The sequence below is a fragment of the Scaptodrosophila lebanonensis genome, unplaced genomic scaffold (genome assembly GCF_003285725.1).
Source record: "Scaptodrosophila lebanonensis strain 11010-0011.00,11010-0021.00 unplaced genomic scaffold, SlebRS2 tig00001412-arrow-pilon, whole genome shotgun sequence".
Taxonomy (NCBI): domain Eukaryota; kingdom Metazoa; phylum Arthropoda; class Insecta; order Diptera; family Drosophilidae; genus Scaptodrosophila; species Scaptodrosophila lebanonensis.
The window spans coordinates 10,507,579-10,578,489 of NW_022060739.1; the positions used below are offsets into that span (position 1 = coordinate 10,507,579).

Sequence of the window (70,911 nt, forward strand, 5' to 3'; positions counted from 1 at the left end):
TACAACTATTTTTTGTTTGCCACACATACAAATTGTATTTAATTAACGCGCATTCGCCGACCAGCATAAAAACAAAGCAATAAATAAATGCAAAACCGCAGCCGAAAAAAACCAAATAAATAAAATAAAATTCCTTGCACCAGTTGATTAAAATGTACAAACTCTTAAATTAGCATTAGCATAGGGAATAAAAAGTAATAATAATATTCATTGTCATAATTATAAGTAGTAATAGAAAGCAGGCCTACATACAAGTATGTATAGTATATCTACAAGTATATATATACAGAGTGTTTGGTTTGCAAAACTTTATTTAGAAAAATTAGAAAGTTGCGTATATTACAAGTTTACAGTTTTTCATTTCGCATATAGGGTTTGTTTATAGGTAAATATATAGTACAAGTACATTATATATAGGGTCGGTTAGTGCTGCGCATAAACAAAGTTATAGTTATTCGCCATATCTGTAAGTTTTTAGGCATTTGCATGTGAGTTAATAGTTTCTTTTCTAAATCAAAAAGTTAACTTTGCGCCTGGTTAGAATTTTAGTTGTACAAGTATAATGTTTATCAAATTGTCATTTTCACAATTTAGTGATGTCTTTATACCTGAGCGCTGTCGATGTCGCGCACCTCGTTATCGGCCGGCTGTTTCTCCAGCGGCTCACGGCGATCATCCTCCTCGGACTCGTCGAACTCGCCGCGCTTTCTGGGGGCCGAAGTGCTGGGTCCATAGTTGGGCAACTGAGGGGCCTGCTGGCCACCAACACCTCCCTGGCTGCTGCTCACACCCTCTGCCACCTCCTCACCACTGGCCAGAGGACGCACGTTCACCACGCGCACCTTGAAAACGTTGTTTTCGTCGCCATAGACCGTTTCGTTCACCTCGACCTTGTGGCCATCAACCACCTGGGCGACAAAGCTCGAAGCGTTTAATAATATGGCTTAGCACTGGAAAGACTGAGGCGCTCACCTTAACCGTGGACGTGGTGTTGGCGTTCTTGGGGTCCAGCGGCTTCAGCGGAATCAGAGGACGCAGGCCAAACCCGAAGGCAGAGCCCAGCCCGGACTCGGAGCTGTCGTTCGAGTCATCGCTGCCGCCTTCAGAGGGGACCACGGGCCAGAGACGAGCGCGGAAGCGACGCAGAATATCTTCAAAAAATATGCGAATATTCTTGTTATATAGTACGTATATATAAGTATTATTTCGTACATTTAGGTGAGTATAGGATAAGTGTGGTGATGTGGGAAATATAATTTCACGCCAAAACAAACTAAAATGATAAGCGGAGAAAATTGAAAAAACCTACAAAGGCATCCACGACCTTAACGCTGGGAATTGTGGCAGGTGCGTCGAAGTGCCATGTTGTCTGCCAAGCCGGAGAAACTGCGCCAAGCCAGAGCAGGCGCCAGACAACTAACAAGCCAGCCCAGCCAGACACCGTTTTGCTATGCTAATGTATTTTGCAGTTTAAAATCCTTAATCCGTAAGCGCACTAAAAAGCGTTTTCTATGTCGCGCCATCGCCATCGCCATCGTCGCCATCGCCGCCATCCCAACCCATCGCCTTTGTCGTCTGCTTGCGAACTAATCTTACTTGCAACATATGCTGCACTTTTCACATGCCACGCTTTAGTTGCACTTTCTGTCGTCTTGTGTCTGGAACCTTGTCATAAATACTTGACCGCATTGTTCGCTTTGGTATTTTAAGTTCACCGTAATGCGTTTAAGAGTTCAAAGTGTTTAGTGTATGCCTCATTTGTTAAATTTGCCTAAGAGCTTGACACAATTAGTTGCGGATCAGTGTCCCACTGCTCCGAGTTGTCTACTCGGCATAGTCACTGAACTCTCCTCAAGGTCACCTAAAGCTTAAAGTTTCCAATCTGTCAGCCACGCACAAATATTTTCCACTTAACTTTTATGGCTTATGCCAATTTAGTTGCTGAAAACAGTTGGCGAGCATTCAAGTTACCCACAAAGAATATTCAATGCCCTTCCCTTAAAATGTGGACTCTCCAATTAAAACGTTAATAACTATTTTTAATCGATAACTGTTACAAAAAGCACATTTGTTAGAATATAAGTTGTTAACTTTTCCTACATTAACTTTAAAGTAAATATTCTAGGCTTGAAGAAGTTGCATTGAAAAGCTTTTGTATAGATATTTGAGGATCCAATTTCCCAAAACTGTTGGCTTGGCAAGTCAAGCATTTGAAAACCCAGTCCCTAAACAGAACTCAGTCGGTTAATTTATTTTTTCTGCTTTTATTTTTGCAAACATAAGTCCAAAATCTGTCTGTTTGTGCACTTAAATAGTTTAAAACATTATACAATTGTCTAAAAACGCAAGAAGCGTATAAATAGCTTCAATTGAAACCATCTGAACACTCTGTAGGATTCTAAAGTCTTTCAAAAACTAAATTTTCTACATATATCTAACTTTTTTTTAAATTTGTTCCCTTTCTAATGAGCTTTGAGTAGAAAACTTTCTTCAGAATTGACCTATCATGATGAAATGGAGCACGAGGCCGAAAATACTGAATCCTTTTCAATCATATTGAATATTTTTAAGGACGAGCTTGAGACAATTTTGAAGATATAAGACATCCAGCTCCATCCCATGTCTGCTTTTAAACTAGAAACTATAAGAATAGCTCCACAAAATGCGAATATATTTCATGATGAATCCAAGTTAGCTGACTTACAAAGATGTACGTATTTTAGATTAATTCGATAAAGGATGGAATTTATCAAAAGGAACTCTAGCCTCGAAGCATAACAAAGTTCAGCTCTTAAAGCTTAAATAAATCCGTTGTTGTTTTCTTGTTTTTCCCCACTTACACTCTTACGTAACTAACGTCATTCATAAACGTAACTGCCTCACTCTGTAAGAGTGTATCGAAAAAATAACTCAAGTTTGGCATTGCTTATGTTTTTTTTCTTCTGCTGCTTGTTATCTTGCTAAATAAAAGTTCCATGCATATAAAATGCCGTTGGCTTTAAAACTTTTGCTGCGCACTTTTTTGTTTCTGTATTTTCTTCATTTTTTGCGTTGCGATGGAAGATTTATGAAGCCAACGCTCCCAAGTTGCACATCTTAGCTAAGCGCCATTTTATGAATGTATTTTCAAAGCGCAAACTTTTCATTCTTAATGGTCATAACGCGTCAGACTTGACCGCCGTCGGCCGCTGGGCGTTCCCACAACCGTATAGTACATGAATATATCAATATACAAATAAGGCTGTTTTTCTGAAACTTTGTCGGCGCATTTGCTAAAAATGTTCATTTTCATATAATATTATGATAAATCGTTGTGTTCGGTTCGAGGGTGAAAGTAAGGAGGCAGGGACAGTGCCAAGAGCTCTGTAATTTAACTCTCTTTCTTTCAGTTTGATGACAGACCATAAATAACATGTCTGCTGACTAATTGGCTCTTTAATCGTGGAGATTGCAAATTATTCAGCTGGCCAAAGAATTCGCCAGCACAGCACGTGACATTAATCAGCGCTATAGGCCTATCGTCATCATATAAACTGTAATACGTAATATGTAATCTGTATAATAATATCCATAACGAATCGTCATGCAATTCAATAACATGTGAAAACTGCATTCAATGCAATAATTACGGTGGCAACCAGCGTGGCTGAGGCGTTCACAATTTTCTGCCCCATTAAAATATTTTTAATTAATATGGCACGCGCACTCATTACGCATACGCCACGTGTTCGGGCTCCAACTCACCTTCAAATGAATCGAAGAAGCCCAGATTATGCGCGAAAGGCGGGGGATTTGGCTGCAGGAAGGGATATCCAACTCCGGTATCAATGACGCCCTGAAAGTCACGGAAAACCGGATCAGCCGACTCGCTGCGCCGCGGCACCGAAATCACCTCGGCGTCATCCTGCGGATTACGCGCTGAAAGAAAGCAACAACCATTGTTCATAATTAGTCATAATTGAAAGGGCATTGCATAATTTCTACCCAGAATATTGCACAAAAGCCAAATCAGACGGGCAAACCGCTGACTCCTCGGTTTCTTCATTACGCGTTTGCCCTTTTCGGCTAATCATTTACCGTTCCCATTCGCATGCTCATTAGAATTTTCAGCGCAAGAAGACCATTTTGCATAATTTTCTCCTATGTAAGCAAATGTGTGTTTTGCCCGCTGACTGCCCTTCCTGCTTAACAGTCCAATTAAAAGCATAAGCGTTTTGGTTTGCAGACAAAAATTAAATGCGCTCGGAAGGGCCATGCCCTTGTAATAGCATTTTCTATAAAGAAAACGATGAGGTAATTTGATATACGAGTAGCCATGCCGATATGGACAACATTTTCTACCCTAACCTTTACCTTCATAAAGGCTAAAACGTCTAATGTAACAGTTATTCCTATTATTATTAAAATGTAATTTTTGTTGATTGATCGGTCAGAATTTAAGACAAGAAAGCAGCCCTTACAAGTTTAAACAGCTGCTGCAAAAATCTTGATGTAGGCCACGCAAAATATCAAAGAAAAAACATATATATGCCCAGCATGTTGCAGTTCAAAAATGGCAACAGCTGCCCCCGATTGAGGCCGCCAGCGCAACACACATACACTGATTCCTATTTCTATGATTCATGGCAGGGAGTGCACAACAAGTGGCAGGAATCAGAAACTGTAGCCAGAACTTCACTCCCATAGCGCTGTTGAAAGAAAGTCAAGTGCCCCGCAACTGGCAGTGGAAAAGCTTTTTGCGCGTCTTGCGTTAAATGCGTACGCAAATGTAAACGTGGCCATCCCGAGGGGCCCACAAAACAAATGCACTTTTGTTGGTCTCCGGCAGACGCGCAATCAGTGCGAACCCAATAGCAGGAGCTAACGCTAGGGGCCGACGTTCACTTTTTTAAGCCGATTTATGAGTAATATACATGGCACACACAATATGTTTGGGTTAAGAGCATGTCTCCCTGTGCCACATGCGATCAAACACTGAAGTGGGGCAGCAAAAAAAGGCAAGAAAACTGTGGCAAAAAAGTCGAGCAAACGCCCCTCTTCGCGCACGTGAATGTCATTTACAAGTGCAAATATTTACCTTTCTCCACATGTGAAAATGGGCTAAAAACTGGCAAATATTCAGCGCACACTCGCCATCACACATCTGTGCATATACGAGTATAGTATGTACAAACATATACTATATGTACATGAAAAGATCAAAAAGCCAGCAAGTGGCATATAATATTTCATGGCTTTTTGTTGCATACCTCGAGGGGTGCGCCAACGAATTGAAATACTTATATTGAAGACAAAATGTGCAAAGAAAAAGAGAGGGAAATTTATTAAAAATTCCCTCACCTACACCCTTAAGCCAACATATACTTTATTAAACAAAAATTGAATAAACGACTGGCGCTTAATTGGATTTAATGCAAACTTTTAGCAATGAATGATATTTAGTTCAACGATTTCAATGCAATTTTGGTGAGAAGTACGCATGGGGAGTCCTTATTCCATCATCTACGAACTAAATTAAATTCTTTCACCTCACCTCAGAGCTCGAACTTGGTCTATCGACCTACCTCATCATACCAATATGTATATCTATGGTGTCTTGCATTCATCAGAAACTTGTTGGCATAATTATTCAACATTTCCGTATACCCTGCTCAAATTTAAAATCAACGCTGGCCGCTTTTAAAGCTGAATGCCCATCACGATGCTGCTGTTATTAATCATACGCCACCCAGGCAGGCAGTACGTTCCATTTGGCAGTTAATGGAAACATCTACTGGCTGGCATATTCATTAATTTTCCAATAATTAAGCTAACACACAACATGGCCAGAATGTTGCGCGCTGCTGCCTCGACAGGTTTTCATTGTTCAACTGCTGAATTATGAAATTAATAAAACCAGTTGGCAGCTCAACTCGGCTCCGCTCGGCTTGGGCCCATTTTTGCAGCACTGCGCTTTTGTTCCAAACACACACACACACACATTTCGAAAATCACACAATTTCATGCTAATTATGTAGGCAGGATTCATAATTTGTTGGTGCCGGGCGTGGCATTACAATTCCCAACGCCCTCAAGGGGCTACTTTCCCTTTTCTTTTTAGCTTATTTTTTGGTGAGGTGGTGCTCTTGGCCGTGGGCTTTTACAAGTATAGTATATTCCTTTGGGCGGTCATCACTTCAGTTCCGTTTTAAGGCGCTAATTGCCGGCCAGAACGACGTCTTTGGCCGCGTCAATTAATTAACATAATTGTACAATTTTGCATAATTTAATGCGCTGCTGCTGCTGCTGCTGTTGCTGCCGCTGGCAGAGCCACTGAAAGTTTTGGTTTGTGGTTAATGTAGACCATGAATCGGGTCTACTGGACTGAGCATTTTAAAAGTTTATTTTGGTAACAATAGCCAGTTAAATGATTATACTTGATAACAAAATAGCGAATTATTTCAAGTGTGATTTTAAATTTATCTTCCACTTTAATGCACGAATGCAAGCCCACAATTTGCTGTAGACAATTCTGATTTTCTCAACAAAGCTTTACAAAACTAAATCTTCTTAAAGTAATTATCACCCACAAAATATATATTAATGCTGCATAATTCCAAAACTAAATTCTATTTTATTGCAAGCAAATTTAGGAAAGAAATCAATTTGTTTTCGCTTGCCATCAATCAGAAAGCATTTCAATAACAATAAAATATTTACATTTCAACAACTTTTGTAAATGCTTCTCCATATAATATCTATGATTCGCATTATGCTTGAAAGAGCAAAATGAAATTCATCTAAGATGCTTTGCGCAATTATATTCGGTAGTTTTTGAAAACAAAAACTGTACAATTACTTTGCTGGCTCATATCAGACAACACATACTATACTATAAATAAATTAATTATGACTTTTCGTCGATTTTCCCAGCCTGCTGCCATAAAACGATTGCAAAATCTGTAAAGTGCTCAAATATCGCAAAAGCTTAAAATATTCCCAGCAAAATATGTATTGGGCAACTTCTCAAATTCTCGAATAAGTAAATGCAAATAAACGACTGCAATTCGTCAAATCGCCAGCCACAAATCATACAGAAAGCAGCAGCAGCCCAGCCAACAAATTTTAATGAAACGTTATATCGGGCTTTGGCAGAACACACACACACACGCAGACAGAGAGATAACGCAAATAACCAAATAAATGTGCGTACGATAATTACAAACCATGACATGCTCCTCTTTTGTATGTGCGCACAATTTCATATCGTTATGTTTCGATTTTGATGAAATACTCGAATGAAAAGCAACAAAAACAATACAAACAGCAACACAAACCATGGCAACAACTTCTCATGCATTTTGGCTACCGTTGTATAAATTTATGTATATGTATATACATATTTTTGTGCCAGTGTGTGTCCAAAATGGTAATTAAAATGGCACGCACACAGTCAGATGCCAACGACGACGCCAGCTCCGACGCCGACGCCATAGTTGAAAAGTATAGTCTGCTTTTTGGGGACGCACTGTGGCTGAGCAAGAAATAATTGTATTTGCTAAGCAACTGGAAACAAATATAACAGAGAATATCGAAAAGCAGCATATCGATGATAAGTAAGAAAGACAACGAATTGTGAAATAATTACGTCGAATAAGATGCTTTGAAGACACATAACATCTACAAGTATTCAGGGAATGAAAAGTATTCTGATCTCAAAACCATGAACTGAAACAAACTCTTCGAATTTGAAACGCTACTGTAAATGAATTGGTTCTATTGAAAGGAAGAAAACTCTTTGCCAACTGAAAAATCATTTTAGATATTTAGTTGCATTCCTTAATTTTTAATAAACTAATATGTCGCTTTAAGAATTTTGATCTCTGGTTGGTTTTAGTCAAGTATTCATATTTGTATTTTCCCACTAATCGGAATTTGAATTGCACTCGAACCACTGTACAACGGATCAAACAAAATTTATATTGTGCATGCCTAACGTTTTGAAGAGTGAATGGAACCCACTGCCCATCAAAGGTGCGGGCAGAGGCCTTTAGGCACACAACCACATCCAGCGCCAGACTCTCCCAAAAGTTCAATATGGCTTTTCAATGCTGTGTGCGCGATTTCGATTCGTTTTGCATTGATGCATGCGTTTTCAATTACTTTGTGGCCAATAGATAGCTGAATCGTAGGTATTATTGGTCAAAATTTTATGAAACACATTTATACATATATATCTATATATATATACTTGTATATATATATAAACCAATGCATGTGTGTGTGTGAATAAATCTAGCAGCAACAAAGTTTCATTTTACAAAAGTATTTGTGTGCATGTTGGGGCGCAATTGAATTGAAATTTTCATCAAAATTGCAATTTTGCCGCAGCGACCGACACATTTATTACACTTATTTTGGCGCCGCAAAACTTTTCTAATTAATATAACTAAAATTCTACAATTACATTTATATGCAAAAAAAAAGTAGGTGGTGGTAATTGAAATGTAAATAGTTTAACGACTTTCTAGCCAATATGCTCATTAAATTTGAAGCGTGCCACGCAACCCATCGTCTATCTATCAATTATTTTCCCATTTTAAATGGCCAAATCAATTAAACTTTTCACTGAGGGTCTGCGAGTCTGCGTGCTGGGTGTTGCGTTCGACTAACTTTCTGCTGGCACAGACTTGCTTCGCTTTTTAGTTTTTGTTCGATTAATGCATTTTTAATAAACGGCACTTTGGTTAATGTGAAAAGTTTGCATAATGACTGTGGTTGCAGGGAAAACGAGCAGCTCGGCCTCAGCTGGAGCATTTGTACAAGAGAAATATGAAAATGTTGCTGAGATTCATTTTGAAAATAACCATTACAATAAAGCCACTTTCATTTAAATGAGACAATCATCATGAAATATACGCACATACAAGTATATGTAAGAGTTATAACAAGATTCAGGTAATAGTTCAAACGAGAGTAAAGGTCTTCAGCCTTAAGACTTCAATGGTGGTTGGCAGTTAAAGAACGATTAATTAACGAGGACATGAGCATAGCTTCCTCAAATAACAGTAGAAGCTATTGGAAATAATGTCTTTGGTTTGTTTTCTCATTTTCTTTTTCTACTTGTTTTGAGCCTCTTGTCATACCTAAAATTTATATTGAAAAAATGGCAAAATTTGGCAATCCCTTTAAGAGCGCCTTCCGTATTGTATACATTATTATTTTGATTGTCATTATCATCTGTATATTATGTTGTCTGTGCGTCGTTATGGTTTTGTGCTGTCCTTGCTTGACGCTCTCCGCCTGCTGCGGCCTTGGTCAAGAGGAGGAAGAGGATTCAAATAATAATAATAATAATAATCGAAACAATAACAGGAACAATAACAGAAATAATAACCGAGGCAACAGAATATGAGCGAGTGCCAAGGTCAGTGGAAGTGCTTGTAATCCATTGCTATTTGAAGGGAGACATAACTTGAGTGAGTACCTTAAGGAAGCATTAACATTCCAAAACTAAGACATCTACTGATTATCTCCGAACTGATGCACAATCCACATGTGGCATTTACGAATCTGCCCCTTCATGTCATATGCGTTTCAGATGCTGAGCTGCAACAATGCCAATTAACTGCTAGTTAAGTCACTACTTCATTGGCATATCTACTCGGCGACGGCGGCAATATCCGTAGCTGACTAGACCTCTAATAGGCACCGCAACGGCGCATCCACAAACTCAAACGCAAACACACATATACTTGTATATATATATATACTGAGATAAAGCTCCACGACTGCAACGCGTGACATTAATCAAGCCCTCATGCCTCTGCCATCGTCGTTGCCATTGCCGTTGTCGTTGTCGTCTGTAGTTGCCCCAACAACCAAGTAACGCCTGGGGGATGGCCGAAAAATCATTGTTGACATTTGTAATTAGAATTGATAGCAAGCTGGCAGACGAAAGGCTACCAACGGCCGATCAGCCGATGAGGAGGGAGCGGACAAGGCGACGGCAATGCAAAGGCAGCACAGCCCCTAAACGTTTCGAGGGGTAGCCGTTAAACTAATTTCGTTTTCGTTTCTGTACACAACGTCCATCGCACACAACCCACATGGACCGATACGTGCACTCGAACGCAGCAGACGGATAGGCTGACAGGTGAGCTGCAGCCCACCATCAAGGACCTGTATGGAGCCCTTAGAAGGAGAAGCCTCAGAACTCTTTTTGTGATACTTGGCAACGCACAAAAATGCAATAAACTCCAAATTTGGCGTGAATGTGAAGAAAAATTATTGAAAAACATGTCAAAGTAAATAGAGGTTGGTTATCAATTATTTAATTATTATTTAACTCACAAATCTGAGCACAAATCTGTAAAGAAGCATCTGATCAGCTATTCCTCAATTCACTGCCACATGTGTTTTAGAACAAATAGCAGTAAAGGGAAAGTAAGTAAACAAACAAATAGACATAGTAACAATCTTAATTTAATATTCTTCAGTGTGGCGCGGAAAGATTTACTAGCAAGTCTGGCTATTTTCTATTGTAATTTCCAATAGTGCTCGGTCACATCATTGCTTTGCTCCAAATTTCAATAATCAGTATCAATCAGCAAGATAGTTACGACTCTAAAATGGAGAACTTGTTGCCACCATAAAATATTACAAATCGATAATGTTCCAAGCTTCACAGTCATCTTCGTTCAATATGTTCATTAATTTATTCATAGTTTAAATTTATTTCAAATAGTTACACTGAGTAAAGTTTATTTTAAGACTAATTGCCGATGAAGAAACCTAATTGTTGGGTAAGCTATAACACATCCAAATGCCTGATTAAACTAGACTCTAATACGTCAAACTTGGCACCCACAGCTTTGATCAGCTCGAGCTGGCTAGCAGCACAAAACTGGATTCAAATCCACAGAATTGGCAAAGTGTATTATGTTTTCGGTGAAGAGCAGAAGTTAACCTTTTTGCCTATTTTTTGTGTGAAATGCGAGCGCACCCCGCCCTCAAAAGCCCCACAGACCTGTAGCCAGCTCCTGGTTGCTTACAAAATATCAGCAAATGTCAATGGAATGGCATTTCACTTTGAAAATGGCTGCAAAACTAAGCTCAGCCCCAGCACTTTCACTCGATTGCATGTGTGAATGGGAATGTGAATTCGAAGGGGGGTTGGGCGATTTCTAGTGGCTGTTTGGCATCGGCTTTGATTTCACTTTCGGCATTCCCAATTGCTGTTGACATTTGCCACGGAACCACCGCTCCCGCCACTGTCCACCACAGCCAGCCCCTGCCACTTGACAGGCAGCCGCTGCCCAGAGCCAGATGCGTTTCCTGTTGATGTGTCTGAGCAGCGCCCACTTTTTGGCATGTCCAACAGTGCGTATGAGTGTGTAGTGTGTGTGTGTGTGTGTGTGTGTGTGCTAGTCTGTTTGTGTCTGTGCGGCATCAAACTAATTTTCCCCCTGTTTAGAGTTCTTGAACGTGACACAAGTCTGCACTTGCTGGTCATCTAACTAACTAAACTCTACTCCGCTTTGGCCTGCCCTGTCCAGTGACGTCTGTCCGGTTGGCTGGCAGGCATTCTAACAGCACCTCGACAGGCTCTCATTGCTTTTCAACTGATTTGAAATCATTTTAACCCAAATTTCATACAATTGAGTTTGTCAGCTTGGCAACTGTGCAAATGTTGGCATGTAATTGAAATGCGTGAGTTGTGTTAGTTGAACATTTTGGGGCAGACATGCTCCTCAATGTTCTATGTTGTACGTTGTCTGTTGTCTGTTGCCTGTTGTGGTGTGCGTGTGCGTGTGCGTCTGTCAGCCCTCGGGCGTTGGCTTCAATTTTAGTTTGATATTGTCAAGGGGTTGATGCCAGTTTGTTGGGGGAGAGCAACGGCAATTGAGCGAAATCGAAAAGGTGGGCTTGCTTAAGTTATATCAAGAGTGTATGTGAAAAATGCCTCAAAACGGTATAAGCCGCTTTAATATACGGGTAGTAGCCTTACTTTGCAACTCATGCAATGCAACATACAAGTAAAGCAGCAGAGCCAACAAAATTAAATTGTTCATGAAATAAAAATAAGGAAAACTATACAGCTTTGCTTAAATATTAGAAACCAAAGCCCTTTCCATTCACCGATGATTTTTGCATCATTTTTATTGTAATTCTGGTTGTAGCCAATCAATGCCTTCGCAGTCAACTCAATTTGCATATTTTGTTGCCAATAGAACTTCATTGAGTCGAGTCAACAGCAAAGGAATTCAATCATAACGCAAAATAATAAATTGTGCAAACATCATCGAGTTACGTGATCGTAAGTGCACAAGGCAGGCCTCAAATGATTTATACACAAATAACAAATAACAAATTTAATTCAATTAATTTTGGGTCGCTGGGTCAGGCACTTGAAAGTACTTGGAAGTTCCATTGCAAGAGTCAATACTCTCTCTTTTTTGTCAGGTAAGTCAGGTGCCGCCTTCATTTGTCTCTTCCCTTCCCCCTTCCCCCTGCCATTCCCTGCCCTACCCCTCCTGGTGTGCTCCCCATCCTCTGGCCAGAGCTCATTTGCATTGGCAAAAGCAGAAATCAAAACAAAACGCGCCCATTGTCGGGGCCCAAACAAAAAGAGCAACAACCATGCCACAATCGCTGTAACCGTTCCCCCAATTGCATTTCTGTTGCCAAATGTGACAATCGTGTCACGTACGCAATGTTCTGGAAGATTGAACGTTACGTTTGTCGCGTTAAAATGAGTTTTTTGGTGAATTTGATTTTGATTGTTTGAATTTTTGTCCCCGTAGCCCGCTGCCCGTATCCCGTATCCCGTAGCCCGTATCCCGTGTCCCATGTCCCTTTCGTCTGTCCCAACTTCTATAGTGATGGCGTGACTCCACGATTCGGCGATTCCCCAACTGTGATTTGTCACTCACACACATACACACACACACACACACGTGCACAGCAAATTATTCTCACCAGCATGAAAATGCTAAAAAAGAAAAAATCAAGCAAAATTGTTTAATTTTAAGCTTTCGCATTGTTTGCTGGGCCAGAAATCGGGCACAGCCCGAGCCAGCCCCCCGGCCTTCATTATACTTGTAGTATGCTATAGCAACAATTTTCTGTGGCACGTGCAAAAATTTTTAAAATTTTCATGCGTTCTTCATGCGCTTGACGCAAACTTTGATTCTGCTTCATTTTGAAATTTTGTGGCAACAATTGCTAGCAAATTCCCAGGAGGGTTCAATGGGCATAGTAAAGTCCATTTAGGACAACTTTAACAAGAAAAAACCCGAACTGAATCAAAAGTTGTCGTCTGCTGGAATACTCGTATGTGATAAGCGTTTTCTTATAATCGATTTCTTATAAAGTGTATATTAAAAGCAATGTGCTAGCTGGCAGAGAACCAACATCTTTCGAAAGAGCTGCAAGTTATTAAGTCCTTAAGCATTATAATTATAGTTCTGCTGCACTTTGATGACATCGGCAATTAAGTTATCAATTTTGCAGCAGCGGCATTAAGTTTGAAGAGCTGCAGTTTTGAATTTGGAAAGGTAAGTACGAGTATCCAACTAATTAAAAGCCGAGAACTTACAGCCACAGCCTTGCTTGCCATGCTGTCAATTCTATGAATTGGGAATGTGTTCACAGTTGAGGGCATCGGCTTATGATTTATGAGCAACAAACAACGAAATGTTAATCAGTGTGGGCCTTGAAAGCGACAATGTCAATGATAACGTCGAGGAGGAAGGAGCTCGGCCAGCAATTTGTTGTGTAGTGGCCGTGTAGTGATAATTGCGTAGACACTTTGTAAAATGCAAATGTAAAATGACAGTGCAACATGCGAATGGGTGTGTGTGTGTGTGTTTGCCACACACATACGCATACAGTGACTTGCACACATTCGGCACGTTTGGTTGCATTGCCTGCAAAAACCGCAAATTGCTATTAACGAAAATCTAATCATAACCGGAAATTAATTTGACAGAAATCTCATTAAATTTACAGCCACGAATGCTGGCAGCAGCTGCAAATATGTGTGGCATGCAACCAGGCAGATGGATGGATGGCTGGATGCGTTTAAAGCTGGCGGAATGAATGAAGAACTGACTGCCTGACTGGCGGACTGACTGACTGACTGACTGACTGGCGGACTGACTGTACAACAGAGGAGCTGACTGGATCTCGATCTGGCTGATGTTGGATGAAGAGGAGGGAACACACACACACACATTGACATTGCAACTGCTGACTATTTGAATAATGCTTTGGATTTTCATTATAACATACTATACACATAAACACACACACACACACATCCATTAAGTGTGTATACAATACATACACGTGAGTGTATGTCTGAGTCTGCGCCTGCCTGACGTTATAATTTATTTCTGATTTTGGGCTTTCGCCATGCGTGGCTGAGCATTAGCACTTGCACATTTTGGCCAGCACATAAATTAACATAAAGAGGCATCGTTCGCATTGGCGTTGACGTTGAAAGATGACGTGGGTGGGGGAGAAGGGAGAAGGAGGGGGAAGGATGCTGCGCATTATAGACAGACAGGCAGACAGCCCACTGGGAGCCATTGCAGTGCTTACGTGACATTGAACTAAGTAGCCGGCCAGTTTTCAATCACAGCCGGACAGTTTAAAATTTATTATTGTTAAAAGTTCGTCCACCGAGGCATACACTACTGCAAATAGTATAGGCATTAGTCACCGATCACCACCAGAGCGGTGTCAAGGGGGGATCTGCGTGTCATTTGACAATTACTTTGTGCCAGCCACGTGAGTCTGTAATGTTAATGACTGTTTCTATTTGCCGCTTTTGTTGTTTAGTGAGAACTGAGTGCGAATGTAATGGCAGGAAATTGCGACTAAGGAATTAAACGAAGACGTAATTGAAGCACAAATTGTTTATCAGCCTACAATTGCCGAAACATGACGAGCGCTATTTGTATTTGCAAATTCAATTCGCAATGAAACTATTTGCATGCCAACAACAATTATTTATGCGTTTTACTTTGTAGTTGATATAATCAACAACGCCAAGCAGCTCTCTATAGAACCTAAAAGTACCTAAGTAATAGACTATTACGAAAAGTATTTTATAACTAAATAGATAATACCTTATTATGGCTAATTATTCGTACGAGAGGAACTACCTATCAAGTCTCAAGACTTATAAGAAATAAGTCCTGATCTATGACGCTGCATCTGTATAAACATTTAAGTTATATTTTCCCTTTCACTTTTTCCAATCCTCATCAAACATTTAAACAATGAAATGTTAGCAAATAATTGTTAAATATAATCAATTTGTTGTTAAGTGGCGCCTGCTTCCCCCTCATGTTTTCCATAATTCATGATAATTGTGCCTTGAAAACCGAAACTTATAGTACATATATTTAATATACGTACATATGTAAATATATGCATCCGACCCATGACAACGTTTGTGTATATGTCAGGAGAAAATGATTAATCGTTTGACAAACGGCAAATCAGCTGAAATAACAGAAACAATAATAATGCGATTGTCCACCATTTTGGTTTTTTTTCCGCGCGATGTTGCTGTTTTACAATTGAATTATTCATTTTATTTATTTGTGTCGAAAAACAAACACAAATACCTACGTACTAGTCGTATATTTGAATTGCAAACTAAAAGTTCAAGCCAAGTGCTTAAATGTTAAGCGGCTTATTTAATTTGCCATTTACTTTAAAGTATTATAAAGTAATAATATTTTATTTTCATTTCAAAATTCAATCAATATGCAACGTTTCGCCTTTCAAAACAATTTGCCGGCGCTTAGACAAATGAACTGAAAACATTGTTCAAAATTATGGAAAATTTGTTGACATTTTGAAACCGAGAAAATGTATTTAAATGCCGATAGGTGATGAATCAGCCCCTGTTGCTAATATAATTCGATGCAGTCAAGTATTTTGAGGTCCATAGAACATTGAAGATAAGCAAACGAGAGGGAAATGCTTCCACAAATTCACTTTAAAAATCATTTTTAATCTAATTTATTTCGCAGTCTGTAGTTTGAGTTTGCAGCTTAGACATGCAATGCATAAATAATTATATAAATATAGTAAATGCTAAGAAAAACCTGTTTAATGAGGGCCTGAATGAAAATAAGGCCGATTATAATACCTACTGTGTAATTTGTGGTTTGAAATAATCAGACTGAATATAGTAATGACTATAATTGTAACTAGGCGTGATATAGAAATATGCAACTTGTTAAATTTTAAACTATACTTACAAGTAATAACATAAAAGCTAGAGAGCAATGGAAACACACTGAAGGGATGAGGGCGAACAGAGATTCAGGAGAAGGAGGACCTGATCAGTGAAGATAACAGGTCGGAGGCATAATCTATCTTCTCCATTCTACAATTAACCTTGTGCGCATGGTATAAGGCTTCTTCTTATATAAACCGTTCAACACACTCTATCTTCTTTATACTGTAACTATAGTTGTATATTAATGAATATTGTACAAACACATGTTTTTAGTGATCACAAAGCGTTGTTAATCGCCTATTCATTGCATATGTGGCCCAATTATCTGACCGCAATTAGCCACATTCATCTAAAAACATAATACAATGGCAACGAATTTGCATAAATAAATGTGACAAAACTAAACAAATTGCGCCATAACAAGCAATACACATGCATAAATAATAAAATCCATAAATATAGTATTATATAGTTATAATTGTTTCACGCTCAACTACTCTACAAAACACGAACTGCTCTCTGCGACTCGTTTGAAAGAGAATACAAGTACAATGATTAATGTCGCGTCGAGTGCACTTAAGCAATAAAATAAAGCACACACGAACATGCAATTTGGAATAATCCACACATTATACGGGTATATTCTGCGAAAAAGGCCTTAAATGCAAATAATGGCCACGATTAACCCAATTCAGTTTTTGTGTTATTTATTTATTTTTTTTTTTGTTTTGGCTACCCATCTCAGTGCAACCATAAAATGAAATGCCTTGAGAGTCACAAAAGGAAAGTAGAAAGAAAATGCTTAAGAATTTCTTGGCGGACTTCTTGCAAAGCTCCGAAAAACGGCAGCCAATTTATGTTAAAAATACTAAAAAATTAATGAGAGTTCATTAAACTGCCATCTTCCTCACAATTCTGAGCGGACATATTTCAACTATGAAGCAGAATTTAGCAGAAAGCTATGCAGCATATTTTCATATTCGCAGTAAATAATTTCAACTGCCAACAAATTTGAAAATTTCAAGTGGCAACTTCTGCTGCTGTAGCTGTTGCTGTTGTTGATGCTGCTGTTACTGCTGCTGCTGCTGTTACTGCTGGCAGCTGACAATCCAATGCAATTTATGCATTCAAGTGCGCTGCTCGCCGACTTTGCCTCAATGATGGGCTGCCATTACAGCTATCCGAGTATCTGTAGGATGCGTTCTCCGCTGCTGCTGCTGCTGATTGTCAAGTGTCTGAAGCAGTTGCTGTTGTTGCCGTTCTTGTTGTTGTTGTCACTTGTCGTTCAAGCGCCATCATTATGCGCCGCATCTCAGCGCAAATTTGAAACAAAGAATGTATAAAAATAATAACAAACGGCAGCTGCAACCTCTAACAATGCGAATTTTGAAATGCAAAAAATCAACATAACTATAGATTAAGAGTGGTTGGCAATATGGACTTCGGAATACCCTCTCATCATTTACTGTTTTTCCTACTTATGGTAAGGAAAATACTTGAAGAAACAAAAACTCTTTTATAACTAGAGTAATTTAATCTCAATGAATGCAATACAAGTATGTAATAATCACTAATGTATTTCATAAGTAGAAAGAATATTTTTAAAAACGATCTTTTTTAAACAGTATTCGTTAAACCTATAGTTTTACAGACAGATCGGTACTTATATTAATAATAAGGACTAAAACCTTTTAGCCTTTTTATCACTCATATTAAAGCGTTTATGCCGATAGATGATTATCCAATCCATCTATCCCATTACTCTTTAATGAGCTGAGCTCAACAGCAGCAGAAGTACTCTTGTACACCTCGGTTAAAGGGTATCAAACCGTAATATTTATAACTGAGTGTTATCAATTTAGCTGCTTTGATGAGCAATACTTGACACGGGTTCAAAACATTGCGTCGTGCTGTTCCATTTCAATGATTATAAATAATTGATAGACTGCGAGTCAGCTGCATTCTTTGCATTGCAGTTTAACTGCGAAAAAGTGGGTTTATTTCCACACATTGTAAACAAATATTATGTTATTTTATTAGCTTCCTAGTACTAAGCTGTATATTTATTTGTTTATTTAAGCACCTTCCGGGCAAATTTTGTTTAATTAACTGCGTGGTAAGGTCGAAGTGTAAAGGGAGTGTACTACTATATATTTATTGCCAAGCAAATATTTTTATTTTAAATGGAATAACAAATCGTTGCGACAACTTTACAACAATACAGCAAAATAAAAATTGAGTTGGCAACTGGTTTTACACTATAGCTATACATGGGAGGAACCGTTCAATTAGTTATATCACTAACACAATACTGATGTAGCTAACTATGTAGCTAATTAAATAAAAACCCTATGATTTCATTTATAAAATATTTATGACTAAACTGCAGATATTGTATATTATAATAATTCAATGGCAAAGCAAATAAACTGAAGTGGCAATTGCCTTAAATCAGTTTTTCTTTCAGGACATAACTTTCTGTTTATTAATGAAGAGTAAAAGAGCGCCTAAAGAATATTTTATTTATTCATATTAGTTTATTTAATTAATAATCTTTTATTAAGGCGAAACGACTTCCCTACTGTCAAAATCGTAGGCTCTTTAAATACTAACTTCAAAAAATAATATAATAGAAAATAGGTTTACGGAATTATATTCCATTTAAGTTAGTATTTCAAATTTCGTAATAATACGCAATTTAATCAACGATTTCATAATATTGTCTCTCCCATTGTGGAAAAATTTAATGCAATTTAATTAATTACATATTTATTATAGTTTTCCACTCTTTTGCACATCATTTTGCTAATCAGCAGTAATTTTCTGATATAAATAAATTATATATAATATAGTATAAGCAAATAGGTACACAAAGTATTTTTTGATTTTTTGATTCTTTGATTTAATAATGTAAATAATTACTGTTTCTCTATGTTTTTATTGTTATCTCTTACCTGGCAGGGCAAGAGCTCCGCTCGCCACTAGCGCGATCAGCATCAGATTTGCTAGAAGCTTCATTGTTTGTGACTTTTCTGGACCCTTTGAATGTTTTGTGGTTTTAAATATTGTTGAACAAATATTGTCTTGGGTTCACAGATACAATATTTGCTTTCTTTGCTTATTATTATTATTAATATTTATGCACTGATCTCACAATAGAACTGTTACCGGCTCGCTGCTACGCTTCGTTCTGTTCTGTTCCGATTGACAAACTAGAGGTAAATGCGATTTAATGCGTTGAGGAAGCGACAAATAAAGCTCGCGCTGTGCGAGAACATTGAACACAACAACAACAACAACAACCACAACAAAAAGTGAAATAAGTTTGGAACTAGCTGAGCAAATGCTAACAAATGACTGAGCAAGTGAGTGAGTGAGTGAGTGGGGGAGCGGGCTCAGTTTTTTTCTTGCTCTCTCAACCATAACAAGAGCATTACAGTCTCTGCTGTCTGTTTTGCCGGTCGAGTCTGCTGGAAATCTCCGCTCGCCGCACTCAATTAGTTGTCTGAGTGTGAGTGCGTGTGTGTGAGCGACGAGTGTTTTATAAATAAATGACCACTAAAATCTATACTAGGTATGGACACGGGTTTAACATGCTGCTAAAATGATATGCAAACAAAATAAGATTGCGCAAAAATAATCAATTTATTTAAATAGGCACTAAGTGTTGTGGGAAATGTTTGAGCAATTGTAGGGTTAAGGCGCTCTCCACTCCATGGCATTAGTGCAACTGCAACGGTCACTATATTTTAGCCGCCACTGTGGCCGCAGCACATTCAGTTCAGTCCAGCTAAGTAGTCTGTCGTGCCATATGCGGCGTATGCGCAATTTTAATTTATTTTTGCACGACACCTCTTGTCGCCGCTTATTTGCGGGCTAATCAATATGCACCGCCGACGTCTCTATCGGCGTCGTCGTCTATGGCCACGCTTCGTTGAATGCACCTTTAGTGCAATGTTTTTCAGTTTCGGTTTCGACTTGACTGAGTTTCTGGGCAACCCTCCATTGGGGTTTGCGCGAAATTATGTCAATTCGTTGACAGCCCAACACTTGTTGCTGATTCATTGCTGAGTTCAAGGTCATGCTCGATTGGCCTTATTGTTGCTGTTGTTGTTGTTGTTGATGATGTTGTTGTTATTGCCAACGTAAGCAAATCCATTTGTTTCATTAAGTAATCGCGGCAATATAATAAACGCTAAGCGTTAGCACAGTTCACGAGTTCAACAAATAGGCATGCTCTGAGTGGCTATTCAGAGTTCTAGAATTTGCGCCCGTCTGATATTTTTCATTGCGTGTGTTGAGAAATTTTCAATAAATGAATACCCTTTGCCAACTAAAAGAAGAATATACTTCAGAAGTGAAATCATCCTTGACTATAACTCTGGAAAAACTAATGCTTGCTTATTCTTTTAAAGAATGCTTGTGTTTCAATGATAATCTGGCATTGAAGATTGCTCGCTTAGAACTATCGAATATAACTAAAATGCAATGGCAAATAAATATCTTCAATTATATCGGTTAATTGACATTGCATGTCATATCCTATCAATGCTGTTTTTTGAAAAGAATGTTTATCTTCACCAGCAACTGCCTTGAAATACTTTAATGGAAAATAAATGTAATAGAACATCATCAGAGCTCGTGATTGAGATATACCAAGAACTGGTTGACCGTTTAACTCTCTCTCTCTCTTTCTCTCTCTCTCTCTGTGCCTCTCTCTCTTTATCTCTCAAAGGAAAAGTATTTAGTTAAAAAGAAAAATTGAAATTATCGGTAAATATTTATAATAACTGATAATCATTTTAAATTTTCAAACATAAGTTAAGTGCCATAAAATAATGCATATTAACAAAATCATTTCACTTGGAAGTACTTAGGTTTCTAGCTCCTGAAATCAATTCATGATGAATGCACTTCATTTTAATAAAATGTCTGCCATGTACTCGTAGTTCCTCAGCAGTTCATCTTATTAAATTACCTAGTTCCTGGATCAAAACTGACTTCAATTATTAAATAACTGAACGTGATTTTTATTGAATAATTACTAGTTGTTTTATAGCCTTTTCTTCGTAATTTGCAAAACAAAGTAGTCACGTTTTGATGGGCTGACGCTCAAAGGTGGATGCGAACTTATGCAACAAAAACGAGCAATTAATAATAGTAAGTAGTAGCTAGATGATGAGTCTGCAAAGTTTATAGGCAATAGATAAATGAATAAAATTTGAGCAGAACAAATTAATAACAAAACACTCAGACCAAATTTTCATTGCCAAATGAACACGCGCCGGTCTGGAAAAACTTTTGTTTATTTTTAGACATATAGTAAATGCGAAAAGCTTAGCATAAATATTTGCAGAAGTATTTTCACTGAAATGCCAATGTTTGCTAAATATTTTCGCCATTGCCGCAAACAAACCGAACTGAATTTACTGTTGTTTCGGATTAAACAAATTTCTTCTCATGTTATAAACGTCAACGCAAATGTTTATAAACATCAAACGGCGAACGGAAACAGCGCATAAATGTACTGTGTAAACATTTATGTATGTAGTATATAGACAAACATTAATTTTGCAAACAATTTATGTGACGGTTGTTGTTTAACACATCCACACCCACCCGCACACAAAACACACACCACTCGGCGATCGCGCGACTCTTTCAATTGACGTCTGGCAGCGTGTACGAAAATTTTCGAACTAAACCGTTGCGTACGATTTTGGCGTAATTTATATAATTTATGCCAACGCACAGAGACAAAGCGCAAGCAAATTGGAGAATAATGAACAGAGTCAGATGGACACAGAGAGAGAGAGAGAGAGAGAGAGAGAATAAGAATGCGAGAAAGAACTTACAAGAGCCAGCTGCAAGAAGCGGGCAAATGAAAGGAATAGGCATTGTATGCGAAGACATGCGACATTAAAAAAATGCGTCAGCCAAAAGTGAAGGTGGAAGACAGCGGAATTGCGAGTCTGTTGAAGTCCCATGACCACTGGAATTATTAAAATTCAAAACCTCCCCAACACGATCAGCACGGGCGTGCGCCAAACCTGACTGTCTGAGTCCCAATAAATGGTCACTACAATGGTCACAACAAAGACGACAACTTCGAGTGATGCAGCTGTTCCCCTTATGCCCTACACTTAAAATTAAAGGGCATATCAGACATGCCAGTCTGTCTATTTAATGCACTTCTGTTATTTGCATCCGCTGTGCACTAAACACCACTCTGCAATTGCCTCCCTTCTACACTTCACTTAGTCCACTGTCAATAAAAAATGAATCAATCATCAATTTAAAAGTCTTAGCTTTTTATGAAGATTTTAAATTTAAATTGGAGTTATCTCCAATTCATCCACTTACAGATGTTGAAGATTTTGATTTAGAAAAGAGTAAGGCAGCATCATTTTGGCTATCTGCTCTGCATCGCTTGTCATCTATAAAGGCCTGTCGGCTTATCTAATCTCCCACAACCCATAAATTGTACGCCATAGACTTAAATCACTCTTATCTCTAATTTAAAGGTCAGCTCTTTGTTTATTTATTAATTTGTGATTTATATTAATAAATATATGCATGTTTATATTTTGTCTCATGTCTCACCAAAATATATATGACATGTTTTTAAAGAGTTTTAGGATCTGACAACATTGTTGTTTGTTCAATTCTAAACAGTTATTTGCTACTTTTTCCAAACAGCGGAGGGTATTTATGTTCGGAGCTGTTGACAAAGATCTTTTTGTTATTGTTATTGTTTTTGTCTTCTTTATTATGTGTCGTCGTCGTCGTCAAGATTGGGATCACCACGTTCTGCTTGTGTGTGCGTATGTGTGTGTGTTGTTATTGTTGTTGTAAGCAACCGGATTCTCATTTAACTGCACTTTCTGCGCTGTTGCCTTTGCTGTCGTCAACTTCGAAGTCAAAGTCGAAGTAGACGTCGACATCGATATTCACGACCACGACACCGGTTTGACTCCGTTGGCCAAAAGCGGGAGACAGCAACTAAATAACGTTTAAAATTTAATGACCGTATTGGGTAATTTTTTCGCGCATTTAAACAAATTGTTGGCGATTCCCATAAACAACATTCTTGTGGTCGATATTCCAAAGCATTTTGTTCGAAATTATTGCCAAGGTCTTCTTGTATCTTTTATCTCACAACTCACTTAATGAACTCAAAGTATTACCAACTCAGATGCAGTTCTATTATTGAGTTCTTCGGAAATAATTTTGTTTACTCAGCCAGAAGCTCGTTATTGTTTTAATTGTGTTAAATGATTAAAGCGTAATTTGTCGAGAGCACATATATTCCTGTGTTTTCGCCACCGACCATGCATTGTGAGTAATTCTAAAAATATCACAATTTTTTACTCGCATCTTATGCCCACGCCTAAACAAAATATTATATACAAGTATCTGTGCTCTTGACCTTGACACGCTTGTGATGGGTCTAAATATTCACATTATATATGAAAAAGTCTTTGAAAAGAAAGAAGGCATTGGCCTTAGCGTAGACTTAGTCTGAAGAGGAGTCTTAGAGTAGGTAGATTGTGGAAAGTGAATCTGGTTCTATACACAGTACACAATCGCTTTTGACACTATATCTACCAATTTCAGACAAAGACAATAATCTAGACTGTCCTAGAACGTACCTTTAATTGTTTGTTCCTAATACGGCATGAACTTATCCACTGAATAGATTATAGATGTTCTTAAGTAAAAACACAAAGTAAAGAAAAGAGAAAAACGATTTCTGATTACGGACCGAAAATCAGAGCTAAATCTTAATCACTAAGTAGTTCTTACGCTTTCGCTTTTAGGTAATTTAAATAATTATATTTAGACTTTTTTTGACTGGGTTTCAGAAAAAAGGGGGAACTTCTGGCTAGACTGTTTCGTTTTCTGTGGTCTTGTTCTTCTCCTTTTCCTTCTCCATCTGCTTCTCCATCTGCTTCTCCTTCTTAAGTCTTTTCTTTTGCTGTTTTTCTGCTCGCTTTATTAACTCATCCATGTTCGTGACCAATTTCTCCAAAATATCCTCGAGCATTGATATACGATCACCCAGTCTGGCAAAAGGTTTGAATAACATGTACAATAATATCAATAATCATACTAATAATGATAGTAATAATTGTATTAACAAAAATATAATTTTCTCTTACCGCCTAAACGTGATTTCCCTTGCTTCGTTTTGCATCTCTGCCATGTGTTCAGCCCTGAAATTCAAGTATGAGTCATTATTTTACTTTATTATACAAAGGCTTTAAAACATGTAATGCTAATTAAATGTATCTTAAATATTTTGAATATGCAAAGACCTTTTGCTCTAATTGAAAATTATTCTTTTATTATTCTATTGAGTTGTTTTTATCACGTATTATCAACGTCTCATGTGTTAGATATCGAAATAGCAGTTCAATAATAATAAAAAAAAATGTATTCACTGGTTGGTGGCTTATTCAAAAAAAATCCAATGCAAATGTTGCAGAAGACGTTAATATTAAGTAACTAGGTGATTCACTTACTGAAGCTGTGCGTGAGTTTTGGTTGCTACTCTGGGTTGTTCCCTAAATTCGCCCTCTTCCAAATTTGGGTTGGCAGGAGGAGCGCGGCTTTTCCGGCCGCAATGCGTTATATAGTACAATATACGGCCAATCATTTTGTAGAAGTATAAGCCCAAGTTAAGTTCCCCTGGACTAATCTCTCCTTTCACCGTGTTGTAGGTCTCCATAATTATGGCCAGAAACATATTCTAGTGTGGGAAAAAATCAGAAACAGAATTCGGAAAGCTTTGGGAGTTGCAAGCCGACTTACCAAAAGTATGAAGAACACTATTAATATGTAGGTGAGGAAGTAAATGGGTCCCAGTATATAATTGGCCTTTTCAATGAGCTGATACTGAAAGTCTCCCAAGATCATGCGTATCATGGTCAATATGGAGGTAATAAAGTTTCGAAAATCGGGATGCTTCGTGCCGAAGAGTAGAAGGCCCAGCTGCGCATACGCCAGAAAGACTATGGCGAACATGAGACTAAATCCGGCCAGATCTTTGGAGCACTGCGAAAAGGCGTTATCAATGAGAGACACAATTTATAGCTCGACAAATCTCAAGTGGACTTACGCGCTTTAGGGTTGTGGTGAACTGAACTAGGGTCTTATTGAAACTGATGAACTTAAAGATCTTGACCCATACTAGAAAGGCCAGGAGGCCTACCAAATCAACGTAGAGCTCGTTCCAAAACAATAAGGAATCCAAGCTTTGAAAGTCGCTTTTCCCTTTTCTTCCCTCGCGAAAAATAGAGTGTATTTTAAACGTGTGCCAGACGTTGTAGATTAACGCCAGATAGGCGAACTGCGGAAGTTGGAGAGAGATAAAATGCAGCGAGAATTATACAAGTTGGAGCCCAATATCTACCACTATTATAAACGTGTCCAGCCAATTAAGCAGTGACTTGTAGTAATATTTCCAGCCCACTTTTCGCAGATCTATAATTGCATATATGGTATAGTATACGACCATAATATACCAGAAAATATAGACGACCAAATTCATGAGGCTTTCATCGGTGAAAAACGAGAATTGCTTGACTGCTTGTATCTGTTCCTGTGGCAGTACGCCTCCTGAAGGTGGCATCTCTGCTATGAATCTGCAAAATATATCAGCATTTTAGTCTACAAGAATCGAAAAATCCACTCCCCACCACTCACTTAAGACTTTGAAAAAGGTTAAGGTTTTCATTAAATAAATTAAACTCGATGAGACACAGGCGCGAGCCTCGATCGATCCAATGGTTGCTCTTCAGCTCTTCCATCATTTCCAAATTCTTATCCCTATCGTAGGTCAGATCGACTGTATAACCACCGGAGCGATAGAAATTAAGCTCCGCCCATACAGCAGTGGCATCCAGCTGGCTCATCGTCTTATATGGAACACCGCCATGCTCACTAGTTCGCTGCTCTATGCCGTCGGAGTAGGCTCCATAGCATGTATTGAAATACCGTATAAATGCGTCATTGACGTCACAAGTATCCTTTCTGACCCGTATCTGGCGCAGTCGCGGTGGACCTAGCAGCAGACTCTCTTTTAGAAACATGCGCCCTACTAAGTTTGGCGTCCTAGCTGGGAACAAGGTGAAATTTCCATGAATGGCAGAACCACCGGCACCACCGCCACCGCCACCTCCACCTCCACCACCGACAGCTTTAAGTGGTCTAGCATTTTGAAGATCGCGACCAAGCCTGGTGCGATTTGTACTAGCTGGAGCTTCTGTCGAATTTGTTTCCGTTCCGTTTGCCGTACTTGTCTCATTTCCTCCGCCATCGTCATGGTCATATATTATGGGGGTATCGCCATGCAGAGTAATGAAAAAATTGTAAATCAAATAGTCCCACCAGTCCTGGACGGTAATAATATTCACAAGCGATACTGTCACTGAAGGTACAATAACAATATCCCGTTGGTAAAACAGTTTGCTCATCATATCATTATAATGGTACATCCGCAAATTGCGCACCGAAAAAGTCACTGAAAATGCATGGATTAGATCCTTTAATTAAGTACTTAGTATGAACGATGTATATACGAATTATCTTGAGCAGTAACACCCCTCCGACAAAACGATTTATTCTAGCTATGTTCGTGCGTCCGACTGTCTGTCTGTATGAACGCCTTTATTTCGAAAATGGTTTGACTTACACTGACTAACCCTAGTATTTTATTTGTTTAATACTTATATACCTTTTTGTCAAATCATTTTCTCTTGTTGTTGAAGATGCAATTTGAGCGTTTTATACAAGTTCTTGATTAGTCAATGTTTACGGCTTACCCAAAACGGTTAGTAAGAGGAAAATAATGAAGACTGCCATCTCAATGAGCGCCTCTTTCACCTCCTCTTCTGTGGTGTACATGCCTCGTCGGCGCCTTATTTTCTTCTTTGGCGGAGGGGCAACAGGTACAGGGCCACCGGTAGCGACAGCTGCTACTGGTTGGTCCTTTGGTTTTTTCTCCTTTCGTCCCAGAAATCGACGCTTTGGCTTTGGTGTGGTCTCTGGGTTTGCTTTACCTTGGTCAGTAGGAGGTTCACCCGACCCCCTTGGGGTAGACGTAAGCGGCTGGGCTTTCGATGTTGAGGGTCGCTGGAAAGTTGGATCAGGTGGCGTGGGACGTGGTGTGGGCAGAGGTGTGGGACGAGTTGAAGGACGTGGGGTTCCGGGTGGCTTGTCGAATATTGTACCTTTGGGCTTTTCAGCTTCAGAAGCCGGCGCCTCTTCCGTCCGTAGTGGATCTAATGTTCTTGCCATAGATGGACGCTGCGAGCCTGCCTGCGCTGTTGCGGGTCTTACAAGCGATGGAGTTCCAGCACCAGTAGCCGAAGGTGAACGTTGCCACTGCGCCTGTGCAGGTGGCGGGTCCCCACGGGATCCTTCAATCCGTTGAGTTGAAGCCCTTGCACTCGCTGCAGATGTACGTTCCCCACGTGCCTGTGTAGGCGCAGACTCTGCAACCGGTGTATGTCCAGGAGTTGCAGAAGAACGTGGCTTGCGCGCCTTTGTGGGCGGCGGGTGGTTTGGTTTTGGATCGCTCATCGCAATTACTTTTGTACTTTATTGCTTTTAACTTAATTTTTTTAAGGCAAATCAGATGACTAATCGTGTCAATGCCTATGACAGATTTGATATAAAAACAGATTTAAAATATTGATAGAAGGCATGACAGTATTCTTCAAAACAACAGAGACATAACAATTTGCTTTCTCCACAATATTCGTCGAAAAGGAGAAACCTATTCAAGCGACTTGTTGGGGTTCGCATAACTGCTGGTAGTGGTTGGTGTTTTAACTAAGTCGAGCTTTTGGTTTATCAGAGACACGCACCAAGTTTTGTAACAGTCTGGTGAATGTGTAATCACAGCTTTATTGATTTCTTTGCATATTTCGTATATTAAATTAAATTAAAGAAGAATAACAATTTGCATTTAAGCATTATAATTTGTTTTTGAATTACATAAAATTCGAATTGATCAATAACCGCCCTTTAACAGCTGATTTCATTTTCGAGATGAAACCGTTATTGTGGAGAATTTCGTATTTTTCCACACTTTTTTGTCGGTTACCATGACAACAATTTGTTTTGCTTTTGACAATTGTTTTGGGTTTTGTTTGCATTTGTCAGTATAAGTAGATATTGGTGCGGCAATATGTTCCGTCGGGGAAAACTATCATTTCTCAGCACCAAAGATGATCGCATCAAGATCATTAATGAGCGCATTAATCTCACAGAACGTCATCTAATGGAAATGTGTTCAGCCTTTGCGCTGATCACTCGCAAAATGGCGAAGTAAGCGGCTAGTCAGCGGAATGGAAACAAAGAGAATCGATGAGTAAAATATATGATTTATTTAATCATCACAGATATCGGGACTCGCATGATGAGCTGGCCAAAGGCATCAAGAGCTATGCGGATGACGAAGAAATCAACGAGAGCCTATGTACAGGTCTCAAGAGCTTCACCAATGCAGTCACCCTAATGGGTGATTATATGGACCTAAATGTGCATCGTCTGGAATTGAAGGTTGGCCCTATATTGATACAAATATATTCCATAACTTAGACGGGTATTTTTTATATGTCGCAGATAGTCAACGAGTTGGCACAGTTCGAGCAGCTCTGCAAATCGACTCGGGATAACCTCAGACTTGCCGTCATAGCTCGGGACAAAGAGGTGTTGCGTCAGCGTCAAATGCTGGAGCTCAAGTCCAAGTTTACTGCCAACAATGTAAGCAATTCAATCGAAAATACCGAAAATATATGATAAGCTATTTTTCAATTTCGAATCCACAGCAGAGTGCGGCAGACTCAGAACTTTACAAGGCCAAAATGGAAGTACAGCGCACTAACAAGGACATCGATGAGATTATCAGCAATTTTGAGCAACGCAAGCTGCACGATGTCAAGCAAGTTCTGAGCGACTACATACTCATCTCTATGAAGCATCACACTAAAGCCCTGGAGGTCCTTAGTGCCAGTTATTATGATGTCTGCAGCATTGATGAGCACGACGATTTCCTTGAGTTCCAAAAGCTAATGAAAACCAAAGAGGAGCCCACCAGCCGCAAGTCGGCCCTAAAGAAGAGCCTGCGCTCCCAGTCTATGGATAGTCTGGAGCGCGAGCATTTGATGAGTCCCTTAAAGCGGCACAACAAGCTATCGAGGAGCAGCAAGAACCTGGCCAGTGCCAGTGGGGGCATTAATCATGGGAATAAGTTGGGACAGAGTGAAGAGGTGAGTGATGGAAAATGCAAACAATTAAATTTCGAGTCAAGTCGATAAGCTATTTGATAATTCTAATTTCAACGTGAATATTCAAAAAAGAGAATTATTTATACTCGCAGTTCGTTAATATTATTATTTTCTTACTTTGTTTGATATTTGAATTACCTTAAAAAAAGTTATCTATCTAAAAATTCCTCTATTTGCACATTTATTTGACTCAAGTAAATCTTGCTTTTATTTAACCAGGACGAAACCGAGGAAGATGACGACGAAGACGATGAGGAGGAAGTAAGTAGCCATCTCCAGGTTATATTATAGACCCTAACAATTATCCTTCAATCAATAGGAAACTGAACAGAGTGGCGATGAGGAGCAAGATAGTGGCAGTGCGTCGGACGATGAGCATGAGACGCCACGAGATAACGCTGGCTCTGGCACAGGCGGAACGGGCAACCGAGACAATGTCTTTGGGGCCAAGACACGTGCCCCAAAGGCCACCAGCGCAGCCGCTGAGCCAAGCAATGCAGCTGCATCAGCCATCACAGTGCCTTCGAAACCTACACGACAGAGCGTGAAGCATCCCTTCAAGGCGGTGGCAGCCACACATGTAAGATTGCAAAAGCAATTCCATGTGCCACAAAACTAGATCATTACAGACAGTTAGACAGTAGCAATTCATTACATTTAGCATTATTTACCACAAGTAAACAAATAAATATGCAAATTTCATGCAACTAATCTAATACTCTGATTCCCCACAGAAGGTGCGTCGGGTTGCTAAGGCGACGCCGTCGCAGAGGCAACGTCAGGGTCTGGCACCCGTTGTTGAATCGAAGCCGGCGCGCAGGCCGAGCATGGAACTGCCTCCGCCCGGCACCAAAATGTGAGCGGCAAGGCAACGGCAGCTACGATACATACATAGTATGTACATACATGTGTATAAAATAACAGTTTGAGATGCATTGATTGTGTACGTACAATTTGCTTTTAATAAAACAAAAGGCAAAATCTTTCAAAGTTTCCCTCCACTAGACAATGGAATCCAAATGCTCTTTAGTTTACAAATATTTCAAAAAGGACACTTAACTTAGGATAGAACTTAAAACTATGCAAACCATGAGCAAAATGGGTGTACAGTTTCAGAGCAATTGGGTGACGGTGATGGGCGAATAATATGAATAATGAATGGAACGTCGAACTGAGTATGTGTACAATTTGAGTGTGTGTGTATATGTGAGTGCCATGACTACTAGCTACTGTTATTTGAATGCATGCCGTGGGCGCATTGCATGTTTTTTATGAGGGCGTGGCTCCCGCGTTGATATACATATGTATGTACATATGTATAGTCAGATTTTTTGGTTTGGCTGCCCAGATTATTGCGGTTCTACTTTTCCGGTCCTTCGACGCCCGCCTGATTCATCAGATCGGCAATGCTCTTCTCCAGATCATCAATACGATTGCCCATATCATCGATGCGGGTGATTATCTGGTCCGACATAGTCTGGAATTTGTCCTGCACGTTCTGTAAGAGATTTTGCACCTGCAGCAAAGCCAAAAACAAATGCGTGCGTTGTATTTTGTGTCTTTCTCTCCAACTCGCCAAACAAACAAAGCGACCGCGGCTTGGCCAGGCTGTCCCCAACACCGCGGACGCTTTGCCAGGCTTGCAATCTACTACCTTGAGCGTTCTACACTTACATAGATCGTCAATTCCTGCATGTTCTTTGGATCCGCATTACTGTTCAGGGAGTAGTTTTGGTCCAGATCGCTGTCCATGTCGTTGCGCAAGTCTGTCATCGTGCTGGCCGTTTTCTTTACTTGATTTTTTTGATATATTTTTATAAAAGTACAAAAAATCCGCCCGTTTTTCACACTCCGTGCGCTTGACTAGAGATGAGCGATAGAGATGGGCATTTGTGGACATATGCGTCGCTGTTACGAGTCTTAGAGATTGGCGATGTCACAGTCAAATTAACAGTGAAAAAGTAGCACGCGCACCCCTGGTGTCGTATATATTTAATAGCATCGCGGGTGCATCGCTGTTGAGGTTCTTAATTTTCGTAAAATTTATATATTTATTTACTATATAAGGCATAATGATCTAACTATAAAACGAATTCGGAATTTTTCAAATTCTAATACTTGCGTAGTCTAAGTCACAGTCACTTTATTTCCAGCAGCTTGTTGTGACTTTGTTATTAGTAACTAGTTGAATCATGAACCGAAAGAGATGGTATTGGTTGGTGATTCAGCTAAAAAGGCGTTGCCACATCAGCAGCAAAGAGTTGATGCCTGCTAGTGCCGCCAGCTTCGGAAATTTAAACAGTCTTTTAATTTGTATTATTAATGAAATATACGGCATCTTCGGAGATTTAAACTAAACAGTTCTATTTTTTGCATGTCTTCGAATTTGTATTATTTATGAAACTTACACACACCATTTTTAATAACATGTATGTATATGTAGATATTTCAATATTTTAACAGGACGTGTGCATACAAGTACAGCGTATTTATCGTGTTCACCAATTAGATCTGAGCTCCAATGTATTTTCCCCATTTTCCTAAACGTTCAACGAAGCAGGGTTATGCTTCTTGTGCATACGTTTCGGAATGTTTACTGATGGGACGAAGGGGGCCTTTGGCTCCCGATATTGCAAGAATATTGGCAGTGGTGTGTCTTCTGGAAGCTTGTCCCGCTCCAGTTTCTGTTCGAGGAACTTCTTCATGCGCTCCTCCTCGAGATCCTTCTCGAAAAGCTCTCGCGCCTCATGCAACGGATCCGCGTTCACCTCGTCCATGCCGTCTCCCCATCGGGTGCGACGTCGCTGTCTGTCCAACATCCCAGGACGCACCACCACCATGGACTGATCCCTATGCGGGATTACACTGTGGTGAGGGCAGCTGGACAAAACTTGAACAATTAACCGGTCGTCTTCGTCAATCGACTCTTGCGATTGTCCGCCTTGGTTGGCCGCTGGTCGAGGTGTGTCTAACTCTTCCACTTCGTCGTCCTCTTCGTTGTCCACTTCGTCGTCCTCGTCGTTGTCCACTTCGTTGTCCCCTCCGTTGTCCACTTCGTTGTCCTCTTCGTTGGTCGCAGCATTGTCTGCAGCGTTACTCTCAGTATTGTTTTCCTGATTAGCTGTGCTTTGTCTCTGACCCATTTTTAGAGCAATTGCTCCGATATGCCGTGTGTGAAGAAAAGAATTGAGTCGACGGCAGGAAATAACAAGTCCGATATGAAAAGTGGCATCAGTTAGTGCTGTAAAGTGTTCGACTGTTAGTGTTGTATGAAAAGCTAAAGCCCGACTAGAAGATTTTTTAGAGGATTCTATTTTTCATGAACATATGTAGAGATGAAATATTATTGAAAAAAGCGCTAAAAATGAGAACTGAAGCATATATTTGTACTTTGAGTGTAAAGTGAAATTTAACTAACGGGATAGCCGAATTTCTGTTTAAAACGGCCCGAATTCGGATTCAAATCTTTTTAACATTAAGTGTTAACGTTATCTGCGACATATTTTTTGGTCACACTAGAGAATTTTGAGTATCTGCTTTTTATAAAAATCAGTTGCACATCCCATGTCATAGGAAAATAAATGAACGGCTCTACGAACTGGGTCCTCTTTTATGCAATGCGGTGCTTCTGTTCTTGAGCTTTAAAATTCCTATAGCTTTTACTTTAAGGATTATTTAGAGTATCATGAGTTTTTGAAATTGTATTCATTGCAATCGGGTAGGCCTTGCTCTTGCTTTCCCCAGATATTTGGCCCAGATAGAAAAAACAAAATATAAATTAATGCCAAGAGCTTGCAACAACCATCCACCATGAGTTTAACGACGAATGCTCTGCTCAAGTGGGTAGCCACTGTCACCGCCAGCCTCCTGGTGACCATGCATGGCGCCGACATGATCAAGACAGTGAACGAGGAGTCTGCCGAGAGACACGCCTCCCAGCAAGCGGAATCGGCCGTCGAGCCGACCCAGCCCTATCTGATGGGCTCGGCTAAGGTTAGCGCAGCCCTCCAGAACATTCTGAGCAGCGACGTTAATGCTGCAGAGCGTTCTGTCTATATCCGGGCAATGCACAATAAGAGCAAGCAGAACTATGAGCTCGGATCGGAAGCACTGAATCGCACCCTGGAGGAGATTATGATGCCCAAGGAGGAGGAAAAGGAGTCGCGCACATTCGAGCCTGCAGTGAAGATTTGAGGCTGCACCAATGGCTTTACCGGAAGAGTTTTCGTTGAATCTGAACTGTTGAAAAGAAAAACTATAATAATATAATGCAAGCTTAACTTCTGGTCATTGATTATTGCAGGCAACACACGATCCTCTATAAGAGATGATCAAACTTAAGTTTTCAATATATATTCTGTTGTTAGCAACGATTCATTGGGCTCTGAGTTAGCTCATCGATTCCTAAATTCGCTGTGCTTTATAAACATGGCCTTCAATTTGCGATTAAAGCTAAGCACTATTTTATATTTTCCCTAACAAATTAACTTAAATAAACTTAAATCTGTTTAGAATCTAAAACACATGCAAAGATATATCGAAATTTGCCTTTCAGTCAATTTTTATTTCAAAAACATATCGTTGAGTGCGAGACGCTGTTAGTTATATTTATTCTAGACAAGAGTACGATTTTATTGGTTATCGCATTATTTGTTCATCGTTGAAAAATATTGGAAAATATTTTGATAAAGGATTGAACAATGATAGGAATCAAAATAGGGTTAAAAATAATTTCCAATACGCGTTAGCTAGCTATATTACCAGTGTTAAAAAATGGGCCTACCATATATGGAAACAATATAATGATATTGGAAATATTATACATCTAATTCTGTTTTTACACGGTCCTTTTTTGCACGGTTTTTATTTAACACGGTTTGAAAATTAAAAGTTGTATTTATGGTTACAAGACATTATTGCATTTAGCACGATTTAAAATAACATCTTTTTCTGGAACCAATGTACCGTGTAAAAACAGAATTAGCTGTATTATGTAATAAGTTTTTAATCTTCTCTTGACCTTCGCTCAACTTCCTTTCTTCTGTTAAATATATTTTCTGAAGCACTTATTGCCAATAAGTCTCATCATGTTCGTTACATCTCCTAAAACTTATTTGTGGCATTAATGTGCTTTAAATTAGCTAAATCTATTAGTTATTATGCTTTAGTAATTAACTTGTAACTCCCTCCCAAGTATGAGGCTAGGATTTGGAAAATAAAGTGTGTGTCTAGTAAAAAGCTTAATGCTTTGTCGGCCTTAGCCGAGTTGATGCACTCAATTAAGCCTTTGAGCGGCAGTTGCAGTTCCCTGCTCCGTCACATGGAAGCTCAGCAGCATAAGTGTGTGTGTGTGTGTGTGTGTGTGTGGGGATGTTATTTCAGCTGTCAAAGCAGCTGGCATGCGGAAAATCATTTCAAGCTTATTACAAACAGCAGGCCGGCTGTCGACTGTCGACTGTTGGCTGCCAAGTGACGGCTGGAAGCTACTGCCGCCTCTTCTGCAGCCACGCCTCGTCGCACAACAAACGGCAAAACACTGCAGGACCCCTCCCTGTGTGTAGGGGCGTTTGGGTGGGTGTTGGCCATTGGCAGGCAAACAAACGTCGCACAGTTGACGGCACATGGACGCTGCTGGCGTGTCATATGTAACCCAATTAGTGTAATTTGGTTGGAGGCAGCTGCCTGTGCCTCTGCCTCTGCCACTCCTTCCTTCCTTCCTCGCTCAGCAGCAGCTTCTGCTGCAGAGCTTTAATTAAACCGCATAATGAAACTGGCAGCGTTTGAACAATAAACTTTAAAGCGCTCGAAGCAGCGTTTTCAGAGCATAACTGATTAACTGCGCAGGAAAGGCAAAACAGTGTACTCGTAGTATTGTTTGCTTTTAATGAGCTAACAGAAAGCGGTCAGCACGGTCGCTCGGCATTTCGGTGGACAGCACTTTCCATGTACTCCACCGGGAGAGAGTTAAGTTCGCAGCACACGAGCTGCTCGCCACTGAAAAACAATAACAGCCTTTTCCAATGCCTGCAGGACATGGGAGAGGCGTATGTTTCTGTCCAATATAATGCACATTAATATAATTTCCTTTTTTCTATAATTATGTATGAAGCCGCCATTGAAAATTCGAAATTGAAATATTCAGTAAAACCTAAAAACTCCATTATTGAAAAGTTGAAAACACAACAAACAACAAAAACTTGGCTATATACTGGCACTTATGTAATTATGCAGCTGTCAGAGCAGCCCAAACAATGTATTGTATTGTATTTTTTTAAAAAACATTTTTAATTTAGCACTAAACGTTTATTTAGCTTGACTTCTATAGTGCTGTAGGCATAACATATAAGCAAGGAAACTACTCACTACTGCTATTATTTTCCATAATTTTGAGGATTTTTATATAAAAAATATTTTTATATATTTGACTACCATTTTTAATTGTGCATATATTTATCAAATATTTTGTCCCTTTTAATTACTAATTTTTTTTGTTATTCATGATAGATAGTAACATTTATGAAATCGTAGTTTTAGGTTGTTAGCTATAGGATGATTATTATTTAATTCATTTAATTAACTTGTATTAGATATTGCGTTAGTTCTTGTAACTATATATGCATCTGTATACTTGTAAGCGCTTTCCTAAAATAGGCCTAGAAGCTACACATCCGTTGCAGCCGCCAACATCTGCATAAGCACTTACGAGTAGATTCGTCGCATCCTCTATAATCCCTGCAGAGATTCAGCCACTCAATCACCAGAATCCAGATTTCAATTTTATTATGCTAATAACTTGTTGCAGCGACCTCGTCGACTGCTGATATTTGCCATAAAGCGCTTAATCAAGTTAATAAAAATTGATGGTTGGCACGCAAACAATTTGTTGTTGTTCTGCCACGACCCGATTACGATTACCAACGCCTGTCTGGCACTTCAAGCTGTTGCTGGTGAAATTGTTGTTGCTGCCCCCGATGTAATATGCTGTCAATTTGAAATGTATGTGGCACTGGTTGCGCCTATCAGCCCAATTAGTCAGGCAACGGCAGCTGTGATAAATGGTCGAGGCGAGATTTGGAACAAACGCAAATGATGCCAGCCATGCTAAATGAATTTAAATGCATTTGGGAGAAACATAGACACCTACATACAAGTATGTATATAACATTAGAACGTTCACATACTACAAGTACTATGCAGCGATGGGAAAATTGAAAAAATTTAATAAATTTCAGAAAACTGCATGCAACTTGAACACGAGCACTATAACAAAATTTCCTGTCTGCTCGCTGGCAGCGAAATTTTCACAACTGTCATTGAAATGTCAACATAAATCTACTAGAAGTGCTTGAGCAACCACCAGAGCCCCAGACCCCCAAGCCACATTGGTGCGAAAGCGCTAGAAAATGCTCACCTAATGTGGATTTTCACTTAGGTTAAATCGCTTTTGTTCTCTTTCAAAGTTTTTTTTCCATATTACAATTTTTATATACGGCCATGACAGATCAGCCTCTTCGAATAATACACAAGTTTTAAGAATTATTTATTTAATTAAATGCATTTACAATTTATAAAATTATATAAAAGTGTTAAAACATTTGAATAATTAGTAGTACACTAGTCTGTGTCTGCTTTTAAAAGCTGGTCCCAGAGTAGTTTATTGCAGTAAACAACTATTGAGCCATTATTGGCTTAATAATCATGTCATTATTTTGAATTTCAACATAAACATAGTTGTCTATCTGACCGAAGATTGGCCGCTCTAACAATTCCAATGCAATTTCATTTCCAGTTCCTGCTAAGCAAAGTAAATGCCAGAACTGCCATTAAGTTAGCAGAAATATGCAAATTATTTGCCTATCTGTCCAGGACCTTTTTGCATTAGTGGACAGAGTACACTCTTCTTTCAAATGAAATCACTTGAATATTGGTAAGTCTGGTTTTATGAGGTCTATTGAACAAGGTCTATTAATTGTTGTGCTATTGTTTCTTTAATTAGTTGAAATTATTTAATCAAAATGGGCCAACAGCACGACATTTATAAATGGGTTTGTCGCTTAGTTAGAAATAGAATTACTTTTTCTGGTATGTTGCTAAACACCCTTTCAATTTCGTCCCAGTGTGCAGCCCAGCCACGCAGCCTCCAAATGCTCAAACCCCAACAGGAGTCTTTTGCGCGCTGCGTGACGTAAATGCTGATGAATATTTCTCATCTGTTGTGTTTGTGTGGCGTTCTGTGCTGTGTTGTGTTGTGTTATGGTGTGGTGCAGTGTGGTGCGGAGTGGTGCGGTGCGATGGGATGCGGCGGCGCTGCTGTGGTGCGACGTCCTTGCAGTTTTGTTATATCGTGGATTTTTGTTCTACATGGAGTCTCTGTGGCGTTATCCTCTCTACTTTAGCAAAATGGGCTTGTCAGTTTTGATGAACTATCTTTGGTGGCCGCCGACGATGCTGCTAATGGTAATGCCTCTGACAGAGATCTATGTGCGGTCTGATTCATGCAAGTCTCTGCAGCGACCTTACAGGATGAGGTCACGTACAACTGCGTCAACATTGGCTTCTTCGGCTTATTAAATGTTGGTTGTAGCTCAGTTCAGCTTCAGCTTCAGCTCCAGCTCGAGCTCCAGTTCCATCGCCAGATGGCAGCAGCATGGCCTGCTTGTGTATTTAGTATTAATCTGGCTTAAATGTGATTAATGTTTACCCAAAAAGTGACACACACAAAGATGCTTAATGGATGAGACAAACCACAATGCGGCTCGAAGTGGAGGGAATTTGGCTAAAGACAGGCATGTGGGGTCAGAGTTCAAACGAAACCAAATGCAATAAATATTAAATTTTATGTTCTCTGCCAAAACAACAACTACAATTGTTAACTACACATTTGAGAGCGTGAGGACATCTGTAAACAAGCATACGAGCATGTATTCGGAATGATGCCTCATTTTGGAGCTAATTCAAACAAATGTTGATTTGTGTGTGGAACGTGTGCTTGTGCCTATCAGGCAGACGAGCAGATAATATTTAATTTGCAAATGAAAGCCTATGTTTGTCTTCGTGCCCGTGTCGAGTCTCCGACTACGAGTCCTTATCGTCTCACTTGCCAGGCAATGTGATGGAGAAAGGAGTGCAGATAGACGGAGACGCATAAATCACAGATACATTGTCTATTTTCGAGGGCTCATCAGCAAGTTTTCAACATCGAAGGCTGTGCGAAATGAAGACAGCTTTGGGAAGATATCTGAAAGTTTCGGACAGCTGCGAAGCCCTTAATTTAATCTATTTGTAGATATTATTTAGTTATAAAAGAATAAAAACGTATCTTATTACAATCTGAACCTATTGATCAGCTCTCGTCAACATGTTACAAGTGTTTCCCAGGCACCTTTTGCATTTAAAGTGCTTCATTGCTGCACGATGCTGCATCTTAAGTTACATAACTACAAGTATATATTGTGTTGTTTATAGTTGTTGCTTAGCTAAACCTGCTCATGCATAATAATTTTGCAGCAAATGTGACAAAGTTGCATAATTTTATGAGCCATTATAATTGAAAGGCAATTGCTGTATGGCTCTTTACAACAAGTCGCAAAACAGCTCTGCTTCGATTGTGTTGTAATGCCAATAGCTTTGCTACTTTAGAATTTATTTTAATTACGTTAATCGCACTTTCCCTCCTTCGTTAGTTATTAAACAAAGCTTGTTATTTGTCTACAGTAAGCTAGTAAGGATTACACGGGGAGAAGTGCAGGCCAATATTTTTATTGCACAGCTTTACATTTCAGGATCCTCTTTAGTTTGTTTTTCGATTTCCTGCTGCCTAGCGCGAAAGATTTTGGAGAGACGACGTGTGCGCTGGCGATCCAAGGCAGCGAATTTCTCGCGCATTTCAATGGTTAGGCGACGCACCTCGCTGAAGGATACGCAGGGCAAGGGCTTGTCTAAGCGAGGATACGCCGGCTCCTCATCCGAGTCTAGTTCGATGGTTTGCGCCATGTTCGGAGCTGTTTGCTCTATCCACTGCGGCAGTGGGGCATCACCTTGGCCAAAATCGTTGTTAAGCTGTTCCATAATCTGGTCCGGATCGATAATAATGTTGATCTGCTCATTGGGCTCAGCATTGTTCTGAAAAGTTTTGCTTATTGCATATTTTTTGTTGATTGTGCGAATCGTGACTTACTTCTGGATCTGCCATGTTTATCGTTCTGTTTCAATTTTTGCTAAAAATTTACTGAAACAATGTAAAACCAACAAAAGAACTTGTTACTAAACTGTTGTGTGCACTTATTCTACTGTTTCGTTTGTTATTTTTTCCTTAAATGTTGATAACTGATCTGAATAGTAAGTATAGTATTCTATAATGTTGAAAATTTGTCGAGAATGAAGAGGCCTGCTTCAAGCATACAAGTATAGAGATAGCTGTAGTGCAGTAGTTTTGTTTTGCTAGATCACCTACAAAACGACGGCTGCTTCTATTTAGTGTTATTTATACAGAAACAGTTGTTATATACATTTTCAAAATTAATTAACTGTTCATATTGGATTGCTTCCTTTACTTCTGTCCCTTCAAAAGCAGTTTACAGCTGCGCCCAAATTCAAAAAAGGCGTTACCATAAACCTAATTGGCAGACAGAAGCAGAAACAGGTGCCAATGAAACCGAAAGGCAATGCCAATATAAATTTCTATCAATACCCAACAAGTTAGTTGGCGCTCCCCCTCCCCCTCCCCTTCCCACTCTCTGGCATTGGCCATCCCTTGTTGCGTGGCTTTATACATTTGTTGTCCCAAAACGCCGGCTGGCTGCAGCTAAAAGCTTTTTGGCATTGCCCCCATTTATTTATGTACTAAATGCAGATAAAGCTACACCATTTTTTCTAAGACAAGGCACTGCACTTTTGCGGGGGCGGGGGAAATAAAATTTATTGGGAGTTGGGCAAAGCCAACAACGAACACCAAAGAAACAAACAAAGTCACGTTTTTGCAAATGGCCTGGAATTTACGGCAAATGGAAAAAAGGGCCAACTACAAACGGAAAAATGTTGTTAGCAGGCGTGGGTGGACATCGCGGGTGGAGGGGAAAGTATATTTCGTTAGAGCGGTGCCAACAACACTTCAGTCGGCCATAGTGCAGTCAACTAAATTGCAGGTGAAAGCTCTTTGCAAGGTTTTTAGTTTTTAAGGCCTTTTCATTGGAGTACCCCAAATGGACCGAAATAGAAAAGGTGGCAGGCAGTTCACATAAATAAGCCAAAGTTGTACACGAATTCGGCCTAAACACTATAAATTCCAGCACGTCAAAGATGACCCAAAGAAGTTTAATTTTGGCTTTTTAATGCTGCCGCATTCCATGTGTATGGCCCTTGGCCAAACTCTGTTCAGTTACGCTCAAAAATTGCTTTCTCTTGGGTGAGTACGCCACAGAAATGTCAACTAAGTTAAGCTTCTCTAATCCATTTTATAAAGCCACGCAACCACAAACAGAGAAACATAAACTAATTATTTATGCTTTGCGGGTATTTAGGAGTAGAGTATTGCGTTTGTAACAAGATGGCAACAGATGCCATGTCGGGTGCTTCTTAAACAACATGGATGGCGAGGCATTATAGTTGTCTGTATCTAAAATGTGAGAGGCGATTAAATGTCCTTTTTTTTTTAAATGTTTAAAAACCTTAAATATTCTGTTATTATTTACAATAACTTAAATTAAAATTACAGAAAAATACAAATACAGCTTAAAGTAGGAGTTTAGTATTATTTCATTATTTATTTCATTCAATTATTAATTAATGTCCGTCTCTGGTGTAAAACGTTAAAACATTTCTCGCTTTAAACTGTAAACTCAAAACGTAGCATACTTATCGGGGCTCCAGCTCCTTATTAGCGAAAAGAAGGAAATCTTAAGTTATCTTCAGTTGCAGCTAAATAGCAGAAGCAACTTTTGTAACTGCCGTCCAACATTGTTGTTGGAAGAAGTATATATCTCGCCTTAAGCATATATGATTATAATGTGCTTATTGTCATTTTTGCTGGCTTTTTAATTTCATATTTTATGCAGCGTTAAATTTTCACCGAGCCTGCTTCCCTGTAAGTATAATGAAGCATGTATATGCGTTGGGGCTAAGCTACAAAAATGCTGTCTGTATCCTGTATTTGTAAGGTTGGCGGCCCCAGCAGGCAACAGCTTTTTAGCCAACTGGCAGCTTAAGGCTATGAAAAATATTTTACGCTGATGCTGGCGCAGACATCAACTGACGGCTTTTTGCTACTTTTTTTCGCATGAGTTTGCATTTCGCTGAGCCGACTATCGCATTATATCGTGGTGGTGGTAGTGTTTCGGGCTCATATTTTCTTTTATGAGTTTTTATAATCTTTACGACAGTTGCGCATTTTGTGCTCAGCATTTTTACAGCGCGGCACAAATTGCTCAAGGAGTTGTGCGTTGCTTTAAGTGCAAGTTAAATTGAAGCGGCTTAGTTATATCGTATATCTTTTATCCTCTTAGTGCTCACCAAGATTGCACTTCTTTAAGTCTATTCTGCATTTATGGCAAGCAATTTAAGTTTGTTTAATTGCGTGACACGCTCAATTTCTGAGCTAACAAGCCTCTTGACTTACAGCCTTGACACACTGGGGGTGGTGCGTTCACTCCTGCGCCTGCTCCTATGTCTGCTTTCCTCGTCCTTGTGCTTAATCAAATTGAAGTTCTCTTCACTGGCAGTGAAAGTTTGCAACGACGTGCACCTGTGGAAATGGCATAAGTTTTTCAGTGCAGCTCAAATGAAATGGCTCATTAGAATGTATGCAGGATACTGGATTAGTTGGAGGAATCAGAAATATGATTTTTTCAAAGTCTGAGCAAAATAATGTCAGGGGATTTGCTGCCATTCTTTGGTTTCTTAGCATTCAAATAAGATGGTTTCTTAAATAAATACGCATACAAAGATATGAGATATGTTGTAATGTTTTTGTCTGTCGATAGTTGGGCTGTTAGTCTTGAGACTAAAACGAAAACACAAACTAATGTTTTAAAGAGATTTCTGAAGATTGTGCAAAGTGCTGATTTCATTGAAGAAGGAATTAAACAGTTGTTCTTATAAAAAGTTACGAGAAACCACTAAGCCATTTATATCAGCAATTATATTTAAAAGCAAAACAATGGTATTTACTTTAGCACGTTTTGTATAACTATTCGAAACACAGCACATAAATTAATGAAAAACTTAAATCGAATTCTTAGTAAGCTACAGTTTGCATTTAGACGCCGTAACTTGAAGCCCAATTCGTTCAAACTTTGCCACAGGCCCTCTGACAACATTCGCTTCCAGCAGGCCAATTAGTCAGCAGACATGCAGGAATAGATATAGCAGTTGCAGCAACGACGACAACAACAACAACAACGAAGACAACAACAACAGGGACAATAGCAACCCGTTTTACTCGTTCGTTTCGGCATGGCCCGACAGCACGACGCATCGACAATTGTCTTAATATCTCCCCAAGGTGCCTTTAGCTGTGTTTTTTATGGATCCTTTATTCTCCAACACAGTTCTAAGTGGGAGGATATCGCACGACTATGGCGTAATCCTCGGAGCTAAAGCATTTTAGCTTGTCATATCGCTGGCTCTTTATTTTATGCCGCCATTTGGCAATTGGCTGGTTAAGTTGCTGCCATCTGTCCTAAATGATTTATGCGCTTAGTTTATGAATGGCTCCTCAATGAGTTCGCAATAAAAGAGGGGCACAACAAATGTAGGGTATCGGATAAAAAATAAATGCAACAAACACACAAACAATCGCACAAGCTCGAAAAGCGGATAATCCAAATGGAAACGAAAATACTGCCAACTGGACTAAGATGTTGTTGCAACCAAAATCGGATTTTGTTGTTGCGAATTGAATTTATAAAAAGCGGACGCAAATAGCAATATAAAATTGTTGCCAAATCGGAAAATGTAGTAAGCCAGTAAGAGTAACTGGAAAATATGAATGCACAGTAAAATGTATTTCATTTGTATTTTAAAAGCATTTTTAAATGTTAAATTACTTTTACAAAATCGATTAAGAAAACATATGTTTTAGCAAGATGTTCTTAGATGTAGTCATTATTTTAAGAGTTGATTAAACTGTGTTCCAATTATTGTCTATTTGTTTAGCGAAGTATAACAGCTAGAGCTTACAGTTCAGAGAAACTTGTGGCTTATTAGTACTTTTGCATAATCCACATAATTCGCGGGGCTGGCAAGTTAGAGCTTTCTTCTGTAAACAAAATAAAACCGCAGACCTTAAATCTTTTAATAAACTACTGTACATTAAAGCGCACAATGTGCAACCAAAGTCAACATTTGCCGTGACTTGCTGCAATAAAAGTTACCAAAACATGTCGCAAAATTAAGTTTTCCTCCAACAACACACACACACACACACACACACACCCAGAGACACACACACACTCATAACTTGGCATAACTTCCGCCGCTGCAGGAGGCTTGTCAAGAAAGAATGCGGCAGCTGCAAGTCATCAACTGGAGTCTGAATAACCGGGCCCTGGTAGTCGCTTGCCTTATATTTTGTCACTATGCTGACATCTTCCTTTTTTCCATAATTTCATTTTTCATGCTGGAAAATCCGCGTGGAACATGCGCCAAAAATATTTCTGAAACTGTCGCAGTCGGGAGCTCGCCTGCAACTTTCCGTCCTGGGCGTTTTGGGGGACGTTTTATGTGTATAATGAACACGAGCCTTCAGTCGAGGAGGCGCCATTCTGAGCAGCCAAGTGCGACAAAATGTTACGCTCGAGGCGCATATTTTAATCCTTAACTGGCAGCAGATTCAGCAAGTTCGCGTAGTCCTTGCAGCTCTAGTCGCTGTAACTTGCCAGCTATGACAAAATGTTTCCCATCTACTACTTTTCTTTGGCGCCTCGGCCCGTGACTCGTGACTAGGCACTTGGCTTCGTGGTAAGCTCACATTTGCTTTTATGACTTTTTATAATCTTTATAATCTTTATGGTGAGTGTTATTTTTACCGCAACGCATTTTGTCTAACAAATATTAATGACTTCAACGTAATGCCGCTTTACCTATCATTTGAAGTCAAGTTGAAATTAATAGCTGGCCTGTAAATTGCAATTCGCTCGAGTCATGCCCCTTCGCTCAATTTTTGAAGTTTACGACCACGAAGTTCGCCATTTACTTGTAACTTCACCTTCTTGCACATTATTCGCCCCAAACTGCGCAAAACTTTTCAACTGAGAAGTTTTGGTGCTAAAGCCAATGGCGACTGACTGTTTCCTTTTGAATGTTCCAAGTACGAGTAGTTTCAGCTTCGCATTAAACGGCTCATTACTAAGGTGGAAAGAGTTTAAAATCCGTTTAAAAATCACCTTAAATGCAACCTTAAAATAGAATAGTAAAGATAACACCAATGCTGTAATGAACCTTTAATGAAAGCGATCAATAGTTTTCGAAGGTCAAGAGCAGATTTTTGGCAACACCAGACATCAACTACCTCCTTCTATCTGCATTAATAGCTATAATTATTACAAATATTACTAAGTATATCAATAGAAAACCCTCGGTCTGCGAACAATTTAAGCTCGTCCTACAAGAGCTTTAATTGGATATCTAGTTCTGTACACCCACATTAGATCTGACAGCATGCCAAGCCATTTCAGAAATGCAGCTGCATTGGACAACCGCTGACAGCATAATGAAAGACAATTACAAGATATCCCGTTAAATGGCACAATGTGGCCAACAACGGCCACAGACAACAGCAAAGGGCCAGAGCCAGTCACTTAGAGTGCTTTACTGACATGGAACATTTAAATCAACATTGGCTATGTGCTTGATTTTGGGAATACTATTAAATTTGCATTTAAAATTCATTATTTTATGAATCTGTCATGTCCATTTGTTTGACCGTTCTTTTCAACATTTAAAAGACTCATAGATTTTATATGAGTGATATTACTTTTCTGAACAAAATCTGCACGAACAACAGTCTTAGTTCCTTAAATCGTGCATAATAGCAATAGCAAAATAAGGAATCACGTATGCCACACACCACGAAACTTCAATCTGTTCAACCCACTTGTAATTGTGCAGGTAGGTACCCATAATAATAAAAAGGGTAAGTTATTTTTATTGCTTTAACATTTCCTTTATAACCGTCACTTTGCAAAAAACATAATTTCTAGCCAACCACGAAAAGAAACCCACATATGGCTGCCACCCCAAACATTAGTGTCAAAATTCAATTTCAACGACAAAATGTGCCACCTTCTGTCGCTTTGCATTTGTAACAATGGCGGCTTATTGCTGCCGAATATTTAACCTTGTCCTTCATAGGGGAAGGTCTCCAGAAATGGGTCTGCCACCCACCGAGACGCTGAGACACAAAGACTCGTGCCGAAGCAAAACACAAAGATTATTTTCGCCATTTTGCTTTCTTTTGTTGGCTGCCTAGTTTAGGTTGCTAAGAAGGAGCGATGGAATGGATGGCGGGAAGGGATGGGAAGGCGGTTTGGGGGCAGACGCAAGTCTAATCAGATATTTACGCCACAGGCGGCACAAAAGCAGAAAAATAGCAAAACAGTGTGGAGTGACTCGAAGGACCTTTCTCCACACAGGCCGTGTGTAGTCGCCGTATCCTACGTTTGAGCTTTCCGTCCGATTCTTGGAGTTAAAATAAATGACGAGCGCTTAAGTCGCAATTCCCAAAGCGACAAAATGGCCAAATCAATATGGCGGCCAGTCAAGTGTTCTGCTTCTGGGAAAGTATAGAGGGAATGGATAATGGAGGAACCGACCTCATACACATATGTGGGTTGTCTTTGTTGCTGAGCCTGCCTTCACATGTTGGCTTATTTACTTATTTGTTGAACCATGTGGGAAATCCAAAGTGACGGCACAGCTGAATGTGTCAAATGAAGCCCGCAATTGGCCTTTGGAGAGCGGACTAGACTGCCACTGGTCTGTGGCTCGCACTTAATTGGCAACATTTGTCAAAATATCATACCGAAAGGTGGGCCAAAATTAAATAAATAAATGTGCATAAATTTCTCGTAATTTTCCATAACTTTTATGACCATCTCGTGAGTTGTGGCTCGGAAGTGAGAGTAAAGGTGGATGTGGAAATGGAGATGGAAATGGTGGAGGTGGAGGTGAGGGGCGATTATGCGACACTGCTCGGCATAAATCTTGGCGGCGTCGAGAACAAAAACGTGCCCGAGTGCCAACTGAGCGTCTGAGGATGTGGATGTGGCTGTGGCTGTAGCTGTAGCTTAGTCAAGGAAATGGGTCACAGTTTTTACTTTCCTCTCTGAAATGCTGGCCAAGTGTTCTTTGTGGTGCTGTAAAGTGGAGCAAAGCGTCAACCGCAGCAAAGTTGGAAAGCGTTTCACTTGACCTGGAAGAAAACCGAAAGCATGCAAACGAGGATAAATGGCCATAAAGCGGGCCAATCAACAATTCACAAGAAGTAAATAATGCAGCGCTGAGAGTGAATCAAAGAAAGCAAACATACGAGTCTAGAAATGCAGACAACTCTCCTTTGAGTTCTTATTGTTGTGCTTATTGTTTTCCACTGCAGCAAATTTTAAAGAAAGTCATCTCACAAGGGCAGGTTAATAATCTAATCAGCTTCGTATGCAGTGTTTAATCCTATCTGTGCCATTCCAATTCCAATCTATCAGGCATGGGCTTCAGGTACAATAATCGCCAGAATATCAGTAAATTTAAATGCATTCCATACTGTCTACTGGCACTAGTCTGAGCTTTAATTGTTGCATTTACACGCACAACCAAGAATCGGAGTCGATATCAGACAGCCACACAGAAGGCGTCAATGAATATAGAGGCACCTAAAATTGGAGACCAAGGGATGGGATGATATTTTAAAGGACCCGCTCCTGTTGCCGTAAAATGTACTTCTCTGCCATGAGACTCCTGCAGTCGCTTTATTGCTGGGTGTGACGAACACCGCCTGCAGCGTTTGGCGAATGAATAAAATATTGGAATCGAAATTCGCTTCAGTGCGTCGTCAGCATCGGCAGAAGCTGGCCAGAGGGGTAGACATTCCCATTGGATGTCGGCGGTCGACTGGTGTTGGCCAAAATGCAAATATTGAAATATTGATATAGTTATGAAAGCGAAATACACTGCAGTGAGTCAGCTTCAACGACAGCCAGTTGAGGTACAAATGTTGATCTTGAAAGCTATCATTTAGAATAATTAGACCTCACTATATTTTGAAGGAGGGATTACAGAGTCACAAAGTATGCAAACATTTCTCGATTTGAAAGTAGGAGAGTAAAACAACACAATTATATTTCTAGATTTCTCTCCAAATTAAATGCTTTGTTTCCTTATCCAAATGTTATTAATTAACAGCTGTGATTGAAGAATAAGCCCTTCTTTTGTGTGACTGCATCCCTTGGATCCGATTTAAATTCTGCTGCATCCTCACATGACCCTCTGACGTTTCTGTTCGGCACACGCCGTATTGCCGTTTGGCATATTTGCAGTGTTTGGTGTGTTTAGAAATTGTAATTAGGCCCTAACCCAACTGGACGCCATGTTGAGTAATGGCATAATTAAGGCCAGAGTGGTCGGAGAGACGGACTTGGCAGAGGATCCAAATCATCCACTGCATGTGTTGCGATAATATTTTGTGGTCTTGTATTTTGATGTGCATTTGAATTACCTGACAGATGGTGAGGACTTGGGACTTGGGATTGGGAGGGAGTGGGGGAAGCAGCCACAAGAAACGGCACTCTACTGCCCAAAACCAACTCGAGTTGTCAACTGCAGTCAAATTAGTGAAAATCAAAGCAGCCAACAATTTGCAATGCCAACTGGCAGGACACTCGAGAACGATGTCCGAGCCAGGCAGCCTTCTTGTTCAGCTCGACAGAACAGACCAAGGACCTGTGGTTAGAGAGAGGTATGTCAACTAAATGAAAACGATGTTGATCAGAGGACAGCAGCCACAGCCTGGAAGTAACAAGATAGAATCATAAGCTGGGGCTAAATAAATCACACAATTCTGCCGCTCAACTCTTCAACTGTCGGCCAATTGGTGAGCAATTAAGTCGGGAGATTGCATTAAAAACGGCGCTGGATAGCAACCACTTCCATCTACAAACCAAACAACTGTTGCATACTTCGTCCATTGTTTTTGTAGGCCTGCAAATGAAACAAAGGCAGATAGGACTGACTGCCAACAGGTCTAAAAATAAAACAGTTGCCGAAGAGAAAGGGGTATCTGAGAGCGTTTTTGTTGCCAATAAACTGAACTTTTATTGTTCGTCCAGCTCCCCCACCGACCAGTGTTCTTCTTGTTTATTTTTATTGCAACGCACTAAACTGCCGACCATCTCTCGTCCCCTGCCACCCACACACACACAGAGGGGCTGTTGTTTTATTTATTTACCGCCCCAGGCGTTGCTTCTCCCATAAAAAATTGTATTGTACTTTCATTTTTGCAGTCGACAGGAATAGATGAAAATTTGCACACACTGTGCCGTTTTTATTTCGTTTTCATTGCGTTCTCAGCTACGACTGTCAGAGATGTTAATTAATTTCCCGCCTCCCTCCCACCCACTCACTACCTTTGCTTTCTTTGTACAAGTATTGCGGTTGTTGTGCGTAATTGTTTCGTTATTTACCATTATGGTTTCAGCTTTTCCCTGGCTTTTCATTTCTCCCAAATTGCTGGAAATTTGTTTACCAAAACTGAGTCGAAAACTTTGCGAAGCCTTTAAAACACAACACAAACGAAACCACATAATCAATCAAATGCTTCTCCCAAAGCGACTTCTTTTCTAATTACAAAATGCTCAACATTTTGCGCAGGAGTTGAGGTTGTTGTTGCCTTCGAGTCCCACACAGCTTTATTACTCATCGTAAAATTTAAGACCAAAGCTGTCATAAAACTCGTGAAAGAAACATTTTTGTCATCAACATACTGTCGAGAAGCATGAATGCTCGGTGAGTTCTGACATCATACGATAAGGCGAGTTGCCGTTAACTTTAAATACCATCGCATATTGCTAAAGACAGGAAATGTCTGTAATTCTAAAAAGTACTCTAGAATCTCTTTTTCTCACCACAAATCAAGCGTTTGCCTTGTGACCCGCAAAACAGTCCACACACATACAGATTGGATCAGAAAAACCCAAAATATTAAACATTGCAAGCTGGTGAGCAATTTTTCTTTTAATTAAAACAAAAGGCAGTGACGGGGCGAAAAAATTGCACAAGAAATTACGCATCATGTGCGGAGAAGCGGATCCGTGGGACAGAAATTTAATAAAAATGTCACAGCTGACCTAAGGATGAAGAGGATGGAGGACGACGCTGAGGGCCAAAACGGCAAGCTTACGATAATTATGAATTTCAGTCATTTTTTCAGCTGTCTTGGGTGCTGGCAGTATGTAGGAGGAGGAGGGGAGAGAGCTCCAGCCCTGCTGGTGGTCGGCTAAAAGTTGAAGATGTCCTGCGTCGTGAATAACGATGCTGGACATGTCACAGCAACTTAAAGGAGGCATAATATTTGAAGCAGCAATAGATGAGTTGAAAGGAAGGTTTGCCTGCGACCGACAATGCACATGAATATTTATTCCAATGGAAAGGAAAGGTAAGGGATCGGTGTGGAAATGGTTAGTAGTTGAGACAACATTTTGACAATTTGCTGAAAACAAATAGGACAACTCTGTTGAGCCGCATTGAACGAAGGTGTCGGAGCATTGGAGGTGGAAGAGACACGGAGCCATAAACAGAGGCACCCATCCACAAGTCCCTCTGTTGAATTATTCATAAATATGCAACGCATTTTGGTGTTTTTGTACGGAAATTCCCGGCCGATGAATGCGAGCAGATTTGCAAATACGGCAAGGACATGTTGCTAACAAGACAAGTCCTCCTGTTCGACATTGCTCTTTTCTGGTGAGTGCTTCAATCTGGCATTTGCATGCGTTGTGTGGGGCAGGAAAAGATTTTCTTATTGCTTGGCTGGGCTCGGCCACCTCAGGAAAGGACGAGGGCCCATAATTGAAATAGATTCCTGTGAAATTGATTGACAGGAGGGTGTAATGGTATCAAACTTTTGTAAGTTTCTATTCCGAATGCAAACCATTTCTTTTCCATCAAGGAATAGTTTGGAAGCTGTTCAATATCAGTAATGTTGAAAACTGGTTGGTGGGCTGAAAATATTCATCTACTATTGAAACAATGGCTGTGGAATAGGAATATGTATATTGCTTTGAGCATTTATCTTCGACTAAATCATGGTTTATTCCATTATAATTTTCATGAAATCAAAAAAGTATACTTTCATGAATCTACAACCAATATGCTTTTTTTTCCAACCATAATTCTCTGCATTTTTAAAGTGCGATATTTATATGCTGAATAAATATGTGTAGTTAAGTGCTGAAATGCTCATCACAGTTGTTAAAACAATGAACTGCCGTTGCCCGCATTGTTGTGCTCATCTAACCTATGTCTTCCTCATTCTCTCTCCTCCACCTAATCCCACTTTGTAAAGCTGTCAGCTGAAGCGACCAACCCACCAGCAACCACTCCCCTTCTGGCTCCCACATCCGTTTTATGGTTTTGCACTTAGCAATTAACGAGTTTACTTTTTTTACTGCTCGACTGCCCGAGTGCCCGCATGAAGCGCATCCCCGCATGGCCTCCTCACCTCTCCAGCTCTCCACCTCGCCACAGCCAACAACACTGGCTCTGCACAACATTTCCCAGTTTGCTCGTTGCTCTCAATTAGAGTGTCACTTCCGTTTGGAATTTAGTGCGCTGCTGGACAAATTTACCTATGGTGCTGCAGATCCCCTTCCCCCTCCTCTCTTCACTCTTCACCACACCCCTTCCTTTCCACGTCAAGCAATGCCTGCCAGCAGGTGCCATAAAACTGGACTTGTGCACGAATTGCATTGCCACATGGCCGCCATCCGCCATTCGCCGTTGGCTGTTGGCAGACAGTTGACAGTCCGTTCCTGTGGCTTTCTCTCAGCGGTCTTTGCCCTTCGGTCTCATCTGGTTTGGGAACTCGGCAGTGGACAGTAGCCATCAGTTGTTAATTGCATCGAAGGAACAACAAACCGAGAGATGAGGGAACTGTACATTTTTGATTAGAATGGACTTGATTGCCAAGTTCAAGGTCCATGGAAGGTTATTGCTTCGCTTATTAATTTCCATTCAAAACTCTTCTCATCGCATAAACTTACAAGAAGTTTTAAAATTGCATTCAATTTGTTCACCGCCCGGCACAAACACAACAAAGGAGAAACTCTCGGCTTAGAACTTTTTATATAAATGACTGCACATTTCTCTTTCCTGCACCCCCTCCCCCACACCCACACCCTTTCCCATTTATTGTTCGCTACGGAACGCGGCAGCTTGAATGCAACAGAATTATTTCCAAATGAAAACTGCAATGCGAACGTAAAGGCAAAATGTCAAAGGAATTGTCGAAGGATGGAGGGGGAGGGGGAGGGGCAGGGGGCGTGGCAGCTCTGTATTGTGCACTGTAATTGAATTGGCGGCAAAACTTTAGCAGGTAGTTCGCGAATATTTCATGCCAACTTAAAGTTGTCGAACTCCTCGATCCTCGAGCCGCCTCCTTGAGCCTTCATCCTTCATTTGCTTTGTGCTTTGTGTTCTGTGTTTTGTTGTGTGTTTTTATTTTATTTCCAACTTTTGTGCATTTGCGGCTTTTGCGTTGGCGGTCTCACATTAATTGTGAGCCAAAACATTTCACATTTTCACATAATTAAGAATTATTTATGGGGCTTGTGTCGGCCTGTAGCCTGTGGCCAGAGTCAAGGACTCAGGGATACAATTTAAGTTGAATTTATGGTCGCTGCTCTCTGGAAAGTTCAAGCCGTTGACAAGCAACTGACAAATGCCGCAAGCAACTGACAAATGCCGCAAATTAAGCATTTACCAGGAGTTATTGTTAGTTGTGCACAAATGGAAGCCAGAGTCTCAACTAAAAACACAGAGCCTCAATTTTCAAATTTCAAATCTGAAATTTACATAATGCGAGTCGGTGAATCACTCAGGGGTTTGTGGCCAACCCGAACACTGAAAACAGAAAACAGAAAACATTTAACGAGGCGCACAATTTGTCAATGGGCCCACCATTCAACTGGCCAAATTATTCATGGCACCTGGCCACAGTAACAACAAAAGCAGCAACAACAACAACAGCACTAAAACAACAAAATAGCGCAGGTGCTTGTAATATTTGGTCGAGCGAGGAAGGGAGCTGGCAGGTGGCAGTTTTATGGGAGAACTCAAACAAAGCCTGCTCTCTATGAATTCATAATTTGGAGGACGAATTTACAAAAACAAATTGTTCATACTTACATTGGATATAATTTTAACTCCTATTCGTTGTAAATTACTGAATGCTGTTGAAGCTGATTAGGGAAAGAGCTAAGAAGAGGCAAATTTTAAACTTATCGAATCAGCACTACTAATCAGTAAATTCAATAAACTTTTAATTAAACAACTCTTTGATTTCCAAAGTAAATCTTTTCCATTTCTAATTTCAAGAAATCGCTATGAAGAAAAGGTGCAAAATGGTTTGTCAGACTGTTTTTAAATCAAATCTAACAACAATACTAAACATATGTGGGAACACAAATAGTCACTGTCCTAAATCAATTTGGAATTCATTTGAAAATGCCACTGAGCTGCAATTTTTCATGACAATTGGAGAATGATGCATGCACGTACAAACAAGAGTTAATTTCAATTGTGGAAATTGTGGAAAAAGGGGGATGGGAGCAGATGCGAGTAGATGCGAATAGATGGCCAGAGGTAATGCTCGTTTTATTTGCGGTTCACGGTAAATAATTTATAACTGCGCCATTGACCGCCAATGAGAAATGTTTTCCCATTCCACTCCTATGTGATTGCGAGCTGGTCTGTTGCTGGTTTTGAATGGCGAGCTTTGTTTACAAATCGGAAAAATACTGACTGCATCCTCATACTACAGCAGAATGCAGCAGAGGCGAATCAATTGATAGTCCCAGGGGGAAGAAGGATATGCGGAATTATATGCGGCTACGCACGGAATGCAAAAGCGAAAATTAAATGCAAATTTGGCTAAAAGAATGAACTGAATAGTCTGAACAATGCAGTTTATATGTGAGAAATAATACGAGTGTACTGTAGAATAGGTCTAATCAGATCCATCTGGGAATACGCGAGTTCCAAAGTTAGATTCGTGTCTGAATTTGTGTGCAAAGTGTGAGGCAATAAGACAATAAATGGCATCCAATGGCGAATAATGCGCAAAATATGCTTCGTAATACCCATCCCTCAACTACCTCCTCCCCACTCCGCACTTCTCAGGCATTATTCGCGACACGTCGAAAACGAGCCCGCGGGCTTTCAATTTTGTTGCGTCGTTGTGACAATTTTTGCAGGTTTCCCAATGAAATTCCGAAAACATCCTGTCACAGAATTCCCCAGTCTCTGCGGATGTACTCCGATGTTAATGTTGTTGTTGTTGTTATTGCATTTATGGTCGCTGCGGTTTTGACTGACAATTTGTGGCAGCAGACGGATGAGTTTATTGATTTCCACCAGGAGAGACAACTCTTCAGGCATTTCATTCATTTGCGCCTTGATTTGTTTATTTAAACGCAGTCATGTAAATCTTCGCAAATTCTACTCTCTGCTAGTATATTAGTTATGCAAACGGCATTTTCTTTAGTCGCGACAGCCCCGAGAGAACACAACTGTTGGGCTCTCAGCCGTGTCGGGTTCCACTCGCTGACTACTTTATTTAGCACAAAACACATTTGCATTTAAAAAGAGGAAGCGAATAGTGAAATGAAATGAGTTTTAGAATTCAGTTGTCTACCATGTTGACTGTGTTTATTTTAAATGTTGGCTAATAGCGAATGAAAAAGTTGAAACTGATAGTTAAACAATTCATCTTGTCTTCAGATGAATTGTTTAAACAATAATTTTGAGTAATCTTGAATTTATTTCCTTCCACACACAAGCTGTGAACAAGGTGGGCTTGCAATTCATTGACCAAAAATTGAACAGAGTCTGTGACACACATTTAAGAACACCCTCAGCATCAGCATGCCTGCGCACGTGATCCTCTCCTGCCCCCATGTCCACATGTCCTTGCTTTTGCCGTGGCCCCAACTCACATCGCAGCCCCGAAACAAAAGGCATTCGAATTGTCAATAAAATAAGGTGAGTTCTGTTCCAAGCGGCTGTCGACTCGGCGAGTGAACATCTTGTTTCGCTTTATATTTTGCATGCGTGTTTCCGAATCCATCTGTAAATATGTTTACAGACCCACACACACACACACACTCACACACACATGGCAATTGGGTTGTCGCTGCTCATTCCTCACGTAGCACATCCGTGACTGTGTGTGCGTTTTTCTGTTGAAGTGCCGTAAAGCATTTTTGGAACAACAAACAGAAACTACAAATTTTGCATAAATATGCTCCTCAGCTCCCAATCCGACTCCCGCTCCCACTCCCTCATTCCTCTTCCTTTGCTGGCGCGTCCTTCTTATTGGTTATGTGCTGTGGATTTCCCAGGAATTGAGTTGCACGCGCAGACATGGCGACCGAAGAAGTAAACGAAATTAAAAAAATGGAAGCTGTGGGAATGCTCCGAGCCATCTCACAAGCTCTGCCAATTTGGTGCGCCTACAGTGGTGAAAAGTATTCGGGTCGTTGGCTCTTGGCCAACATAATTTGCGAAATTGTAGCGAACAAGTTTGGCAAGCATTCGGAAGAGGACAGACAAACAAACAGCCAGCTGGCGAAGCTGAATTTAGCAATACTCGTAAATTTGATATTGGAGCACCAGGGACAAAGAGATCTCGTTAAACTCAAAATAGCAGTTACAAGAGCTACGTACCGTTAGATTGGATGGTAAAGGCCTAGCAATAGATTTATTAGATTGGTAATTCGTCAAGTAACTGGTGGGACTGCCCTCGGCTTTTCTTTTGCTTATGCTTAGTATTACATTTATTTAATTTAAACGATTATATAATATTTAAAAACAATTTCAGAAGGGCATCCCTTAGCAGATTTCCTTAAAGTGCAACAAATAAATTGTAAATCAAGTGTAGAATGTTGAATATTATTATATTAGGGGAAATCAGTAAGTTAACGGCATAATGTGGAAAATCAATGAAGAAGATGCAATGAAAGATCTATTTCTTGCTTTGCATAAGTGAGGGTAACATGATTGTAAAATCTTATAATTGAACAATGAATGAATTGGAATAAGTAGCTTTGAAATTATTTCTTTTATTTCTGATGTTTAAAGTTGAGCATCCATGTTCTATCTTTGCAAGGTAATACTCACACAAATAAAATTCTGGCTATAAATAAACAACCACATACTATACACATTGAAAAAGTTTCCTTTATGCAAAGTTAAACGATACATTCAAAAGAAAACTTGTTGTGACTCCAATGTATAAGTACGAACAAAGACTTATTCATTTTGACATCTATCTCCAGCTCCTTCATGTGAGTCTTAATAAACCAAAAGGCAAAAGTGTATCAAAAATGAAATTAAGACCTGCACAACAGCCAAAGTAATTTATTAGAGTACATTAAATATGCGGCAAACTAAAACTTTGTAAATGGAACAACAAGAACTATGATTAGAGGCAATATTCCCAGAACTCGCCTGCAACTCGAGCACTTAAGCTTAATAAAAACTAATTTGTAATTCAAAGATGCTGGGAATAGAGGGAACGAAGGACGGCAGTGGGAGGACTCGCCTCACCTGGCCGGATTGTCAACCAGAGCCACGGACACGGCCGTTTAAACTTGTGGCTAGCGGTTCTTTCTGACTCTCATTTGTGAGCAAGTCTATGAGTGGCTTGGAAAATGGATAAATGCAATAATTCAGGTGAAAAGACCGCAGACAATCTGAAATCGCGTGAGCTGATGAGCAAAGTTTGGCGAAATTTCTATTCGGATTCTAGTTGAAGAAGAGGAATTGGCTGGAGAGATGAATGGAGGGGGACTGCGGAGGGAGAAGTCTCTTGTGCTCAAGCATCGTGTAAATGGCAACAATTTTGTGAATAACAAAATAAAGAAGAGCGAGCATTAAATTTACAGGCACCCACGCACACTCACACACACATACACACACACACAGACACTCACATGCCAACGACATATACACTTGTATATAAAGACATATATAACTGCGGTTTATCGCGTATGCGTTGCGCATTATTTAAATTTTTATTCTTTCAAATTTATTTTTCTTGCCGCTGCGCCATAATTTAAAAAGCTCAGTGCGTGGGCGTGTGTACAAGTATGTATGTGTGTGTGTTTATTTGTCTGTGTGAGTGAGTGACGACGGCTTCCTCTTAACGGAAATTTTTTGCTTCCTTTGTGGCACATTTTGTTTGAGTTTATTTGGCTACATGGCCACACACACACAGACAAACACTCACACGACTATCCCGCCAAATGTGTCACAAAACTCAACGTGCAGCGAAGCTTCACATGCCGAAAAGGACGATCCAAACAACAAGGACAACAGCGGCAGTCGCTTCACTTTGTTTCCATTTTTGTTCACAGAAGCCGTCAGCCAACCGCTTGGCGCACAAAAGCAATTACGTCTGGCTGTCTACCTGGTCCACCAAGTCCACCTGTAGGGAGTGGAGGGAGTGCTGGTTTCTGTCTCGTCTGCTCGGCTATTTCCCCCTAAACTGTCAATGAGAGCTGAGTTTTAGGCGGCGATGAATATAGGGAGAGGGTTGATGGGGCGCCCTATAAAGTCAAGGGATTGCATCAAAGGTGAAGGGAAAGCGCATACGAAGCCAGCATGCTCTACATTTGGAGCTGCTCTCGATGTGCGGCAGATTTGGCGGCATTATGTGGCATCATTCAGAGCTGGCTCGAGCCAAGAGTCCGACAAAGCACATGCACACAAGGACGAACCACATAGAGATTCGTGTGTATGCGTTTATTTCCCATACTCCACTGAAATTACTTAAGGTAAAGCGATGCTTTTCACTTCGGCCACATCTCATAATTGCTGGCTTTGTTTGGCCAGCCACACGCCCTCTCCCTTCCTCTCCTTCCCTCTCCCAACACCTCTCCCTCCATCACTTTCCTCTGCTTTCCTTTCTGGCCACAAAGTGCCACGAAACTGTGACATGACCTGCATTTCAGCTTGAGAAGTGGAAAAAAAGAACAGAGACGACTGTGTTTTCATTTTTCACGAACTTTTTGTTCCTCTAGTTGAATACTTTTGTTCGTTGTTAGCCGCTCAGGCTAAGATAAATGGAGTGGAGGAAAATTTGACTGAACCACAGAGAGAATGAAAGATAAGAAGCTTTAATTCTTAACCACAGCATGCAGTCTCTTTCTTTTCCAAAGCGAATTCAACCGATTTTGTGTGTTGTATAAGACAATATTAAACAAACAAAATACCTATGTCAGTTGTTTGTTTACTTTCATTCATTCGCTTTATACTGGAAATAGTCTAGACTTGCCTACAAATAAATTATAACGAATGTTTAACAAAAACAGGCACGTAGGCAGCCATTTAGTGTTCCAAACAATTCGGTTGTTTGAAGGAATGCTTCATAGGACATCGTTTTAATCCCTGCATCGATAAACCGTTTTACAACACTTTAAAGCATAATTTGCACATCTTGGATTCATCTGTCAATTAGAATTGCACACTTTTCTCCGCTGTTTTCAGGCCCAGTTGCTCAGCTCTTCGCTGATGAACCGACCTAAGAACGTTTTTATTTTCGCAATGTTTTATTTAATTTCCTCTTTTAATGTTGAATAAATATTTTATTAGTGGAGCTCTACTGCGATTGTTCTTGCTGCTGTCTCAATGTTTATTTTCAGTAACTTTTATTTCTGTTCAGTTATTTTTTTTGGATGTTACTAAAATATTTATAATTTATTTTGAAAAGCTTTTGTTTATCGCGCCAATTACTTGAAGCATTTGCTTATCAGTTTCTTCAGCAGAGAGAGTTTATTGAAACAAGAAACTAATTAGTGTTGAAGTTTCTTAATAACTTATCAAGAACACTACACAAGCCTTTACAATATATTTAATTTAAGCAAGAGAATTATTTCACAAGCCAAGGGGGCAATAAAAAAGTTAGGTCATGGCTAAGAACTGCAAAGTAGTTCCCACAAAATAATCTCTGGTAAAAGATCTTAAAGTTTTGGCGAAATAAATCAAATTAAAACTATTTACAAACAAATGGGAGCTGAAACTGATTCAACCCTTTTCTCAAAGCCAACTGTACATCAACAACATTAAAATATTTTAATTAAATAGAACAAAGCTCGCCACTTTTCATAAATGTATCTATTTGTGAATCTGTTTCTTAGAAGGATTATATTGAAAACAGTACTGGACTACTTGTTATGTTTGGCATTCAGTTTTCAGAACGATTGTACTGCTTTTTTTGGGTTAAAAATAAAAATAAATAAATGTCTGAAGTTGTTTATCTTTCAAACTTTTCTGCGTTATAATTCACTGACAGACCTACCAATTAGCAGAAATGTTGAGCAGAATTTGCAATGATGAGAAACTTTGCAAATCAATTAAAAGTTTGCTGCTCAACACAAAATTCGTCTTGGCCATCAATCTATCGCTCTTTAAAGAATGCTTCAATGAAATATTTTTAGTAGAAGATGCGATGTAGTTGCACTCCGTGAAGATTGATTGATGGCATCCGCATTAATGGTCTCTTATCCAACTGCCTCTAGAACAACGGCTCTAATTGTTATTTAAATTTGGCCATTGTTTGTCTCTAACAAACTCTAATGGATTTTCAAAGCAAACAGAACGGAGGAAACTTTGCCGATGATTGCATTCGAAATGATTTTCACTTGACGACGAAATGAAAAATATTTACATACGCCGTCCAATGAAATCAAAATCAAAGCTAGTCCCGTGCGTCCCCCACCTTCAGCCCCTTGCAAGGTTCCCTTCTAACGGCATTGTGTCGTTGACATGAATAACAACAATCAGACAGAATCGCTGACCTCCCTCAAATCAGTTACGAATGCGACTGACTGCCAACACACGCCTCGAAAACTTTATGGTGACCATAAGGGCAGAGAGCCAAGAGTTGCAGAGACATAAGCTTTCAGCAACCTTATCTGAAGGCGCTCCTCGAAATGGGAAAAGAGAGCGCAACACAGATGTGCCCAGCTTGGCATGTTGCCAGCCAATAGGCACAGCTGTTGATGTTGCTGCAACATCAGAGACACATGCTCGTGTTGCCAATATTGATTTCAAGCTGTGTTGGGCCAGCTTCGATTTCTAGTTCATGCGCGACTATTAAAAGCTAGGAGGGGTCGGGAGGGGTCAATGGGTCATGCACTGAGGCATCTGTGTTGGTAGGTGGTCGAGTTTCTGAATGGGAGGACTGCTACTCCCAGCAGCCGCAGACATTCTGAACTTCGGTGTCGTCCGCGGTGTGACATTTTACACGAATTACAAAGTTTGCCGAAACTCGGTGACAAGATTTAATTGAATTAGGACCCACGGCGAAAGTTTTTACAAACAATTTCATGCGTTTGCGAGTTCAACAATATCCACATCAACATCATCATTCAATCCATGGCCAAATTAATGAGCAAATGCAATTCAGGTCAGAATGCACCTTGGCTCGAATGTTTACGAGCAAGAAAGCTCCATGATAGATGAACCGCCTGTTTTTGGCAGCTATTTAAAATTCCGGGCACGCAAATGCATCGACAGCGGGCCAACAACCATCAGACTTGTTCAGCCCTAAACGGCACCGTGTTGTGGTCGAGGGGGCTCTAACCGAAAGGAACACAAAGCAATTTTCCGCCCTTCCAGTGGCCAGCCAGGGGTGCGGTGGAGAGGCAGAGCTGTGCACATTGTCAGCACTTTCATTATTGCCTGCATTTCGGAATGGGAGGGGGAGTGGAGCGTGCAGGGGCGTGGCATTTGCTTGATTGGGGCAGTTGTGCACGTCGGAATTTTGGGAACTCAGGCGAGGCATCGACAAAGCATTTTTACGGCATTCACACTCACCTCGAAGTGAAGGCCGCCTTAAAGTCTCTGAATTTAAGGTCTAATAGAGTCAGACAGAGGCTTATATTAGCTGTGGATCGAGTGCGCGCTGCTGCCTCCACCACCAGCTGCCTACCTGTACAGTAAATTAAATTACGCATACGACGCGTGTCCCGCTGTTGCGCTCCTCGAGCATTTTTATCTCATTACAAATGCTTTTAGTTGATGCTTGTGGCCTGTTTCGGCTCTTGGCATTTTTAATGAGTCGAGTCTTGGTGCAGGACATGCGGGAAATTCTAGAATGTATTCGCTTTGCCTTTCCTCCCTGCTGGGAGCTCGGTCAAGGCTGCCTGCCTGGCTGGGCTGCCTGCTTTGAATTTATTGTTATGGCTTCTGTGGCTGGCCTTGAACTTAGTGCAGTCGACAGCATCGGAAACAATGCAAATCGAAAGTGAATCGCAATGAGATACACAGTTTTTGAAAAACAGAAGAGTACTCTGTCTAGTACCAGAACCGTTCCAAATTTCTGGTTTTGTTGGATCGAATTATTAATATGCAAGTATGTAGGAAATAAATTAGTCATAGAAGTGGGATGTAAGGTTTCACATATTCACATTTATTGGGCCTTTAACAGACTGCTGCTGAGAATATAACATATTTATGCAGTTTTAAGTGCTTGAAAATGAATATGTTTCGTGTGTATTTATGGAACACACTGTGCCATATGGCGACTACAAAACTCACAGCCATCTGAAAAGTACATCACAACAGCAATACTACAAATTTGCATAGCCGAGCATTACAGGTATCAGAAGTACAGAATCTTCTCCAGTCTTGACACATCAGCAGTAAAGCCCACAAATATGCAAATGGCGACACATAAGGGTACGAGTAAGAAAGTAGAACGGCTCTACTTCTTAACCCATTCGACCCACAAAAGTTCGCGAATCTGTGCTTTGCTTCCCACTTCATTTTTTATGTTAAGCCATATTGGGTTTCCTCCCTTTCTGCTTCATGTTGTATCTGTTTAGCATAACTCTGGTCGGGCGTGACCCAAATGCGAGACTAGTTCAGCTTGTTTGTCGGAGCACATAATAGAGAACTGCCACTCCTTTGCCTTTGACGCTGATACGAGCATCAATTTAGCTGCTGGAGATGATATTGTTGATGTTGAGTCGCTTTTGACATTGCACGACAGAGTCTAGGGAGTCGGAATGCTCGAGAGGATCGAGGTTTGCTTCCCTTCAGGGTTACAAGTTGCAGTCACGTTCTCCTGTAACATAATTGTGCGGGTCATGAGCATCAGAGTGCATTGTAGCTATTGCCTGATGTATAGGAAGTGGAAAGGGGTCGATTCTTGTTGTACTATTGCTTCGTTCCAATTTACTGCGGACAAATATCAGATAGCGGAGAGGGCGACACACGTCGATGGCTTTATATTCCCCGAATCGCCGATGCTGTCGAATAAAAGTGGGGAACATTTGCCCTCACATACTATATTTGTAGTCGCGACTCTCAGCCGAGGCCAATGGCGTGCAAATGCGTTAGAGATATATATTATCCTGCGCTGCTGTGGTTGTTGTTTCCGATGTTGTCGTTGTTTTAAGCGACCCACATTGTTCAGTGAGCGCCCAGTGAAGCATGCATAAAATATGTTACAAGGCACGAGCAGAGTGCCTAGTACTGGGGTCTGCCCAGACCCAAGCCCCCAGCCTTCACCCGCGACCCTCTCTGGCAACAAGGATTCCATCGATAAATTCGTTTAAGCTGCCACAAGAGCAAGGACAAAAGGGCGGCTGTGCGGTCTCAATTAAAAAACAAAAACGAGGCAAACATTTTGCAAAAAAGGAGGGAAATTCAAACCCCGACAGACCAAAAGGGCGGACTGTGAAATTAAATGTCAGTCTGCGTTAAAATGTCCGCACATTCCGCGGCCTTGCTGCTTCAGTCGAAGATGATGAGAAACGGAGTAAATAATAATAATAAAGCCATAAAAGCGTCGCCGTCAATTGCCACAGAAAATGAAATTATTGACATGGACGACACTTTCCTCGACTTTCCACAGACAAAAGTAAACGAAGACCAATCATTTGTGGGGCAATTCAAATTAAATGAAGGCCGTCATTGAGTCATAGAATGCATGTTTGTTAAAGCCCTTTAGTTTTCGCCACCGACTGATTTCTGACTTGTTTGTAGACAGAATCCAATAACTGAGAAGTTCCGCCAATTTCTTAAGCATTTCACGAGCCAGAGAAAATAATTTTTAAAGTTGGCCTCGCTTTATACCTTTTTTCCTAGACTGTTGACTTTTCAGCTTTGCCTGCAGAGGAAAATATTTCTTCATTTCGCCAAACACTTGTGTCGATGTGCACCTATTCTGGGGCGTGGCAGGTGTAGCCATAAATCAATTTAACGCTCGAAAGATGTTAAAGCGACAGCAGAAATTGAGTCAGGAGCGTGATTCCCCTTTCCGCTTCTTCGACTCATTGGAGGTAAATATATAGACAGCAGCTGCGAGGCCTAAAGGGTACACAACGCCATCCGGAAATTAATGGGAACTGCCTACTTGAATGCTCGACTTCCCGTTTTCCATGAAGTTGCACAATTCGGAACTTAAATGTGGACTCAGACACTCATTTAGATTTAGTTTTCCTTGCAAATGGGAGTTGTTGCGGGTGGTGGCTGCGAGCCTTAATTAATATTGTATGACTACGCAAATGAGCCAACTCGGCTACAGGAAGAAGGCGAGTCATCTGAGCTGATGATAAACACCTTCCCATGCCCGAAACACCCAGAGTAGTGTGAATTCAACAGTCGCCCAAAGCTGTTCCAGCTCCAAAGCGGATGCTCAGATAACGGCCAGAACTATGCCGGAAGGAGTGTGTAGGATGTGACAACAGGATGTGCGATTAGTTGGACACTCGATGGAGCTCGACCTCTAAAAGCGATGTAAATATTTGTGTGCCTGTCCCAAAAACAACAAGCTGTGCGGGCAATAGTCGGCGTGTTAACATTTGTCCACCTCAATGGTAAACACAAACTGTAATTTGAAAATATATTAAATTTCCTGCTATTCAATGCAGAACCGAAAAGTCACTCGCAGTTCAAACCACAGCAGAAAATGTTGTGGCATTTCCCGAACAGGCTCGGCGGGAAATTGGGTCAGAGAACCACACCTGAACTTTAAAGCCCACAGGCTGTCAAAATAGTGCGTTATTCAGTGAATATTTAAAAACTTTTCACACTGATTAAAGCCGAATGAAGTCAATGGCTAATGACGCATTCAAACTGCGGATATTCAGATGCTTTTATGCAAATTGAACACGGGTGGTTGGCAGAGTGAAAAGGTAGCTAAGCATTGGGAAACAATCAATTGTTTCAGCCCATTTGACAGTCAAAAGTGCTCGAGAGTGGAGTGGAGTGGGGTCCATTATCGCCCAAAGCTGTCACTTCCTCACTCCCTGAATGGTTCATTAAAATGTGATGCCATTCCGGGACGTTGCGAGTGAATTGAGAAACCAAGCAAATGGAAAACATTTCATTTATTTTCAACCATTAATATTACAAGACAGAAATATATGAGAAATGTCAGTGTAATTTTCATATCTGCAAAAATAAAATAAAACACAAAGCTTTGTCAAAAATCAAACTAACATCAATAAACACCCTTTCTTGCTCACACAATAAAATATGTTTAATTTAATTAAATAAAATCAAGTAGCATACTTATTTCTGTTTATTGACTTTAAATAAACCCAACGATGATCATTTCTTCTATAAATAAGCTTGGTGGGAAAACTTTCCAAAACATTTTCAGCATTGCAAATGAAGCAGAGATGAAGAGAAAAGCAGACAAACGAGACAAACAAAGTGCCCGCAATTTGTTGCAAAAACAAAACAGCAAAGTTTTTAACCAACAAAGGGAAAGACAAAGAATGGAAATGCAACTACGTGGAGGAGGGAAGAGCGGCTCTGTTGCAGAAATATTTAAATTTCCTCAGCGTCGTTTGGAAACTGCAATCAGCCACGCCCAATAGCCACCCCCTGCTCACAAGGCCAAGTTTTTCTCTTGGAAAATGCATTTTCTGCTTAAGCTTCTCCTTTGCTTTTTTCCGCTTTTATTCTCGTACATGAAGAGCAGCCTCTCCGACAACAACAAGTTTTGTTATTGTTGTCGCTTTCTCGTTGTTTACAACTCGAGAGTGACTTTTATTGCATGTTCTGGCCTCCCATTTTCATTTGCATTTTTATTGCCCAAGCAGCTCCTAAATGCGTTTAAACTAATATTGTCACTTAGCCCTTTCAATTAACTGTAAAGAAAGTGCTCGATTTCTTCAGATCTAGGCTCATTTCAACGCCTTTTCATTGGTGACTTCCCTGGGCTGCCTCTTCAGTTTTGCTTCATTGAGCAGCCGCCGCGTTGCGAATCTGAATAGTCAGAATCAGCCATAAAAACCAAGTGTTAAAACTTACACACATACACACATATTCATAGCCATATAGTGCTGTTTATTGTGGCGCTTTGTGCTGATGTCATGTCTGGTTCCATTCCTCCCCACTCCTCTGGGGCTTCGCATAAAATTTTACTTCCTCTGACGGTTTGGTGAATCCTTTCATTTCATATTTAACCAAAGAAGAAGGCAACAAAGGGCAACTGCAATAACAACAACAACAAAAACAAGAGTAGAAGCAACAACAATGTCGAAAGTGGCAGTTGCTGGCGAACTCGCAAAGGAAGAGAGGGAGTGAGGGACAAACAGTAATCAACATTTGCTGACTTAGCTGCAATTATGGCAGATATTTTTATGAACTTCATGTCAACAGACACACATACACACACACACACACACACACACATATAGACTCATATATGCCACACACCAACTCAGATTGCCACACAGAATCGCTTGACAATCGCCAAGAGGGAAGTCACACATAAAAGCGACTCCAGAGTCGTCCGCCGTGACAAGTTTCTCTATGCAGCTTCTACTGGAGGTGGAGTCCGTTGCAGGGATCCACGGAGCAGAGACTGGAGGGAAATAAAAAATAGAGATGTGGAATATCAGGACAGTATTTTGTTGTGTTTTTCTACGATTTACATATAAGAAGCACTTCTAAATAACAGTTAAGAGACAGAGGCGTGCCGAGTGGACAGCTCATTAAAAGAACAAAATGTAAGGCTTCTGACATTTCCCGTTTTAAGATTTTCATAATTAATTTCGTGTGTCGGCTGCGCAAACAAACAAAATGGCGCAAAAACGTCCGTCATGAAACACACACGAATTTCCGACAGAGACTGCGAACAAAAAACAAGAGTCAATTGTTCAAACATTTTCAGAGCGCACATGTTCCAGCCACTGAGAGAAAATAGTCTTAAAAAACAATGTGAAACTTGTTAGGCAAGTTAAGCAAAATAATATACAAGCCCCTTCAATGAGATTAAAATTTCAATAAATAAATAATCTTATACTCGTACACATTTGTAGAAATAGCCAATAGAGTGTTCCAGCTAATTTGCTTTTATGCTTCACTTTTCTCCGAGTGTACTCATTCGACAATAAATTGTGAGCCCAGGTGCCAACTACAAGAGCAATGATGTAGCGGAGGCTGAAAGGGGGGCTTAAAACCCAAGCCTGGGGCTTGTGTTGCGCCAAATGCTCTCACATCGAATAATTCACGACACCTTTTAACACGAAAATTCCGTTGTTAACTTTTATGTTATTTTGGTAATGGAGAAGGAAGGGAGTGAAGGGGAGGTGAGGGGAGGGGAGTTGCTACCGTCAACTGCTTTGTTGCAGTTTATGGCCGCCTGTCATTGTTTTCGCCGCTGAAGGACACAGGCAACAGTTTCTGTTTCTGCCACAGAGTCCGCTTTTCATCGCCTTTTCAATGCTCGCCCAATAAAAATCATTAAAAGTTCACTGCCAAATCAATTTGTAGCACATTTCAGCGACACTTTCGACGTTTATCTCTCTACGTTTTATGCAGTTTTAAGCGCCAGCAACAATTTCCACAGCCAGCACCAAATTCGTTGTCATAAAATTTAATTCGAGCGTAATTAATCCAACTTCCCCATTTCCCTTCTCTGACTAGCAGGAATTGCTAGGACTTTGCAAGAATTTTTATTGCCGAATCGGAATGACCTTCGCATTACTCTGAACCTTCTCCCCCTCTTCATGATGACCAACCACCCTCTTGTAAGTATTTTAATTTCTTTTATTTATGTTTACGGAGCCAACGACTGACGCCATTTCGGACATGTCCGCAGTTGATTTTATCGACACACTTAGGTCTTCTTTAGTCGTTGTTGTTCTTTGCTGTTGCTGCTTTTCAGAAAATTCCCCCATTTTCCTTCTCGTCTTCATTTTCCATATGCCAGTGCCCAACATCTAATTGGAAATATCCAAGTTGGCCAAATTTTGAGTGGCCATTGCTCAGAAAATGTTCAGTTTTAGAAAAGGAATGTTGAGGAAAGTGCTTTCCAACCACTTTAATATTTTAGTGCAGCTAATGTAAAAAATAGAGCAATTAGCAAATTGTTGTCTCAATTTATTTATTGTTTGGACACCGCCTGGTCATGCCATAAATAATTTCACACATTGTCAGCGAAATTCTCCTCCACTTCCCGAAAACTTTTCCTTCTCATGTGGACCGCCATAAAATGTTCTGCTAGACAACAAGAACAACAACATTGAGCGCATCAGCAGCTCTATATATTTGTATTCTGTCTCTGGAATTTCATTGCTGATTTTTATCGCGTCAACATTGAAAATTTACGATTCCTAACAGCGCATAAATTGTTGCCGATTTTTATGAGCTGCAAAATATTTTAGACGCACGGCTCGGCGCCTCGTTCCTTTGATAATATAATGCATTCCAGAGTGTCTCGCAGATTGAGTCACAAGGGAGACTCTGCTCCCTACCCTACAGGACAACTTTGCTTCGGAAAATGGGGAAATGGGTGTGCAAATAATGATAAAAGGTGAAAAATGCACTCTCCCAGCACACGCAACTAAACGCAACTTATTATGGCGTCGTTACTTACCAGCCCTGCAGAGGAGGGGCTGGGGAGTGGCAAGGGACTGAGGCAAAAGTTTCCGCGGCAACTTCACCTGCATGTGTTGCATACTTCACGGCGCTCGAGGCAGGAGCAAAGGTGAGGGAAAGAGAGTGAAGACTGCTGGGAAAATGTTGCGAAATTGCAGTGCCAAGCAAGCAAGCCAACTAATATTTAATGCCTTGAGAAACGGGAAACGAGGGAGTGGCCTGAGAATTCTCATTTCTCCGACTGCCATGCAAATGTCTGCAGTTTGTCTTTTGACGAGAGAACCATCAATTGCTGACAAAGTCAGAACAAACGGTTGCTTTGCCATCGAGTGCCATCCAATAGTCTCAGAAGTTCAAAAATCAAAGGCGAACTGAGTTCGGGGAATGGCGACAGCCTCTTCAAAGTGTTTGGTCTGCTCGGTAATGACTTTTCTTCGCCAATAAATTTTCAATTTCCTTTCACAATTTGCAATTTATTCTGCAGCACCAAAGCTAATTTCCCCCGTTTATCCACAAAAGGATGGGATGAGCGTTCGATGCAGTTGCTTTGTAAATCAATTTCCCATTTTCCGTGTGGTGCAAGCTTTTTGTTTTCGTTGCAGATTTTCGCACAACAGCTCATCGAGAGGCATAAATACGGTCCCAGAACCTTATTGTCTGGCAGCAGCCTGCTCTTGTTCTTTATTTCCAAGCCGTGCATCGCCCACTCAATTGAATTGAATTGAAATTTGTGTTGTTGCGGTTGATTTTGTTTATCTACAGAGGAGCAGCTTAATGCGCCCAAAGAGCGATAAGCGATAAGCGAACGTGAACGCCTCCCACTGGCAATTCACAAATCCCACGCTCGCTGAATACTTTTCCCACACTGCTTATGCACCGTTATTGTAAATCAAAGTCCTTATTCCTTTATTTGGCAAACAGAAATTTGATTTTAGTTGTGATGTTGGAGAAATGTTCGTTAAATATTTGCAAGCTCCGAGTTTTTGCTGTTTCCTTTGGCAACACTTTATGCCACTAATGGGTTGAGGGGCACAGATGGGATGGGAGTGGGGGAAAGTGGAAATATTTGCAAGTTGTTGAGCTGCAGATTGCAACTGTGAAAATATTTTGTTTATTTTTCTTACATTGTTTATTTTCCCTTTCTGAAATGCAACATTTGTACGCTTCATTTGACTTTCAAGGGTGAACAAAGCAGCAGGGAAGGGGAGTATATAAAAAGCTCTGTTTGTTTTTCTTTGAATTTCAAATCATAGCTCCGAGTGCGGCTAAAATAAAGCCCTGAATTGGGAAAGCAATTTTCTATGCTTATGGATGCAGATTTTAGAGAACTCTTTTCCAGCTTTGGCCTTGAAAATCTGATCTCCATTTCCATTTGACTTCAACGACTTTAAAGTCATCTTTGCCCATGACTGTAAATGGGTGTCATTTGTTGCCCAGCCGTCAAGTGAAACATTAAACTTTGACAGCAACAATAACAATAACAACTTCAAGAACAACAGCAGTAACGAGCCTCGCAACCGGGCTGTGAACAAGACATAGCAAGTGAAAAGGTTAAAGTCGTTTCTTTTCCTTTCTCTGACGCCTGCTTGTGGTCGTTGAATTTTTATGGGAACATTAGGAAAGATTTTGTTATTGTTTGTGCTTTGTTTAAACGTTGCCATGGGACATTAAAATCAGCTGCCGACTAAACGCTTTCGTGCCGATGAGAAATAGTTAGAGATGCGTTACACACGGCGTATGGGTAACGTTCATAATTAATAATCATAATTAAGGGCCAATTTCTTATACAAAAAAAAGCAGCAAGGAAGAAAGGAAGAAAAGAAGCAAAATAGCGTTAAATTGACGTAAGCCCTTTGCCTGTCACGCCTCCATACCCCGCCCTCACCACTCTCAATGCAATTTGACTAATTAAGTTATTTTAGTAGACTTAGTGCTCGCTCCAACGCACAGACGATGCGGCCGATGGGCCATGACAACCAAAGTTAATTTTAGGCACATTAGACAGAGTTTGTGTGCTTGAGGCTTTGGGCGTGTCTGTCTGCACCCAAATCCGTATGCCCACACATACAAAGGCTTACGAATCGGGACACCACACTTTCATTGCCCAACTAGTTGATTATCTGCAGAACTTTGTGAATTGAAAGATTGTGGTAGTGCGAAAAAATGATAATGAAGACAGAACACTTGCTGCTTCTTAGTTAGATTAGTCTTCATAAAATTATTTAAAAAGCATGAGACTATTAAGCCGCACAAATCGACTGAGTAGCATTGTACTTATCCCAAAAAGGTAAGTTTTTAAATTGAAGACTAGTATAATATAAATAAGTTTTCAAATTATGTTTCGAGGCTTTTTCTGCGATTCAGTAATATAGAAAGGTATGTTAATAATCATGATCTAGAGATCTTCAGATGTTTTTCAATGTTTTACTTCTGTGATTTTACTATTTAGAAAAATATGTTTCGAATAATCAAATTTATGCATTTTTAAGTCTTAATTTGGAAGACATAGCTTTATATTTCAAGTTTTTAATTATTATCTCTTGAAGACTGAACTTCTACCTATTATGGTAAACAATGATAGTATTTATTTAACTTCGGCTTGCGACGAAGACGCCAAGCCACTGGACTGCGGGTGTGAAATTGAGATTCAAAAGAGAGAACCATCTTGTGGGTTGACTTTTTAACACTTCCCCCAATTAACAGCTTGGCTTGAGTAGAGAATGGAGAGCGATAACTCATGCCAGTCAAAGCTGACTGAAGCTTTACACCCACAACTACCGCAAAGCCATTTCATGTCCTTCAACTGCAGTCGATTGCGGTTTTCACAGTTTGTTGCTGCTGTGCACTGTTGTTGAGATGGTGACCATCAGCTCCAAACTGCTTTCATTTCAAGTTGGCTTAAGATATTCACTGCAATTTCTTGCTCACTTTTTTATGGCCACAATTTACTAACTCAATTTACAATTTACAACTCTACGAAATATGGAATACTAACCAATAGATAGTAAGCAGGACTATGGCAATTGTCCCGGAAAAAGCCGACTCATCTTCTACATAATGTTTCAATTGAGTAACTTATTTTTTTTTTTAATTTCAATGAAGAAAGAATTTTTGTTTCATAAAAAATAAGGCTTAAAGTATGCCACGGAGTGCGAATTTTCAACAGTTTCCAGCTTGAAATTCCAGAGCAACCAAGTAAAAGTATTAGATTGACACTGTCGGTATAATCGCAAAGTAAACTTTGCTCGGTCGGGGGTGGAAAAT

The 70,911-nt window shown here is 40.2% G+C and overlaps 7 protein-coding genes and 1 long non-coding RNA gene across 8 annotated transcripts; 3 read left to right on the top strand and 5 right to left on the bottom strand.

The window, feature by feature from the left end:
• Nucleotides 1–293: 293 nt before the first annotated feature.
• Nucleotides 294–19,455, bottom strand: LOC115631600. The gene is made up of 4 exons (XM_030528402.1): nt 19,198–19,455; nt 3,745–3,918; nt 973–1,151; nt 294–908 (listed from the first exon to the last, which is right to left on the bottom strand). Exons 1-4 carry the CDS (start codon nt 19,259–19,261, stop codon nt 603–605), a joined length of 723 nt encoding a protein of 240 aa, XP_030384262.1. The 5' UTR covers nt 19,262–19,455; the 3' UTR covers nt 294–602.
• Nucleotides 9,117–10,316, top strand: LOC115631602. Its single transcript, XR_003996223.1, has 2 exons — nt 9,117–9,458; nt 9,581–10,316. It is a non-coding gene; the product is annotated as an uncharacterized LOC115631602 (long non-coding RNA).
• A 4,596-nt stretch (nt 19,456–24,051) lies between the features above and the next one.
• On the bottom strand, nt 24,052–27,829 carry LOC115631358 (polycystic kidney disease 2-like 1 protein). Its single transcript, XM_030528075.1, has 8 exons — nt 27,070–27,829; nt 25,952–26,768; nt 25,659–25,890; nt 25,365–25,595; nt 25,058–25,300; nt 24,769–24,995; nt 24,406–24,459; nt 24,052–24,309 (listed from the first exon to the last, which is right to left on the bottom strand). The coding sequence occupies exons 1-8, from the start codon at nt 27,827–27,829 to the stop codon at nt 24,129–24,131; spliced, it is 2,745 nt and encodes a 914-aa protein (XP_030383935.1). The 3' UTR covers nt 24,052–24,128.
• A 610-nt stretch (nt 27,830–28,439) lies between these two features.
• LOC115631870 (protein FAM92A) lies at nt 28,440–30,160 on the top strand. The gene is made up of 6 exons (XM_030528718.1): nt 28,440–28,579; nt 28,654–28,813; nt 28,877–29,017; nt 29,083–29,523; nt 29,761–29,802; nt 29,861–30,160. Exons 1-6 carry the CDS (start codon nt 28,440–28,442, stop codon nt 30,158–30,160), a joined length of 1,224 nt encoding a protein of 407 aa, XP_030384578.1.
• A 320-nt stretch (nt 30,161–30,480) lies between these two features.
• On the bottom strand, nt 30,481–31,385 carry LOC115631680 (heat shock factor-binding protein 1). Its single transcript, XM_030528495.1, has 2 exons — nt 31,216–31,385; nt 30,481–31,057 (listed from the first exon to the last, which is right to left on the bottom strand). Exons 1-2 carry the CDS (start codon nt 31,312–31,314, stop codon nt 30,902–30,904), a joined length of 255 nt encoding a protein of 84 aa, XP_030384355.1. The 5' UTR covers nt 31,315–31,385; the 3' UTR covers nt 30,481–30,901.
• Nucleotides 31,386–31,905: 520 nt separating this feature from the next.
• Nucleotides 31,906–32,795, bottom strand: LOC115631859. The gene has a single exon (XM_030528707.1). It carries the CDS (start codon nt 32,682–32,684, stop codon nt 32,082–32,084), a length of 603 nt encoding a protein of 200 aa, XP_030384567.1. The 5' UTR covers nt 32,685–32,795; the 3' UTR covers nt 31,906–32,081.
• A 478-nt stretch (nt 32,796–33,273) lies between these two features.
• LOC115631863 lies at nt 33,274–34,060 on the top strand. Its single transcript, XM_030528712.1, has one exon. It carries the CDS (start codon nt 33,352–33,354, stop codon nt 33,733–33,735), a length of 384 nt encoding a protein of 127 aa, XP_030384572.1. The 5' UTR covers nt 33,274–33,351; the 3' UTR covers nt 33,736–34,060.
• A 5,112-nt stretch (nt 34,061–39,172) lies between these two features.
• LOC115631915 lies at nt 39,173–39,847 on the bottom strand. The gene is made up of 2 exons (XM_030528766.1): nt 39,719–39,847; nt 39,173–39,663 (listed from the first exon to the last, which is right to left on the bottom strand). Exons 1-2 carry the CDS (start codon nt 39,731–39,733, stop codon nt 39,313–39,315), a joined length of 366 nt encoding a protein of 121 aa, XP_030384626.1. The 5' UTR covers nt 39,734–39,847; the 3' UTR covers nt 39,173–39,312.
• Between the last annotated feature and the right edge of the window lie 31,064 nt (nt 39,848–70,911).

Bases quoted from the DNA above. Each gene is read 5' to 3' on its own strand.
- LOC115631859 (XM_030528707.1), bottom strand. From the start codon at position 32,684: ATGGGTCAGAGACAAAGCACAGCTAATCAGGAAAACAATACTGAGAGT.
- LOC115631358 (XM_030528075.1), bottom strand. From the start codon at position 27,829: ATGAGCGATCCAAAACCAAACCACCCGCCGCCCACAAAGGCGCGCAAG. The intron at 25,891-25,951 runs GTGAGTGGTGGG...TATATTTTGCAG, and splicing joins AACCTTTTTCAAAGTCTTAA to ATTCATAGCAGAGATGCCAC. The intron at 24,460-24,768 runs GTAAGTGAATCA...CTTGAATTTCAG, and splicing joins AAAACTCACGCACAGCTTCA to GGCTGAACACATGGCAGAGA.
- LOC115631680 (XM_030528495.1), bottom strand. From the start codon at position 31,314: ATGACAGACTTGCGCAACGACATGGACAGCGATCTGGACCAAAACTAC. The intron at 31,058-31,215 runs GTAAGTGTAGAA...GCTTTGCTGCAG, and splicing joins TGCAGGAATTGACGATCTAT to GTGCAAAATCTCTTACAGAA.
- LOC115631863 (XM_030528712.1), top strand. From the start codon at position 33,352: ATGAGTTTAACGACGAATGCTCTGCTCAAGTGGGTAGCCACTGTCACC.
- LOC115631870 (XM_030528718.1), top strand. From the start codon at position 28,440: ATGTTCCGTCGGGGAAAACTATCATTTCTCAGCACCAAAGATGATCGC. The intron at 28,580-28,653 runs GTAAGCGGCTAG...TAATCATCACAG, and splicing joins ATCACTCGCAAAATGGCGAA to ATATCGGGACTCGCATGATG. The intron at 29,018-29,082 runs GTAAGCAATTCA...TCGAATCCACAG, and splicing joins CCAAGTTTACTGCCAACAAT to CAGAGTGCGGCAGACTCAGA.
- LOC115631600 (XM_030528402.1), bottom strand. From the start codon at position 19,261: ATGAAGCTTCTAGCAAATCTGATGCTGATCGCGCTAGTGGCGAGCGGA. The intron at 3,919-19,197 runs GTAAGAGATAAC...GCTTTCTTTCAG, and splicing joins CGGAGCTCTTGCCCTGCCAG to CGCGTAATCCGCAGGATGAC. The intron at 909-972 runs GTGAGCGCCTCA...TTTGTCGCCCAG, and splicing joins ACACCACGTCCACGGTTAAG to GTGGTTGATGGCCACAAGGT.